At 38.2% G+C, this 72,089-nt stretch overlaps 1 non-coding gene and 1 pseudogene across 1 annotated transcript; one reads left to right on the forward strand and one right to left on the reverse strand.

Moving 5' to 3' along the window:
• Positions 1-22,245: 22,245 nt before the first annotated feature.
• Positions 22,246-22,338, reverse strand: LOC148777037 (U6 spliceosomal RNA; annotated as a pseudogene).
• Positions 22,339-42,253: 19,915 nt separating this feature from the next.
• On the forward strand, positions 42,254-42,401 carry LOC129559669 (small nucleolar RNA SNORA79). Its single transcript, XR_008686612.1, has one exon. It is a non-coding gene; the product is annotated as a small nucleolar RNA SNORA79 (small nucleolar RNA).
• Positions 42,402-72,089: the final 29,688 nt, after the last annotated feature.

The raw sequence follows: 72,089 nt of genomic DNA on the forward strand, positions 1-72,089 counted from the left end.
AAATGTATTTGTCTCTCTCAGGTTAATGTAAGTTTTAATCTTCACTCATCTGTCCCATTATTAAAGATCTTTTGAAACTATACTAATCTGCAGTTATATCTACTTTCCTAGAACAAATAATTTTCCATTAGACAAGTGACTTTATTGTTTTCATTAAATCATTTCAGAATATGTCAAATTTAGCTTGCATTTTGTTTGAAAACTCTTTCTTGTTTTATTGCCTTAGGGTCTTGTTGGGACCTTTTGAATAGAGAAAATCCATCTTATAATTTTTGGTATTTTACATAAGACCAAGCATAGCTGTAACTGAAAATTTTCATGACTTGTGCCCATGAACCTGGAAAACTTTATCATAATTCTTATATTTAATTAAGAAAGTGTCCACGTACTATACACTGACAGCCTAAGCAAAAGGGACCAAATGAGGAGAGAGGAAGTTATTATTGACAAGGATAAGGTTGAGTCAGTGTTAAATCAAACAGTTGCCAACAAAAGACTCAGAGAATTGTGTATTGATTATTGATATCTTTCGGAATAAATAAATTGACCAGTTGTGAAGGTTTTTCTAAAAATAACTCAAATAATCTTTCTCACTGGTCCACAAAACAGCTATTCCAAATGTTCGTTGTTTTTATGTTTGTGTTTGTGTATCTGAGCCCATTGGAGGTGACAAGATCAGGATGGAGGGAAGGAAGAAAGAAAGGAAGCAACAAAGAAAGGCTGAAAGAAGCTCATAAACAAGATTAAGAAGTCATTGCCAGATGGATTTCTTTTTTTACCAAAATAATAGCTCACCGCGTATAACCCCTGATTCAACTAAAAGAAATAGTGGCAGAAAAAGAACATTGTTCTCTGTGCATATTTTGGTTTATGGAGGTTGAGGGATAATAACATTTCATTGAAACCTAAACAGTACCAGAAATCATGGGCTCTGTCTTCCTTTATCAACATCATTATCATCACAACACAAAAACAATTTTGGGCAGAGCCCTCCGGAGTTTACAAATGGTCTGTTGTTTTACAATTAGAAAATGAGATAGGCTTTAGAGAAAGAATGATAAACTTTTGGGGAAATGGGCTACTTTTGAAGTAAGGACATTCTGAAACCCTGGGTCGGGGAGAGGAGTGCCCACTGCAGACTGCATTTTTAGTCATTTTTAACCCCAGATTTCTGTCTTGAGTAAATCTTGCTCCTTTCAAAGCAGACAGCTGTCCTCACCCACTTGTAATCCTCTGCACAGGTCTACAAAATTGAAAATCAAAATGGAATGTATATCATTCGTCTATCCCCTAGTCTCAGAAGGTCATAGTCATTTTTTTGCAATCTCTTCCTGATTTTGTTTTAAGATCTTTAATTAGCTCTGTTCTGGACCTTCTCCATTTTTAATACGTGTTCCCCTATAGGTAGCCATGCATATCACCAGAGCCCCTAAGTAGAATGCAAGAAATGACAAGACAGAAACAAAATATCCTTTAAGATGTAGTTTGCAAACTCTTCCTTGTTTGCTGCCTACTGTCAGTTTTTAAATAATGCACAAATCAACTTCAGTATCATAGAAATAATCAACACAGGATCAAAACCTGGAGTTCCTCGTAGAGCACAAATCAAAAGCTGTAGGACTCCAACAGCTGGAGCCTGTCTCATTATTTCCCTCTTCTTTGATGTGCTTTTCAGCCAAGTATCTTAGAGAATTACTCGCAGATATGTCTATCTACAAATTCTACATTGCTTACATATTATAGTTTCCAACAGAGATAAATACTGTAACGGAGTTCTCATTTTCAAAATAGAACCCCTCTTTTCTCATCTGCCGTTATACACACAGTCTTGCAAATGGCAGAACTGAAAATCAGCTGCATCTAATAAGAGAACCAACTTTGTTATTGACTCTGAAATGCTAGTTTCCATTAGATCATCCATCATAGCTTTATTATGTGATCAACTGCCTAATTAATTTTGTACTGGGGTATTTAGACAGAACACTGAATGTTTCAGTGGGGTTTTGCTATAATCCTGCACCTGCGGCCTCAGAGATTTAGATACCCTCCTATCATAAGTTTGTGCTGTGCCTATAATCACTTCTGCTTCACTAGGATTCCAGCAATTCAGTCCAGTGAAATTCAGCAATATTAATTTCAGAAACACCAGAACATTTGCATCTGTGGGTATGTTTCTTTGGACTTTAATCAGATCAAAGTCACCACAAGATATTAAGAGTGCTAGATACAATATTTTGTTCCGACAGTTTTAGTGCTTAAATCAGACACTGTTTTGATTTTCTGTGCTTATCTGTTAATATGAACAGATGCAATCATGCTATTGTATAATGACTCTTGATTGCCAGCAGTATTTGATTCTGCTACCATTCGGTGGTGATAATTAAAGATAACGGGATATCCTATACAGTAATAATTAAAGATAGCTTTGTGGGCTTTATCACATGAATAAATGCCATAGAGGAGGAATTGGTTTCCTGAAGTTCATTTTATTCAATGCATATTTTTGGAAGGCCAAGTTTGAAAAGTCTCAAAAAGAGACATTGAAGTGCAACAGGCTTAACTAAACACGAGCTGATTTGAAAATTTCACTTGTCCTGGCTGCCGTACATGGAGGCTTTATTCCTTATTTATTCAGGAAAGTACCAGCATGCATGTGCTGTTCACAAGACAGAAACATAAAAGAATACAATGAGATGGAATTTTATATTTCACATATAAATAGGCATTCATAAATGTACATATAAAAAATCTTTAAATCTTTGCTCTGAGAAGAGGAAATAAAAGCACTTAAAACTCTGCCTTTATTTACTCTTATGGAAGCGAGGTGATAATTCAAGATGCTGACAGCCCCTCTCAAAGGACAATATGACTCTCAAGACTAAAGCACAAGTAAAATATTTTATTAATTTTATTTTCAATTAATTTAAAGGGATGACAGTGGGTTACCAAAAAGGCAATCATTTAAGCAAAGCTGTGAGTGGGCCCAGCTGAGGTCATCCGCCTCTAGGATTACATTGCTTATAAATGTAGGGGTGTCTTACACAGCGAAAGTGAAACTGAAAAAAAGTGAAAGGATGAGTCGCTTGGTCGAGTCTGACTCTTTGGGACCCCATAGACTGTAACCTGGCAAGCTCCTCTGTCCATGGGATTTTCCAGGCAAGAATACTGGAGTGGGTAGCCATTCTCTTCTCCAGGGGATCGTCCTGACTAAGGGATGGAACCTGGGTGTCCTGCATTACAGGCAGATTCTTTACCATCTGAGCCACCAAGTTAGCCTGTCTTATACGGTACAGGAACTCCAATTAAATTTAAATCTCAGATTTTTAAAAATGAAGTTTTTAGTATATTTATGAGATATGAAATCTCCCATGAAATATTTGGGATATAATTACACAAAAAAATTATTCGCTGTGTTGCGATGAAATTCAGATATGTACGTCTTTTACTTATATCACAAAAATCTGGCAACCCTATATAAATCTTCTTTTCTTACAACCATGCTCAGAGCCCCTGCTGTGCTTTAACTAAGCGGTATCTGACAGGATAGAGCAAGGGTTAGAATAATAGTAGAAAGAAGCCTTTTCAAGGGCAAAGTAAAACCTGATGACTGCAGTTAGCAACCTAAGTGGTAGCCAGGTAAGGTTCCTAGGCAAGGAACCAACCTCTCCTCTGACCAAATGTACATTTCCTTTCCCCACTGCCCACTGCCCCTGAGGGCTTCAGCAGGCAACACTGGAGGTTGATGCTATTTAATGAAAGAGGGAAATGGGTGATACGTTATTTTAAGTGGCTTTAATCTAGGAGTCCATCGCACTTAGAAAAGAGAGTTTATAGTTTTTTATCAGCTCCTTAAAGGATAAGCAAAATGCAGTGATGCCCTATTTGCCCATGATGTTACCAATCTGGAATAGTATCTATATTTTACAGTTCCTTTCTTCACACTCCACCTCCAGACTTATCAGATTCTTGATCCAAAGAGCAGATTTTTCTCTGAATTAAAGGAAGAATAAAGATTAAAAGTGTCTCTATATGCAGTTTTTAACATCTCTGGTAAGAGACACGAGAACCACACGAAAAGAAGCATACAGGGCAATGCATCTGTTAATGAGCAGGTTGCTCTACAGAATAGAAGCTGAGTCAAGGGAGGGGAGACTTTAAGGTCTTTCCCTCTCAAATCACTTACACATATGGAATCTAAAAAAAAAAAAAAGAAAGATACAAATGAACTTATTTACAAAACAGAAATAGAACCCCAGATATAGAAAACAAAGTTATGGTTATCAAAGGGAAAAGGGGGGTAGTTCAGTTCAGTCGCTCAGTCGTGTCCAACTCTTTGCTACCCCATGAATTGCAGCACAGGCCACCCTGTCCATCACCAACTCCCGGAATTCACTCAAACTCATGTCCATCGAGTGGGTGATGCCATCCAGCCATCTCATTCTCTGTCGTCCCTTTCTCCTCCCGCCCCCAATCCCTCCCAGCATCAGAGTCTTTTCCAGTGAGTCAACTTTTCGCATGAGGTGGCCAAAGTATTGGAGTTTCAGCTTTAGCATCAGTCCTTCCAATGAACACCCAGGCCTGATCTCCTTTAGAATGGACTGGTTGGATCTCCTTGCAGTCCAAGGGACTCTCAACAGTCTTCTCTAACACGTAGAGGAGGTATAAATTAGGAGGTTGGGATTAACATACACACACTACTGTATGTAAAATAGATAATCAATAAGGACCTCCTGTATAGCATAGGTAACTAGAGTCAGTATTTTGTTATAACTTCTAAGGGAAAAGAATCTGAAAGCAAATTATATATATATTAATGTGTAACTGAATCACTTTGCTGAACAGCTGAAACTAACAGTACATTATAAATAAACTATATTTCAATTATAAAAACAAAAATCGAAATAAAACAGGAAAATATTCAAAACTATTTATTAGTGAGTGGTGCCAAAGAGCCTAAATCAGAATATTAACATAATTAGCCTTCTCTTACTGGTTTCAGAAACTTGGAGACAGTATTCACTTTAAACTATAGTGTCTAGTTCTGTAAAATGGGTCTATTAACATAACAATCACAGTGGCTTAAAGTGGTGATAAATGAAATAGATAATGTAGTTAGAGTATAATGCAAGATCCTGGAATACAGTATAAATTCAATTAAAATGACCTCTTCTCATAAACAGTATTTGATAATTCTTAACAGATTCAATTTTGAAAGTGATTCCTTAGAGAGTAATTTTGACTGTGGCTCAGATCATGAATTCCTTATTGCCAAATTCAGACTGAAATTGAAGAAAGCGGAGAAAACCACTACACCATTCAGGTATGACCTAAATCAAATCCCTTATGACTATACACTGGAAGTGAGAAATAAATTTAAGGGACTATTTCTGACAGACAGAGTGCCTGATGAACTATGGGTGCAGGTTTGTGACATTGTACAGGAGACAGGAATCAAGACCATCCCCAAGAAAAAGAAATGAAAAAAGGAAAATGGCTGTCTGAAGAGGGCTTACAAATAGCTGTGAAAAGAAGAGATGCGAAAAGCAAAGGAGAAAAGGAAAGATATACCCATTAGAATGCAGAGTTCCAAAGAATAGCAAGGAAAGATAAGAAAGCCTTCCTCAGTGATCAATGCAAAGAAATAGATGAAAACAATGGAATAGGAAAGACTAGAGCTCTCTTCAAGAAAATTAGAGATACCAAGGGAACACTTCATGCAAAGATGGGCTCAATAAAGGACAGAAATGGTATGGACCTAACAGAAGCAGAAGATATTAAGAAGAGGTAGCGATAATACACAGAAGAACTGTACAAAAAAGATCTTCATGACCAGGATAATCACGATGGTGTGATCAATCACCTAGAGCCAGACACCTTGGAATGTGAAGTCAAGTGGGCCTTGGGAAGCATCACTTTGAGCAAAGCTAGTGGAGGTGATGGAATTCCAGTTGAGCTATTTCAACTCCTCAAAGATGATGCTGTGAAAGTGCTGCATTCAATGTGCCAGCAAATTTGGAAAATTCAGCAGTGGGCATGGGACTGGAAAAGGTCAGTATTCATTCCAATCCCAAAGAAAGGCAATGCCAAGGAATGCTCAAACTACTGCACAATTGTACTCATCTCACACGCTAGTAAAGTAATGCTCAAAATTCTCCAAGCCCCCATGAACTTCCAGATGTTCAAGCTGGTTTTAGAAAAGGCAGAGGTACCAGAGATCAAATTGCCAAATCCGCTGGCTCATGGAAAAAGCAAGAGAGTTCCAGAAAAACATCTATTTCTGCTTTATCGACTATGTCAAAGCCTTTGACTGTGTGGATCACAATAAACTGTGGAACATTCTGAAAGAGATGGGAATACCAGACCACCTGACCTGCCTCTTGAGAAACCTATGTGAAGGTCAGGAAGCAACAGTTAGAACTGGACATGGAACAACAGACTGGTTTCAAATAGGAAAAGGAGTACGTCAAGGCTGTATATTGTCACCCTGCTTATTTAACTTCTATGCAGAGTACATCATGAGAAACACTGTGCTGGAATCAAGATTTCTGGGAGAAATATCAATAACCTCAGATATGCAGATGACACCACCCTTATGGCAGAAAGTGAAGAAGAACTAAAGATCTTTTTGATGAAAGTGAAAGAAGAGAGTGAAAATGTTGGCTTAAAGTTCAACATTCAGAAAAATAAGATCCTGATATCCGGTCCCATTACTTCATGGTCAATAGGTGGGGAAACAGTGGCTGACTTTAAATTTCTGGGCTCCAAAATCACTGCAGATGGTGATTGCAGCCATGAAATTAAAAGACGCTTACTCCTTGTAAGGAAAGTTATGACCAACCTAGAAATTATATTAAAAAGCAGAGACATTACTTTGCCAACAAAGGTCCGTCCAGTCAAGGCTATGGTTTTTCCAGTGGTCATGTATGGATGTGAGAGTTGGACTGTGAAGAAAGCTGAGCACCGAAGAATTGATGCTTTTGAACTGTGGTGTTGGAGAAGACTCTTGAGAGTCCCTTGGACTGCAAGGAGATCCAGCCAGTCCATTCTAAAGGAGATCAGTCCTGGGTGTTCATTGGTAGGATTGATTTTGAAGCTGAAACTCCAATACTTTGGTCATCTGATGTGAAGAGCTGACTCATTAGAAAAGACCCTGATGCTGGGAAAGATTGAGGGCAGGAGAAGGGGACGACAGAGGATGAGATGTTTGGATGGCATCACTGACTTGATGGACATGGGTTTGTGTGGACTCTGGGATTTGGTGATGGACAGGGAGGCCTGGAGTGCTGTGGCTCATGGGGTCGCAAAAAGTCAGACACAACTGAGCAACTGGACTGAACTGAACTGAACTATTGTTTTCCTTCAAATAGGATAGCCTATAAGTGGACTTGAGAAGAAAAAAAAGACAAAATTCCAAGAAACCTTTGCCTAGTAACATTTTTCAGCTTAAGGAAAAGCATGTTCGACCGAAGTATATTCTGTCCATACTCTAATTTTGATGTGACAGGTTAATGACAGGTTTATGACATAATGTGCATATAATTTATATCTAAAATCTTCTCAGAATCCAGTTGAGTAAATTTTGCTATAAGCGTGTCTGGAAATGCAAATTTGGTCAAATGCAATTGATATATTAAGGAACAATGAGTTTAATGTGAATCATGTTTACTCCTGTGCTGTTCTATCTGGGTGAAAAACGTGAATACCAAATCTGCACTTAGCTGACCCCAGCTTCATAGGAATACACAAAACACATACTCTTCAAACAGCTATCAGGTACCTTAGTTCACTGCCTCAGATATGAGCCACACCTGTCCTAATGTGGTGTTTCAGCTTTCCTTTGAATGTAAGAATATTAAACCACAACTCTTTTGATATCCATTTCCATGAACAAATGTCTGCAGCTTTCTGAGATAAGTACCATATTTTCAAGCAAACATGCATTTTTAAAATCATTTAACATCTGTCAAACTGTGCGACCCTTTTCATATTAGGTTCCTGTATTTTTAATATCAGTAATACATAATAATAATAAAATAAGCCAATAATGAAGTTTTTCAGTGTTGTGCCTAATCTCATTTCCCCCATGACCCCTCTGGTTTTTATTCCGTGATTTTCCATAGCGAAATGATTTTTAGAAATGAGTATGTTGTTTCAGCAGAACAGACTATATAGTGAAGATACACATTTCCCAATTTTGAACTGTTTCTGCTTACAGGAAATAAAAAGATAATAATTTTTCTTTCTGAAGTTTAATTTTTTCTGTAGAATAAGCATTCAGTTCATTGTCCAGTAGGTAACTTGTATTCAAGATTAGAGGCTAGAACAGAAAGTTAATTATCTCCTTGTTAATAGTTTGAGACATATTTTTTAATAATTAGCAGAATCTTGCCTAACATAAATAGTTGCTTGCTGTTTAAACATCTCTATGGGTACTTAAGAAGTCTGAATCAAATGTAGGCAGTATTTATAACCTGTAAAACCACAGTTAACAATTTTACTTTCTTCTCTCAAACAGAAAAAATCAATTTACCAATTTAATTTTAATAATATAAGCTAACAATTTCCAAACTAATCCAGTTTTAAAGCTCATGATTTTTTTCTTCCAGGACTTAATTACATAGATACTTATTTCACTTTCAGGGGGGAAAAAAAAACACTTTCTGTCTCAGTGCTATTATACATCAGTGTTGAATGGGCTCATGCTATTAAGCAGATGCTGCCATTTTCAACGTGGCATTAGAACACTTGTCACTACATTCCAGACTGCATGATTAATTCTGATCATGGCTCAGGATCCAGCCTAGCCAGCATCCCAGTTATTTCACCGATATTTTATTTAATAAGTGATAAAAAAAATTAAAAATCACTTCAATGGGACCTTCATTCTGTTTAAAAAGTGATAGGTGTCATATATCCAAAATAGCCAATTAAAGAATTGTTTTTCTTTCTTAAAGCTGCTGACTGTAAACTAGATGGACCTGTTTGTTAAAAATCATACATGCTTTCCTGTGATTCTTACCATTGGGGCTTAAAAATGGTCTATGTATGTATTCTATAAGTAGGCGGATAATGGTACTTTCGGTGTCCTGTTCTTCACTTTGATGTTGGCTCTTAGGAAGAGATCAGTTTCTTTGGGAAAAACTCTAGAAGCATTTGTGCTGACAGTGCGCTAGTATCTTTTTATTCCAATTTACACATAATAGGGTGAAACAATTTTACGATTCCAAGTACACCCTACTGGAGTGACACTCTGAGCCTTGATTAGCTCATCAGAGATCAAACTCTTTAGTCAGTTACCAATAGATGCAGTTTTAAACCTAGGAAGTAGGTCAGGTTTATTACCTACATCAATCTTTTAATATAGTAGGACGGAAACATAAAGGAAAAGAAAGAAACTTGTGTTCAGGAATGAGTTGACAGACACAATACAAAAATAAATCTTATCCTTCAGAATATTCCTCATTAAAAAAATAAAAAAGAACATCATATCTCAAGTTAGGGGCTGTATACATTCCAGTCTGCCCTGTATAAAGTGTGATTGTGTTGCCTGTCATGATTATAAAGACAGGTTTTCAGGATGCATAGTGGGGAATAACAAATACTAAATAAATACCAGTGCAAATTTTACTTTTAATATGACCTCTGATTTGAAATATACTTATATCTGCCCCTGAAAAGTAAGCTTATTATAGTTCTATGTAAACCAAATCATTCTTGGAAGTTCCCACAGATATTGAGGTTTGTCTGAAATTCTCAAGTATTTCTGTTAGATTATCAATTCTACATTCGATCTTCCTCTCTTGTGCCCTGCTAGCACTTTATTTTTCACTGTTGTTAGTAAAAATAAATTTAGTTCCCAGATAAGCCCTAACAAAATAAATAAAACACATGCTCTAGCTTTTACTTTTTGATGTGTATTTACCTGGACTTGGGGGGAAAGAATATTACAATTAAAACAGTCCCTCTACCTCTTACTGATTAAACACTGAATGCTGGAAATAAAGAAAATAGATTATTTCCATGAAGAATTAGGAGTTTGGTATTTACATCAATAAAATATAACATGTCCACAAACCTTTTCTTTTCCTTTTCTTGATCCCCTTTTGCATTTAATTTATGATAAACCAGTAAAAGTAAAAAATAAATGTTCCATATTAAAACACTTAACATCTATATATGCTAATTATTAGTTTCAAGTAACTAAAATAATAAACTGAGTCAAAAACCGACATCCAAAGAGAGTCATATTTCATAATTAAAACATATGTATCCTAAATATGCTTTCTTGGCTAAATATGCCATTTCTATGGATATACCATAAAATCAGAATGCACCCACATATTCCAATTAATATTTCCATCTTGGCCAACTTATTTGGTGGATTCAGAAAGTCAGAATACACTAACAACTTCACATATACAGCATATGAGCTGGGCCCGTACTTTAACTTGATACTCTTTCCAAATATTGACATAAGCTCCTAATACAAATGGCAGGTATAGTTTGAAAGTAGCACTATAAAGAGCTGAAAAAAAGAGAACAAAAGTGCTATTGGATACTAGTGCTCATAATTTTAAAAATATAACATATTTTCTCCTTTTAGATAGAAGGAGTGGTCGGTACACACTTGCAAATGTGTGTGTGTGTGTGTGTGTTGTTGTTGTTGTTTATTGTTATTGTTCTATTCAAATTTGTCCATCAGTGTCATAAATTTGAGAGGCCATCTATTAAAAAGTGCTGACATACTGCCATTACAAACTGAAATACAGACATTTTCAAAGCACTAAAGTAATTTATTTATGTGGCTGGACAATATTTCTTAAATACATTAATAAATTCCTATGAGTGCATCAACATCTCTAGTCTGTATTTAATCCATCTATTCTGCAAACAAATTCATGGTCTGTCAAACAACAGTTGCCAGATTATAATCTTAGTTAAGTATCATCATTTAAAAGAATGACAGGCAGATAAAAAGGACAGGGGGATGATTAGAAGTAAAGTATTCGTGGGGATTAGGGTAGATGTTAGCCCAGAGAAATATCTTTCAGGATAACATATGTTCTTAATTTAAGTTTGTCTCTCCCTCTGACTTGTTTTTATTAAGCAATATGTAATTGGTTTCTAAGGCAATTGATAAATTCCCTCCCTCCACTACTGTTGCCTGGTATTTATGCCCCTTTGGTTGCTATTTGATATTGAAAAATAGAGTTTCATTTCATTCACCATGTCAGATTTAATATAGCTAAGACAGTTTCTATTCAGCTTTCTAGAATTCAGCACTTTATTATTTAGACTTTATGTGTATGCCCAATAGTTTGCTTTACTTCTAGACCAATAACTATATAGAAACCCCACTATTATCAACAATGGTAGCAGAATTCTTGAACTAGAATTACATGAGGTGCTGAATAAAATGCTTATTCCTAGTTTCCAACACTGCCCTATTGAACCAGACACTCAGGGTCATGAATCTGCAATATTAACAATTTTCCCAGTTGATTCTTAAGTCCACTAATGTTTGGAGATGACTGCTTTCAACAATTTCACAGCTCAATAAAATCGCCACTGTACGTTAACAAGTAAAACACAAATGGAGAGAATAAAGCATCATTCTATTTGTTAGTCACACTTTGGTGGAAACAAGAAAAAATACTAGCTAAATGAGGTTTTGGAATTGTGCCTGGCTTATATTAATTCCTGCCATTTTCCCTCTATTATCATGAAAAATTAAAAAAATATGATGACCTGAACTTTGGGCCCATTATATAAACTGAATTTCTGAATCCATTTGTGGAAAACTATTTTATAACTAGTGAAGTAGAGACACATTATATGTATTTTTCCTTGTATCAATCAGATATTAAGTGCTGTATATTTTAGTACATCAATTACTATTTTGGATCTGGTGCAAAACAAAAAGATTAAAAAGAGATAATCTGAGGAAGATAATCTGAGATTGTCTGAGGAGGCCTTACAAATGCTGAGAAAAGATGAGAGGCTAAAGGCAAAGGAGAAAAGGAAAGATATACTCGTTTGAATGCAGAGCTCTGAAGAATAGCACAAAGAGATAGGAAAGCCTTCCTCAATAATCAATGTAAAGAGACAGGAAACAATAGGACAGTACAGACTAGAGATCTCTTCAAGAAAATTAGACATACCAAGGGAATATTTCATGCAAAGATGGGCACAATAAAGGACAGAAATGGTATGGACCTAACAGAAACAGAAGATATTAAGATGAGGTGGCAAGAATACAGAGAAGAACTGTACTAAAAAGATCTTCATGACCCAGATAACCACGATCGTGTGATCACTCACTTGGAGCCAGACGTCCTGGAATGCGAAGTCAAGTAGGCCTTAGGAAACATAACTACTAACAAAGCTAGTGGAGGTGATGGAATTCCAGTTGAGCTATTTTAAATGCTAAAAAAGGATGCTGTGAAAGTGCTGAACTCAACATGCCAGCAAATTTGGAAAACTCAGCAGTGGCCATAGGACTGGGAAAGGTCAGTTTTCATTCGAAACTGTGCCAAAGAATGTTCAAAGTACTGCACAATTGCACTCATCTTACAAGCTAGCAAAGTAACGCTCAAAATTCTCCAAGCCAGGTTACAACAGTGTGTGAATCATGAACTTCCAGATGTTCAAGCTGGATTAGGAAAAGGCAGAGGAACAAAGATCAAATTGCCAACATCTGTTGGCATAGAAAAAGCAAGAGAATTCCAGAAAAACATCTACTTCTGCTTTATTGACTACACATAGCCTTTGACTGTGTAGATTACAACAAACTATGGAAACTTCTGAAAGAGACGGGAATACTGGACCACCTGATCTGCCTCCTGAGAAAACTGTATGCAGGTCAGGAAGCAACAGTTAGAACCAGACATGAAACAACGGACTGGTTCCAAACTGGGAAAGGAGCACATCAAGGCTGTATATTTTCACCCTGCTTATTTAACTTATATGCAGAGTACATCATGAGAAATGTTGGACTGGATGAAGCACAAGCTGGAATCAAGATTTCTGGGAGAAATATCAATAACCTGATATCCAGATGACACTACCCTTGGGGCAGAAATTGAGGAGGAACTAAAGAGCCTCTTGATGAAGGTGAAAGAGGAGAGTGAAAAAGCTGGCTTAAAACTCAACATTCAAAAAATGAAGATAATGACATCTGGTCCCATCCCTTCATGGCAAATAGATGGGGAAGCAATGGAAACAATGACAGACTTTATTTTCCTGCTCCAAAATCACTGCAGATGGGGACTTTGGCAATGAAATTAAAAGACACTTGCTCCTTGGAAGAAAAGTTATGACCAATCTAGACAGAGATCCAACCAGTCCATTCTAGAGGAGATCAATCCTGGGTGTTCATTGGAAGGACTGATGCTAAAGCTGAAACTCCAATACTTTGGCCACCTCATGCGACGAGTTGACTCACTGGAAAAGAGTCTGATGCTGGGAAAGGTTGGGGGCGGGAGGACAAGGGGACAACAGAGAATGAGATGGCTGGATGGCATCACTGACTCTGTGGACATGAGTTTGAGTCAACTCTGGGAGTTGGTGATGGACAGGGAGGCCTGGCGTGCTGTGACTCATGGGGTCGCGGAGAGTCGGACACGACTGAGGGACTCAACTGAACTGAACTGAACCTAGACAGCATATTAAAAAACATATAAAAAATACATTACTTTGCTGACAAAGGTACATCTAATCAAAGCTATGATTTTTCCAGTAATCATTAATGGATGTGAGAGTTGGACTTTAAGCTGAGTGCCAAAGAATTGATGCTTTTGAACTGTGGTTTTGGAGAAGACTCTTGAGAATCCCTTGGACTGCAAGGAGATCCAACCAGTCCATCCTAAAGGAGATCAGTCCTGAGTGTTCATTGGGAAGGACTGATGTGGAAGCTCGTGATTATCTTCGTCGTAAAGATTTTTATTTTTTGTACAGTTCTTCTGTGTATTCTTGCCACCTCTTCTTAATATATTCTTCTTCTGTTAGGTCCATACCATTTCTGTCCTTTATCAAGCCCATCTTTGCATGAAAAGTTCCCTTGATATCTCTAATTTTCTTGAAAAGATCTCTTGCTTTTCCTGTTCTGTTGTTTTCCTCTATTTCTTTGCATTGATCGCTGAGGAAGGCTTTCTTATCTCTCCTTGCTATTCTTTGGAACTCTGAATTCAGATGCTTATATCTTTCCTTTTCTCCTTTGCTTTTCGCTTCTCTTCTTTTCACAGCTATTTGTAAGGCCTCCTCAGACAGCCATTTTGCTTTTTTGCATTTCTTTTCCATGGGGATGGTCTTGGTCCCTGTCTCCTTACAGTGTCAGGAACCTCCGTCCAGAGTTCATCAGGCACTCTATCTATCAGATCTAGACCCTTAAATCTATTTCTTACTTCCACTGTATAATCATAAGGGATTTGATTTAGGTCATATCTGAATGGTCTAGTGGTTTTCCCTACTTTCTTCAATTTAAGTCTGAATTTGGCAATAAGAAGTTCATGATCTGAGCCATAATCAGCTCCTGGTATTGTTTTTGCTAACTGTATAGAGCCTCTCCATCTTTGGCTGCAAAGAATATAATCAATCTGATTTCGGTGTTGACCATCTGGTGATGTTCATGTGTAGAGTCTTCTCTTGTGTTGTTGGAAGAGGGTGTTTGCTATGACCAGTGCATTCTCTTGGCAAAACTCTATTAGCCTAGGCCCTGCTTCATTTTGTGCTCCAAGGTCAAATTTGCCTGTTACTCCAGGTGTTTCTTGACTTCCTACTTTTGCATTCCAGTCCCCTATAATGAAAAGGACATCTTTTTTTGGGTGTTAGTTCTAAAAGGTCTTGGAGGTCTTCATAGAACCGTTCAACTTTGGATTCTTCAGCATTACTGGTTGATAATCACGATGGCATGATCACTCACCTGGAGCCAGACATCTTGGAATGTGAAGTCAAGTGGGCCTTAGAGAGCATCACTACGAACAAAGCTAGTGGAGGTGATGGAATTCCAGTTGAGCTATTTCAAATCTTGAAAAATGATGCTGTGAAAGTGCTGCACTCAATATGCCAGCAAATTTGGAAAACTCCGCAGTGGCCACAGGACTGGAAAAGGTCAGTCTTCATTCCAATCCCAAAGAAAGGCAATGCCAAAGAATGCTCAAACTACTGCAAAATTGCACTCATCTCACACGCTAGTAAAGTCATGCTCAAAATTCTCCAAGCCAGGCTTCAGCAATATGTGAACCGTGAACTTCCAAATGTTCAAGCAGGTTTTAGAATAGGCAGAGGCACCAGAGATCCGTTTTCCGCTGGATCATGGAAAACGCAAGAGAGTTCCAGAGAAACATCTATATCTACTTCATTGTCTATGCCAAAGTCTTTGACTGTGTGGATCACAATAAACTGTGGAACATTCTGAAAGAGATGGGAATCCCAGACCACCTGACCTGCCTCTTGAGAAACCTGTATGCAGGTCAGGAAGCAACAGTTAGAACTGGACATGGAACAACAGACTGGTTCCAAATAGGAAAAGGAGTACGTCAAGGCTGTATATTGTCACCCTGCTCTTTTAACTTATATGCAGAGTACATCATGAGGAACGCTGGGCTGGAAGAAGCACAAGCTGAAATCAAGATTGCCAGGAGAAATATCAATAAACTCAGATATGCAGATGACACCACCCTCATGGCAGAAAGTGAAGAGGAACTCAAAAGCCTCTTGATGAAAGTGAAAGAGGAGAGTGAAAAGGTTGGCTTGAAGCTCAACATCCAGAAAACGAAGATCATGGCATCTGGTCCCATCACTTCATGGCAAATAGATGGGGAAACAGTGGAAACAATGGCAGACTTTATTTTTGGGGGCTTCAAAATCGCTGCAGATGCTGATTGAAGCCATGAAATTAAAAGACACTTACTCCTTGGAAGGAAAGTTATGACCAACCTAGATAGCATATTAAAAAGCAGAGACATTACTTTGCCAACCAAGGTCCGTCTAGTGAAGGCTATGGTTTTTCCCGTGGTCATGTATGGATGTGAGAGTTGGACTGTGAAGAAAGCTGAGCACCGAAGAATTGATGCTTTTGAACTGTGGTGCTGGAGAAGACTCTTGAGAGTCCCTTGGACTGCAGGGAGATCCAACCAGTCCATTTTGGGGGAGATCGATCCTGGGTGTTTATTGGAGGGACTGATGCTAAGGCTGAAACTCCAATACTTTGGCCACCTCATGCGACGAGTTGACTCACTGGAAAAGACTCTGATGCTAGGAAGGATTGGGGGTGGGAGGAGACGGGGACGACAGAGAATGAGATGGCTGGATGGCATCACCGACTTGATGGATATGAGTTTGAGTGAACTCCAGGTGTTGGTGATGGACAGGGAGGCCTGGCGTGCTATGATTCATGGGGTCACAAAGAGTCGGACATGACTGAGCGACTGAACTGAACTGAACTGAACTGAACTGATGTTGAAGCTGAAGCTCCAATACTTTGGCCACCTTATGTGAAGAACTGACTCATTGGAAAAGACCCTGATGCTGGGAAAGATTGAAGGCAGGAGGAGAAGGGGACAACAGAGGATGAGATTGTTTGATGTATCACTGACTCATTGGACATGAGTTTGAGCAAGCTCCGGGAGTTGGTGATGGACAGGGAAGCCTGGTGTGCTGCAGTCCATGGGGTCACAAAGAGTCGGACATGACTGAATGACTGAACTGAAATGAATTGAGGAAGAAAAGCATCTGACCAATAATTTAGAAAATAAGCACGATGACTACTATGACTAGGATCTATGAAAAATGAGGTACTGACTAAGTGCTATGCAAATGATGTATTAACTTAGCTCTTGTGGGAAATAAAGAAAAAGAAAAATAGGATCTTTTTGAGGCATGGGTTGGACCTTCCTAAGCAAAGTTTGTTCTGAGCAAGGGCATGAAGGTATGGAAATAGGGTGCACCAGGAAATTGGTTAGGGTGGTTCACTTGTTAGGTACATGGGAATTCATGCTAGAAACTGAGGAGCGAAGGATCAGGTTTGCTGTGTATTTTACTGTCTGTGTTTGAGCTGGGTTTAGGAAGTACATTCACAAAAGAGTCTACATAAAAGCTGTCTAAACAGATGAGTAGGATTTTACCACCAAACAATGGAAGCACACTCTGACAGGAGAAACAGCATGAGTTAATAGCAAGAGAACATTAGACTGTCCCTTGTCACTAGGGAAAAATGTAGCTTCCTAGCCCTAGAATAATAATGTAAGTGGTTGAGAGTGACATTCTATAAAGTTGGAAAATAAGATTAAGATTAAATTATAATAAGCTACAGATTATGAGCTATGATGTTTAGATGTTATTATAAATGGAATGGGATGAATGAATGAAATAGATAGTTAATCAAAGATTTTTTTCTAAAATTAAAATTATAGTAGTATGATAGACAAGAGACTTTCACCTCCAGAAATGGTTTATTAACTATTTGGAAAAGCTGTCCTCTGAAGAAAATATACATACATATTTATAATATTTAACATATATGCATATCTATTTAAAAATTGCTGAACTACTATCATAATAGTTAAGAATTACTAGGCCAGGAGGATAGAGGCTCAAAGAGGTAAACTTGGACTTGGAGGCCACATTTTTTTTTTAAGTTGTTTGCCAGTTCTGTGGGGCTACCCAGGTGGCTCAGTGGTAAAGAACTCACTTGCCAATGCAAGAGACTCAGGAGACTCCTGAGTCTCTGGATTGGGAAAATCCCGTGCAGGAGGAAATGACAACACATTATAGTATTCTTGCCTGGAAAATCCCATGGACAGAGGAGCCTAGTGGGCTACAGTCCATGGGGTTGCAAAGAGTTGGACATGACTGAACGTGCATGCATGCCAGTTCTATGGCAGACAGCCATAGACTGATCATGATTTTTACAGCCCTATTGGGTTAAGTGGACAATATTGGTGTCTAAGGAAGCAGGTAGAGGAAAACTACAGAATCGCCCTTGCTATGGGGATAGATACGGAAATGCTGCATCGTAGGCTTAAGTTTAAAAGAGCAACAGGCAGGCCCTTTCAGGGACTTGTAACTCATCCCCAAATGAGCTGAAACTAAAACTTATTTCCTACAGATTAGAAAATCTATATCCTGAGTGGAAGAGGATAATAATATCAGATACCTTAAATTATTTCTGCAAATAATTCTGGAAAACAAGGCCCCAAAATAAAAAAATAACCAGGCACAGTAGGAGACAAAACAATATGAACAAAATCATCAGAAACAATAAAAATATAGATCTACTGATGATCGAGATACTAGAGTGACCACTCATAGATTTAAAAATAGCCACTTTATTATGTTAAATAGGATAAATACAAGTGGCATAATATTGGCAGATCACTTACTTAGAACCAGACCTCCTGGAGAGTGTCAAGTGGGCTTTGGAAGCATTACTATGAACAAAGTTAGTAGAGGTGATGGAATTCCAGCTGAACTATTTCAAATCCTAAAAGATGATGCTGTTAAAGTGCTGCACTCATTAAGCCAGCAAGTTTGGAAAACTCAGTGATGGCCACAGTACTGGAAAAATTAGTTTTCTTTCCAATCTCAAAGAAAAGCTGTGAAAAGTATGTCAAATTACCATACCATTGCACTCATTCCACATGCCAGCAAGATTATGCTCAAAATCCTTCAAGCTAGGCTTCAGTAGTACATGAACCAAGAACTTCTAGATGTTCAAGCTGGATTTAGAAAAGTCTTTAGAATTTAGAAAGAATTTAGAAACCTTCTAAATCTCCAGATTTGGAAACCAGAGAATAAATTGCCAGCATATGCTGGATCATTGAAAAAGCAAGGGAATTACCAGAAATAATCTACTTCTGCTCCATTGATTACGCTAAAGCCTTTGATTGTGTGGATCACAACAAACTGTAGAATATTCTTAAAGAGATGGAGATTCCAGATCACCTTATCTGCCTCCTGAGAAACCTGTATGCAGGACAAGAAGCAACAGTTAGAACCAGACATGGAAAAACAGACTGGTTCAAAATTGGAAAAGGAGTATCATGGCTATATATTGTCACCCTGCTTATTTAACTTATATGCAGAGTACACCATGAAAAATGTTGGGCTGGGTGAATCACACATTGGAATCAAGATTGCTGGGAGAACTAGCAACAACCTCAGATATGCAGATGATACCACTTTAATGGCAGAAAATGAAGAGGAACTAAATAACCTCTTGATAAAGGTCAAAGAGGAAAGTGAAAAAGCTGGCTTAAAACAGCAATCAAAAAATGAAGATCATGGAATCCAGTTTTATCACTTCATGGCCAGTAGATGAAGAATATGTGGAATAGAGTCACGTTTCACTTTCTTGGGCTCCAGAATCAATGCAGACGTGTGTGCATAGATACGATAACTGAAATCCATAGATGTCATAAAACAACGTCTTGAATGTCATGGGAATAGTATAGAAATTGGGTTGTCTTTTCTCTGTTTCTTTGTACTATACCAAAAAGAAAATTCCAGGGCCTAGTATTTAAAACCTTCCAAATCCAAAATCCCCTACTACTTTTTTTTTTCAATGTCCCACCCCCACCAAACACATCATTTCCACATAATACAACCACCTATATCTACTCTATTCTTAATGTCTTTGTCCAAACAATTATTTCTTTAGCTTATCTATTGGATGAAGGTTTTGATGTCATGGTATTAGTTAATGTTCTTGGACCACAATAGAAACAATTAATTTTGCTTAAATTGAATATATTGGGAAGAAATAGAATAGCTCCCCAAATAAGGGAACCCTTTACAACCAACTTTTCATAAGAACAGGATTTAGGACTGCTTTAGCAATGTAAGAAATAAGAAACCCCATAGGAATTCTCTTCAGCTTTTCACAGTGTTTTATCAGGCCCGACCATTTCCTATCCCTGTGTCTCTTCTTAAAATTCAAACACAGCAGAAGGGGAGTCTTATTGGTATAATTTGGGTCACATGTCTACCCACTTTTGGCTCAGGAAGGTGAGTTACTGCTACTGACAGTCCCAGCAAAACTGCAGAAAAGTGGGGTTGAAGGAAGATCATAGGTCCCTAAAGGAAAATCAAATAGAGGAGCTTCTACCACAAGGGGGAAGTGATATTGAGAGTCAAAGTTAACAGATGTTTATACAAGTCATCTAATCCAAACCAATGAGTGAGTTCTACCATGTATTTCCTCCTTAGAAAATGCCAGTTTAGAAATTACAATTAGCCAAGCCCTATGATTTACACCTTGGTAAGTCTTATTATTATTGATTACACATTAGCCTAATGGATGCAATGCAGTTACAGAGACCAGATACAGAAACACATTAGTTGAAAGCTACATGCCTAAGTGATAACGTATCTTCTCATAGTCTACTAAAAATGTAAGCTTTAAAATAAGTGTAAGAGAGAAAGAAAAGGAGCTCTTAACTTTTCAGATTAACACAAGGAGGGAGATTCTTTCCAGGTTATCCCCTCCTAACCTTTTCCTTTAAATTCTCACTGCAGATACTTGGTCATTCATTCACCTCTTGTTTTAGTGGGTGAGAATCCCACATAAATCACAATTGTCTTGCACAGCTGCTCCTGCTTTCTGACTTTGGGCTTTGGATGCTGTCCTGTGCAGTCCACAGCACTCCAGAGGGTCTGGGAAGTGTGCCATAGGCCTCATTCACTAACCCAACATGATTTTATGGCCTTATGTGGGAGCATTATACAGCACTATAGAACTGCGATGACACTTTTTAGTCACAGTAATAATGACATATGGCACTGTCTTCATAACCCTTCCATTTGGGAGAAAACAATTTTCTACTTATTTTCTTAAAACATAGGGGCTGAGTGACTGCTGCAGCTTCTGAAATGGACACTCAACATTAATGAGCTCTAGCCTACGGTGACCTATTCAGAATGGAAGGCTCACAGTGTGACATTCTGTTTAAGTGGGCTAAATGATTGGACATTAGTCACAGGAGTTTAAAGGTCTGAAGAGATGGCAAAATATTATTAATTCAATATCTCTTTAATGCTAAAAAGTATGGCCAGAGGGACCCTTTGACAATTTCTTGGGCTATCAGAATACCTAATTGGAGATTAATCTCTAATAACCTCTTAATACCATTCAGAAGTTTAAATGAAGCCCAAACAAGAAAGAAATTGTCAGTTCAGTAGTGTCATTTACAGCTAATGCTATGGAAAACTATTTAATTCATTACAGAGGCAGAGAGGCCCATTTTCAATTTCTGCCCTATTTCTATCTGGCCAATTAAATATAGTGCTGGCTAAATACGAAAATTGGAAAATGGGAACTCCTGCACCAAGCATTAACTTCTTTAAAGACTTTCTGGACTGATGCTTCAGGTTTCAGGCTAGCCATCAGTCCCCCGAAATCTGCCTTCCTTGGCCCCTCAGGCTAAGATAGAACCCAGTATTCTTTATAGCACTTAATAGAACTGAAATTTTTCTCTAAAAAAAAAAAAGAAAAACCTGTCACCTCCCACAAAGACAAACTCCATGGGAACAAGTGATTTATCTTGCTTCTCAATGTATCATAGCACATGGAAAAGTATCTGAGTTGCTAAATAGGTTCTTATTCACTGGAAAAAGAATGAATAAAAAAGAAGTGAATGAATGAATACACATGAAGGCCGGATTTTGAAATCTGTCATGAATGTTTTATCATTGCTTCTGCCCTACAAATAGTGATACTCTGCTAGCACATAGTTTCAGAAGAATGAAAAGACCTTTTACACCTAGAGAGTTCCAGCCCTTTAGGAAAGCTGTATCTGAGAGTCATGGCGGTTCATCACTACACTGCTCCTCTAGGTATGATCTCACATTTAGCTCAGGATGCAGCCGTGAAAGGAAGGCAGGGACCGTAATATTTGTACTTTAAATTTGTTTAGTCAGTCTGCTTTCTTAGCACCCCTTGCTTCATCCCCACTTAGTCTCTGAGGAAGCTGCCCTTGGTTTCTGGAGTAAGAATCCCCTAGGCATTCTAACCGAGCAGGTAAAGACCAATATAATAGAGTTTGACCCTATTTTGGGGTATTAGACCACTGACATTTTTTTTTAATTGAAGAACAGTTGATTTATAATGTTAACTTCTGCTGTACAGCAAAGTGACTCAGTTATACATATTCTTTTTATAATGGTTAATTATAAGATATTGAATATAGTTTCCCATGCCAGTTATTTATTCATTCCACACACAGTGATTTGCATCTACTAGTTCCAAGCAAAGCAATGGAATACTTCATGAATCTTCATGTCATCCTTATGCTGGGGCCACGCTAATATTCTAATTTTAGTATGAAGTATGAGAGTGTTAGTTATTTAGTAGTGTTTAACTCTTTCACTTTTAACTTTCACACATTGGAGAAGGAAATGGCAACCCACTCCAGTGTTCTTGCCTGGAGAATCCCAGGGAAGGGGAAGCCTGGTGGGCTTCCGTCTATGGTGTCACACAGAGTCAGACACGACTGAAGTGAGTTAGCAGCAGCAGCAGCAGCAACTCTTTGTGACCCCATGGACTATGACAAACCAGGCTCCTCCTCAGGATTCTCCAGGCAATAATACTGGAATGGGTTGCTATTTCCTTCCCCAGGGGATCTTCCTGACCCAGGGATAGAACCTGGGTCTCCTGGATTGTAGGCAGAATCTTTACTGTTTGAGCCACTGGGGAATACATTTTAGTATATGTGCTGTCAAAGAGAGCATACCACTGACTTCTTTTAAACCTCAGTTTCCCCTTTCCTGTTAGTTCCACATCCACAGGTTGATAATAAAGTTGGTACATGTGCCATGATGTGGCCCTCTTGGAATATTCCAACTTCAGAGATCACAAACCAAACCTAGAAAATGCCCTAATCTCACTTCTCAATCATGATAAAGGCTCAGCTTTCTCTGGGATAGGTCTGTGCTCCCCCTGCCCTTCCCAGTAATCCCTTGTATGACTAATGAACTTTCTTTCAATTTCCCTAAGTTCTCCATCAGTTCAGTTCAGTTTAGTTCAGTCGCTCAGTCATGTCCAACTCTCTGCAACTCCATGAATCACAGCACGCCAGGCCTCCCTGTCCATCACCAACTCCTGGAGTTCACTCCAACTCATGTCCACAGAGTTGGTGATGCCATCCAGCCATCTCATTCTCTGTCGTCCCCGTCTCCTCCCACCCTCAACCTTTCCCAGCATCAGATTGTTTTCCAGTGAGTGAATTCATCCCATGAGGTGGCCAAAGTATTGCAGTTTCGGCTTTAGCATCAGTCCTTCCAATGAACACCCAGGATTGATCTCCTTTAGAATGGACTGGTTGGATCTCCTTGCAGTCCAAGGGACTCCCAAGAGTCTTCTCCAACACCACAGTTCAAAAGCATCAATTCTTCGGCGATCAGCTTTCTTCACAGTCCAACTCTCACATCCATACATGACCACGGGAAAAACCATAGCCTTGACTAGACGGACCTTGGTTGGCAAAGTAATGTCTCTGCTTTTTAATATAAAATCAAGGTTGGTCATAACTTTCCTTCCAAGGAGTAAGCGTCTTTTAGTTTCCTGGCTGCAATCAGCATCTGCAGTGATTTTGGAGCCCCAAAAAATAAAATCTGACACTGTTTCCACTGTTTTTCCATCTATTTCCCATGAAGTGATGGGACCAGATGCCATGATCTTTGTTTTCTGAATGTTGAGCTTCAAGCCAACCTTTTCACTCTCCTCTTTCACTTTCATCAAGAGGCTTTTGAGTTCCTCTTGACCTTTTTCCATAAGGGTAGTGTCATCTGCGTATCTGAGGTTATTGATATTTCTCCCAGCAATCTTGATTCCAGGTTGTGCTTCTTCCAGCCCAGCATTTCTCATGATGTACTCTGCATATAAGTTAAATAAGCAAGATGACAATATACAGCCTTGACGTACTCCTTTTCCTATTTGGAACCAGTCTGTTGTTCCATGTACAGTCTGACTGTTGCTTCCTGACCTGCATACAGGTTTCTCAAGAGGCAGGTCAGGTGGTCTGGTATGCCCATCTCTTTCAGAATGTTCCACAGTTTATTGTGATCTACACAGTCAAAGGCTTTGGCATAGTCAATGAAGCAGAAATAGATGTTTTTCAGGAACTATCTTGCTTTCTCCATGATTCAGCGGATGTTGGCAATTTGATCTCTGGTGCCTCTGCCTTTTCTAAAACCTGCTTGAACATCTGGGAGTTCACGGTTCACATATTGCTGAAGCTGGCTTGGAGAATTTTGAGCATGACTTTACTAGCATGTGAGATGAGTGCAATTGTGCGGTGGTTTGAGCATTCTTTGGCATTCCCTTTCTTTGGGATTGGAATGAAGACTGACCTTTTCCAGTCCTGTGACCACTGCTGAGCTTTCCAAGTTTGCTGGCATATTGAGTGCAGCACTTTCACAGCATCATCTTTCAAGATTTGAAATAGCTCAACTGGAATTCCACCACCTCCACTAGCTTTGTTCGCAGTGAAGCTTTCTAAGGCCCACTTGACTTCACATTCCAAGATGTCTGGCTCTAGGTCAGTGATCACGTTATCGTGACTATCTTGGTCGTGAAGATCTTTTTTGTACAGTTCTTCTGTGTATTCTTGCCACCACTTCTTAATATCTTCTGCTTCTGTTAGGTCCATACCATTTCTGTCCTTTATCGAGCCCATCTTTGCATGAAATGTTCCCTTGGAATCTCTAATTTTCTTGAAGAGATCTCTTGTTTTTCCTATTCTGTTGTTTTCCTCTATTTCTTTGCACTGATCACTGAGGAAGGCTTTCTTATCTCTCCTTGCTATTCTTTGGAACTCTGCATTCAGATGCTTATATCTTTCCTTTTCTCCTTTGCTTTTTGCTTCTCTTCTTTTTGTAAGGCCTCCCCAGACAGCCATTTTGCTTTTTTGCATTTCTTTTCCATGGGGATGGTCTTGGTCCCTGTCTCCTGTACAATGTCACGAACCTCCGTCCAGAGTTCATCAGGCACTCTATCTATCAGATCTAGTCCCTTAAATCTACTTCTCACTTCCACTGTATAATCATAAGGGATTTGATTCAGGTCATATCTGAATGGTCTAGTGGTTTTCCCTACTTTCTTCAATTTAAGTCTGAATTTGGCAATAAGGAGTTCATGATCTGAGCCACAGTCAGCTCCTCGTCTTGTTTTTGCTAACTGTATAGAGCTTCTCCATCTTTGGCTGCAAAGGATATAATCAATCTGATTTCAGTGTTGACCATCTGGTGATGTCCATGTGTAGAGTCTTCTCTTGTGTTGTTGGAAGAGGGTGTTTGCTATGACCAGTGCGTTCTCTTGGCAAAACTCTATTAGCCTTTGCCCTGCTTCATTTCGTGCTCCAAAGCCAAATTTGCCTGTTACTCCAGGTGTTTCTTGACTTCCTACTTTTGCATTCCAGTCCCCTATAATGAAAAGGACATCTTTTTTGTGTGTTAGTTCTAAAAGGTCTTGGAGGTCTTCATAGAAACGTTAAACTTCAGCTTCTTCAGCGTTACTGGTTGGGGCATAGGCCTGGATTACTGTACTACCTATTAATTGGAAGATGGTCCAATCCATGTCCTTGGGTGATCACAAGGTAGCCAGTCTGACATAAACTGCTTTCACCATTGGTCTGCTTTGTACCTCCAAATAATTTGGGTACATTTGTCAAGAGTTTATCACAAAAGCCCTTGCTAAAATACAGATTGGACTTAATGACTATATAACCATTGGCTTCATGGAAAGAAATTCTAAAGGAAAATGTTTTAAACAATAAAATGATAATCTAACACATGGCTAAAAGACCCTTGGGTATCACTGGAGCTGGGACCTGGGTAGATGGGAAGGGCTGTGCAAAAAGATATGAATGTTGTCAGGAAAGGAGTTAAAAGGAGATAGGAGGTAACTTCTTCAATTTACCGTCTTGCCCTATCTGTCCCTAAATTTGTGGTTCAGCTGGTAAAGAATCTGCCTGCAATGAGGGAAACCTGGGTTCGATCCCTGGGTTGGGACGATCCCCTAGAGAAGGGAACAGCTACCCACTCCAGTATTCTGGCCTGGAGAATCCCATGGACTGTATAGTCCATGCAATCACAAAGAGTCAGGCATGACTTTAATGATATTTTGGAAGTTTACATTAAAGGTCTGATTTCTGGATCACATGCTAATATGTATACTTTCCTTCTTCCTTCATTCTTCTCTTTCATCCTTTCTTTTATAATTTTTTAATTTCTTAATTTCCAAATTTGACCTAGTGTTCAAATGTTAGAATGATAAAGGAAGTATGTAACAATGGCAGAACTTGAAACACTGACCAAGGAGCTTCATGTGCCCTTTGAGGATCAGCAAATGTTTGACTTGGTGCCTGGCCCTCGTGAAACCACTGTTTCCTAAATGGAAGTTGCTTTGGTAGGGACAGAAAATAAAAGATCTCAAATGTGAGACTCAGTGTACAAAAGCCAATAATCAGGTAGAATTAAGGATAAAAGAAAGGAAAAAAAAAACTTTTGAAGAATATTTACCAAGATACATACTTCAGCTGTGATTCCCCTAAGACAGTCTAATATCACCGACATTACATGGGACCTGAGCCCTGCCTATATGTTCTTTGCTGTCATTGTTCAGTTGTTCATCTATGTCTGACTGTTGGCAACTCCATGGACTATAGCCTGCCAGGCTCCTCTGTCCATGGAATTTTCCAGGCAAGAATAATGGAGAGGGTTGCCATTTCCTTCTTGAGGATCATTCTGATCCAAGAACTGAATCCATGTCTCCTGCATTGCAGGAAGATTCTTTATCACCGAATCACCAGGAAAGCCCCTATTTACCGTAGAAGGCACCAAACTTTGCTGAGAGTTTCTAGAACCAAGATGGTTTGGGAGGATAGAGCATGGCTAAACAAATTATCCCCAGTCCATGTAACAAGGCAGGGGAACTGTTACTTGTTTTCTTGTGGAACCAAAAATGGTGGTGTTCTGACATTGATTATTAATAGCTGACAGGTAGAAATTTCACGTGTGGCACAAAGATGCCAAAGAAGAAAACAACACATCACTGTGGATGGAAAATAAATTGGAACAAAGAAGGTTTAGCAAATGCTGACATAATGTTTAGAAAGTCAAATGAACCTAGAGGAAATGCTGGTAGAAGTAGAGGGAGTGGAGTAAGTACTGAATTAAGTAGTTTAATCCTAAAATAAGTGAGTCCACACAGAATGGGCTAAGACTGTATGTTTGGCCCTCAGGGAAAAGGAAAGGTCAAGACAGAGACAAAGTTGAGTTGTAGAAAAAAGAATCATTTTTTTTTCCTGCATACTTTAGTGATTGAGAAATATCAATTCCTACATCTCCAATTAGCATCTATGTTAGAAACTAGCTTGTTAACTTTGTCTTAGAGAATCCTTTCAACCAATAATCTACTGAAATACCACTGACTATTTTACTAAATAACATTCTGAAAGCAAAATGAGCAAGTCACCAAGGACAAATCTTGTCCTCTGGTAGATTCTGCATAAATGATTTCTGTTAGCTTCCTTTCATCAAGATTTTTGCCAATTAATTAATAAATATTAACATTTCATTAATTGCACCAATATTAACATTGCACGTCAGTGGGGATTTTTAAGCAAATTTCTAATTACATTCAAAAAGTAAAACAAGGAAAAGGTTTTCTAATAACGTTGGTATTAGCAGGCACTAGAATTGGTTTGTCTTGAGTACACATACATTCTAGTATAAAAATCTATTGCTCTGAGTTTTAATGATCAATTTTATGGGTATTTTATGAATAACACATACTGAGCACCATTAATTGGATAATGAATTTCAATGCTTGGGATGAATTTAAGAAGCAATCCATGCATCTTATGAATCTCTCTCTCTTTTTTTTTTTTAAATCAACAGAAAATCAATTTCCAGGAAGTAAAATATTTTCTACATGTTTATTTAAGTAATAATTTATAATGCAAGTGAATTATAGGCATAATTCAAGTATCAGTTCAGTTCAGTTCAGTCGCTCAGTCGTGTCCGACTCTCCGCGACCCCATGAATCACAGCATGCCAGGCCTCCCTGTCCATCACCAACTCCCGGAGTACACTCAAACTCATGTCCACAGAGTCGGTGATGCCATCCAGCCAACTCATTCTCGGTCGTCCCCTTCTCCTCCCGCCCCCAACCTTTCCCAGCATCAGAGTCTTTTCCAGTGAGTCAACTCGTCTCATGAGGTGGCCAAAGTATTGGAGTTTCAGCCTCAGCATCAGTCCTTCCAATGAACACCCAGGATCGATCTCCCCCAGAATGGACTCGTTGGATCTCCTTGCAGTCTAAGGGACTCTCAAGAGTCTTCTCCAGCACCACAGTTCAAAAGCATCAATTCTTCGACGATCAGCTTTCTTCACAGTCCAACTCTCACATCCATACATGACCACGGGAAAAACCATAGCCTCGACCAGACGGACCTTGGTTGCCAAAGTAATGTCTCTGCTTTTTAATATACTATCAAGGTTGGTTTTAATAATTTTTTCCATCTGGCTTACTTCACTCTGTATAATAGGCTCCAATTTCAACTGGGGAGAACGGGATTGTAGCATGTATATTATCATATGTGAAATGAATCACCAGTCCAGGTTGGACGCATGACACAGGATGCTTGGGGCTGGTGCACAAGGATGACCTGGAGGGAGGATGTGGGGAAGAGGGAGGTTGGAGGGGGGTTCAAGAAAGGGAACACATGTACACCTGGGGCGGATTCATGTCAATGTATGGAAAACCAACCAATATATTAATGCAAGGTAATTTGCCTCCAATAAAATAAATTAAAAAATAATAATAATAATAATAATTTTTTCCAAAAGAAAAATATGGTCTATTAAAGGAGGGAGATTTCTTGACAAAACATCTTATTTTTAATTTTAGTAAGTCAAACACTTTTACTATTTTAAAATTTGCTGTATAATACTGAACTTTATGCTAATTTACCATAATTTAATTTGTTTTACATATAAATTGTTTTCACACTAGCAACATGCTACAGGAACTAAAATAAAAATTCATTTCTTTAATAATCCCTTTATAGAAACTCCTGAGGTCTAATGAGGCAGGAATCTGAGAAGCAGTGACTTTGGGGCTTCAATTGGCATTTTGTTTGTTTATTTTATTCCTTGTCAACTCATTTTAATTTCCATGGGGAATCCTCATAACTTAGGGGAAATTGTGAAGATGAATAACAAACATAAAGGTAATTTGTGAATTATATCTGTGTTTGACCTAAATCCTTATTCATTCTTAAGAGTATCGAGTTATTTTTGTATCATTATTTTCCCATAAATCTGTGACTATTTTCTTGAAATTTAAAAATCACTCAATAGGAACTAATTAGAATTTCTTTCTCTTAAGACATTTAAAGAATATAAATATCCTTCTGAAATCCCCCTCCCACATCGTTTCATAGTAGTACTGGCCTTTCATTCATCTGCTCTTTGAGTATTTGAGGTCTTTCTAACCTTAAATCCCTTCAGTTCAGTTCAGTTCAGTTCAGTCGCTCAGTCGTGTCCAACTCTCCACGACCCCATGAATCACAGCAGTCAGGCCTCCCTGTCCATCACCAACTCCCAGAGTTCACTCAAACTCATGTCCACAGAGTCGGTGATGCCATCCAGCCATCTCATTCTCTGTCATCCCCGTCTCCTCCCGCCCCCAACCTTTCCCAGCATCAGAGTCTTTTCCAGTGAGTCAACTCGTCGCATGAGGTGGCCAAAGTATTGGAGTTTCAGCTTTAGCATCAGTCCTTCCAGTGAACACCCAGGATTGATCTCCTTTAGAATGGACTGTTGGATCTCCTTACAGTCCAAGGGACTCTCAAGAGTCTTCTCCAGCACCACAGTTCAAAAGCATTAATTCTTCGGCGATCAGCTTTCTTCACAGTCCAACTCTCACATCCATACATGACCACAGGGAAAAAAAACAAACAATGAACTAAAAACAAACAAAAAAAAAAAAAAAGAAAAAAGAAAAAACAAACAACAACAAAAAAATGAACTAAAAACAAAAAAAGAAAAAAGAAAAAAAAATACATGATCACGGGAAAAACCATAGCCTTTACTAGATGGACTTTTGTCGGCAAAGTAATGTCTCTGCTTTTTAATATACTATCAAGGTTGGTCATAACTTTCCTTCCAAGGAGCAAGCGTCTTTTAATTTCATGGCTGCAATCAGCATCTGTGGTGATTTTGGAGCCGAAAAAAATAAAGTCTGACACTGTTTCCACTGTTTTTCCATCTATTTCCCATGAAGTGATGGGACCAGATGCCATGATCTTTGTTTTCTGAATGTTGAGCTTCAAGCCAACCTTTTCACTCTCCTCTTTCACTTTCATCAAGAGGCTTTTTAGTTCCTCTTCACTTTCTGCCACATGCTATTATTTTCCTCCAGCTAATTCCTAATATTGTAAAACCTCACCAGGAAAATTCCCCTTCCTCAGAGTCTTGCTCTAACTCTTTCATCTGAATTAGATAAATCTATCCTTCTCCTTGATGACATCCTGTTCTTTTTCTTATTGGCATTTATTAAATTTGAATTTTATATTTTTCTTGTGTGTTTATTTTATCTGTACATACCTCTCAGACTAGACTAAATCCAAGAAGACAAAAGCAATGACTGATTTGGCTCATTGATTTTTGCTTTTTGGGTTTGTCAAATAAGTGGAATTCAGAGAATGAATGACTTAATGAAAGAAATGGTAGCTTACAACAAGATATGACTTAATGAAATTGCATAGAATCCAATACAGCATCATTATTCCATAACCAATAATGGATATTCACCATGATGTTCTGAGCTCTCTAGAATAAAGTTAAATTATAATTCAACATATTTTGTTTAAGAAGGCAGGAAACATACATCTAAAATAATGTCCAATAATTTTTAAACATAATAACAGGGAAAATGTATATACTGTGATATATGTGAGTTGGACGGTGAAGAAAGCTGAGCACCGAAGAATTGATGCTTTTGAACTGTGGTGTTGGAGAAGACTCTTGAGATTCCCTTGGACTGCAAGGAGATCCAACCAGTCCATCCTAAAGGAGATCAGTCCCGGGTGTTCACTGGAAGGACTGATGCTAAAGCTGAAACTCCAATACTTTGGCCACCTCAGGAGAAGAGATGACTCACTGGAAAAGACTCTGATGCTGGGAGGGATTGGGGGCAGGAGGAGAAGGGGACGACAGAGAATGAGATAGCTGGATGGCATCACTGACTCGATGGACATGAGTTTGAGTGAAGTCCAGGAGTTGGTGATGGACAAGGAGGCCTGGCATGCTGTGATTCATGGGGTCGCAAAGAGTCAGACATGACTGAGCGACTGAATTGAACTGAACTGATATACATATAAGCAGTTCTATTTACATCTCACATTACTAGGATCATTTTGCCCCATAGAATCTAAATCCTGTCTCCTGAAGGAGATGCAGTTAACAGTATACAGCTCAGAAAGTTCTTCCTGAACTTCAATTTTAGCAGCAGTTTATTAGGTTAGCAGCTCCAGAGAAGACTAGAAATTTAAAAACAATAATTGAAACTTGTCACCTGGTTAAATACTGCAAAACCTAACAGTTCTAATTTTTTCCCCATTAATTATTCCAGATTTCTTATGTAGGAGGAGGAAGAGATGCTGTACGTGGAAACCCCATGCAGTGACTGCCTCCTTTGGATCAGTGCGTTATGAAAAGTTGGTATCTGCCATACTGATTGACTGAGAGCAACAGAAAACCCCTGAGGCCTTCTGGTTCAGTTGGGATTGTAATGATAGACTAGCAAGATAAAAGCCTGCCAGAACATTAGCTTCAACTGTATGACAATGCCCTCCCCAAGAAGATATGATGCCGTGTGGATGAATATAGATTGGAAAACGTGGATCCTGACAGCAGCACTGATTTCACTCAGAAAGCCCGTGTGCTGAGAGAATGCTGTGTCTGCTCAGGATAAGGATTCCAGCAATGTGTGAAAAATTCGTTTTCTCAGCTGGAAATACTCATGTGTCTAGTTGTACAAGTGGTAAATTTGGGGTCTGTACTAATGCTGAAGTTTGAGAGAGAGAAATAAAGAGAGTTGTGTGGATATCTACCCCTGTTTGGAGTGAGTGGATTCTTTTTGGCCTAATACTTGGGCATGGGGAGAGGATCACACACCACTCAGAAATAAAATTTCTTTCCAGGATTCCTTGAAGTCCTACTTTCCAAATGCACCCCGATGCCATGAAGTAATTCATTTTCCTCTCCTCTATAGAACTGACACAGTTGTCATCATTTTTATTATTTCTCTGACTGATTCTCTCCTTCTGACTCCACAGAGCAGAAAATTTACCCTCCAGAGGTGCAGAGAGAATAGATTTCCTTTACTTTTTTTTAAAAAAATTATTATTTCTCCAAATATTTTTTTTTTCTCCTTTGAGGGGGAAAAAAAAAAACGATGACAAATTTTGATACCTTTGCATTAGAGTGGTTAATAACATTGACTTTGAAATTAGCCTGAAAACCTGAGTAGGATTTTTCTAACTATAAGACCTTAAGAAATTCACTATAACTCTCTAAACCTCATAGGGCTGTTGTATGAACCTGATGGGAGAATGATAATAAAGCGAGGCATATGGAAACTCTCCATAAATGTTTTCTAATGGCATTATTATCATAAACACAGTGGAAACAGTGTATTTCGGTCATGCTTATTGATATTTTATCCTAGGGACTTAGCCAAGAATCAAGTTAAAGTATGACAGTTAATTTGCCCCTCCCTTTTTTTTTTTTTTGGAGAAAAGGAGTTATGAGTGGCCCACAACTTCACCTGAAAAATCTTTCTCAAAATGCGATGCATGAATTTAAATCTTTACCTTAGAGAAATAGTAAGGAAATGTCCTTTCTGTGACATGACTTTGAAGACGTTCTGACATCTGGGATGAAATAAAATATTTTCACTGAAAATGTAACCATCATTGTACTTGGTACCTGTGGGATATGTGTAATTCAGGACTAAAAATTCAATAATAATTTTTAGTCTTTGTATAATAGAAATCAAATCTTTTGCATTTCTCCCTCTCATCCAAGTTGAACGGCTTGCTTTAGTCACCACAAAATAGTTGAATAGCTGGGAACAGCTGAATAAAACATAACTTTTAGTGTTTGCTGTTAACTATTTTTTGATGGAATAAAAATCTGATGATATTCTGACATCATATAATAGATATGTACAAAATTCATAGCATTTCCTCTCCAGTGCGTAACATTGCTAAACTGGTTGCAGGTGGGAAAAATTGTTTGAGTTCTGCACTTTAGGATTATTTAGAATAGAAGATTATAAATGATAATCTTTCTTTTATAGAGTTAATATATGTTGTCACTATTTTTTGATTTACAATATTTCACCATATTATTTATTTTGGCTTCTCTGGTGGCTCAGACAGTAAAGAATCCGCTTGCAATGCAGGAGACCTGGATTTGATTCCTGGGTCAGGAAGATCTCCTGGAGAAAGAAATAGCAACCCATTCCAGTTTTCTCACCTGAAGAATTCCATAGACAGAGGAGCCTGGTGGGATACAGTCTGTGGGGATTTATTTTTCATTTTTTTCTTTTATACTACTCCATAATAATTCAGTCTATGACCTCCTTGCCTTATAGAATTAAAAGCTGAGTACTGTAACACCATTTTATTTTTATGCAATATCTTTTTATTTTAGAAAAGTCACTAATATTTTTAGACAAAAATTATCTGCCCTCATCTCCCCATGAACCAAAATATGAAAATTTAAAAAGAGAAAGATAATGAATTTGGTTTTGAACATATTGTATTTTACATACCTACTTAGATATCAACCATCTGGAGGCACTCGACTTGCTAAGATGTAAATCTGGACCACATTAGAATGGCATGTACTAAATATGTAAGGATTATCAGCAGAGGAGACAGTTGAAACCAGGGATATAAGTTACAATACTACTTTTTCTCAAGCTTTAGTGTGTATTTATAGGAATCCACCTAAGGATGTTAAAATGCAGACCTGTGATTCAGTGTGGGGCTTCTTCAAGTCTGAAGCGCTCACAGAGGCTGAAGCTGCTGGTTGACAGATCATACTGTCAGTGGCAAGAATTTAGACCACTCAAGGGAAAAGTTAGACTGAAAAGAATGTATAACTAGGGAGATGATCCTGGATAACACATCAGAAAATAATTCAAAGAAAGGCAGTGAAAATGATTAAAATAGATGAATTAGAGAGAATAAAAAATGACCAAAGACAAAGAATAACTAGGACAAATCACTTTTTAAGAAGTGATTGGTCAAACAGGGGCAAAAGATGTGAAAAAGGAAGCCACAGAAGGAAGAAATGAAAAGTCTATATATTTAATAATTAAAAGATCATTTATAGATTGTTCATTCAAGTACCTGTCAGATATATTAATTTTGAATTTTGAATATTTTCTCTGTAGCTTGCCTGTTTATTTTCTTAATGGTGACTTGACGATGGACAGGGAGGCCTGGTGTGCTGCAGTCCGTGTGGTTGCAAAGAATTGAGCACAACTGAGTGACTGAACTGAACTGAAATGCAGAAGGATTTTACTTTTATGAAATCTGATATACCAGTACTTTATTTTATGGATAGTGCTTTCTCTGGTCCCTCTAAGAAATTTCTGCCTATGCTGTCGAGATGCTTTCCTAAGCTTTCTTTTAATAGTTTGTAATTTTTATAATTTTTATACTCCATTTCATACTTCATTTGAATTGATTTCTGTGTATGGAATGAGGTAGGGGTTTCCTACAAATACGTAAATGATAGTATACACATAATAATAAACTACTCAAAATGGGCAGAATTCTTGAACAGATACTTCACAAATGAATAATAAAATCAAGAAGTGCTCAAGATCTTTCAGTTCAGTTCAGTTCAGTTGCTCAGTCACGTCCAACTCTTTGTGACCCCATGAATCGCAGCACACCAGGCCTCCCTGTCCATCACCAACTCCTGGAGTTCACACAAACTCATGTCTACTGAAGATCTTTAGTCATTAGGAAAATGCAAGTCAGTATCACATGCAGATATTGTTCATACATGCTAAAATGGTTAAAATTAAAAACACCAAAAACACCAAATGTTGTTAATATATGGAGTAATCAGAACTTTTATTCATTTCTGGTAGGACTACAAAATGGTGTGTCCACTTTGGAAAACTGTTTGAAGGCTTCTCATAAAGTTATATCTACCCTATGATTCAGCAATCCTCTTCCTGAGCATTTACAAAAGAGAAATAAAAATATGTTCACAAAGAGACATGTACAAGTATGCTCATAATAGCTTTACTCATAATGATACTGAACTGGAAACAATCCAAATATACAAAAAAAAATAATTGATTAATGCACTGTAGTATGATTACTTAAAAGGAAAAACCTACTAGTTATACAGGGCTTCTCTGGTGCCTCAGACGGTAAAGAATCCACCTGCAATGTGAAAGACCTGGGTTTGATCCCTGGGTTGGGAAGATCCCCTGGAGGAGGGCATGACAATCCACTTTAGTATTCTTGCCTGGAGAACTCCCTGGACAGAGGAGCATGGTGGGCTACAGTCCATGGGGTCAAAAAAGAGTTGGACACGACTCTGTGACTAAGCACACACTAGTTATACAACTAGTAAAAGAGAATGAACTTCTGTTATAGATAACAATGTTGATGAAACTCCAAAATGTTATATGGAATCAAAGAAGCCAGATACAAAAGACTACACACTGTTCGATTTCATTTACCTTAAGTTCTACAGAAGGAAAAAATAATCTACAATGAAAGAAATCAGAATGCATTTTACATTCTGCCAGAGGCAATAACCATTCAGATTTTTTTCATCACACTTGCAAGGTGGCATGAGGGAATGGTCTGGAATGAGGCAAACATAATATATCTATAAAGGTGTATGGTTTACTCAGTGTACACATTGTCAAAAATATTTAGGACTCTGCTTTCCCAGTGAATAAAAATTATGCCTCAACTTAGTGAAAACAAGGTTTAAAATGAATCATTAATTATATTTGAAAGGCATGCTTCAGTAGAGGTGGAGGGCAGACCTCCCTTTCAAAGACTGAAGGAGTGCATTGCAAAAAATGTAGTACCTTCTTTAGAGAATTTTAGCTTTAAAGAGAGATACAGAGATGCCACAGTTGTTTGAAATCGAATGTAGTGACTTTGTTGTTTGATATTTATTTTAGGTTAAGGTATGATAAACTTTTTAATCTAGGAGGAGGAATATGTAAAGAGGATGGAGAAATAAAGAGTTAAATCAAGAAAAAAAAAACTGATAGTAATGCTTATGAAATGAGTTCTCAGCCTCCCTCCCCATAGGATCTACAGTCTACACTATTAGAATTAAAAGTGTAATGTATGTCTGCTTACAGTCATTTGAAAAGTTTTAGGAATGCTTGTGTAAATATGGCATTTAATACAATTTAGCGTGTTCTCCATTTTTTATTTCATTAAACACTTGTTAGGGGCTAAGAAGATGAAAAAACAATTTTTTATCTGCACTCAAGGAGCACAGATGTTGTGGAAGTTTACATTTAACGTGAGATAGGCTTCTTGGGCTTCCCTGGTGGCTCAGTTGGCAAAGAATCCACCTGTAATGCAGGAGACCTGGGTTTGATCCCTGGGTTGGGAAGATCCCCTGGAGAAGGAAACAGCTACCCATTCCAGTACTCTGACCTGGAGAATTCCATGGACTGTATAGTCCATGGGGTCACAAAGAGTCAGACACGACTGGGTGACTTTCACTTTCAGGCTACTTAAATAGGTTTGGAATTTTGGTCTCAAGTTCTTAAGCTAGTAATCTCAACTTCGTTAGGATTGTCTTAATAATTCTCACAGCAGAGGTTGGTTTTCCTGACCAATCTGAATTAAATAATGGTCTAGGACCTACTGTATTTTAAAATAAAACATTACCTAAAAGTATATTTCAGGATTGTATGAAGACTCTTGGGATAAAGAAATAGCTTGGGTGAGACAAAGATGAATGCACAAAATAGAAAGAAAGATAAAGAACCTCTGTATACCAAGAAGTATCTTTGGTGTTGCTACATCTAGGATAAGCAATAGGAAAGCTATTTAAGTTCTATATGTAGCTCTAATCTATTTGGATGTGATACTGTTGAACCTAGACTGTCATAGGCTACTCTGGGGCTTTCTACAATGAAGCAAATATAGCAAAAGACATTTGCTAATATTTTTCATTGGCTCAAGCTTTAATCTATTATATGTTTTATTTCCCAGTTTTACAGTATTCTTTTACAGGGGTTGAGTGAATTCATGGTGTTCATTTCTATCTGTTATTATTTTATCTGGATTTGTAGATATTAAATTTATTGTAGTTGACACAAACAATATCACCTTATTTATCCAAATTTACCATGTCTTAGAGTGGATTTGGGGCTTTGAGCAGAATAGGGAGACTGATATGTGGAAATGATATATGGGATCACACAAGAGCAAAAGAAATTAGTGTTCCCTAACTTGACTCACTGGAAAAGACTCTGACGCTGGGAGGGATTGGGGGCAGGAGGAGAAGGGGACGACAGAGAATGAGATGGCTGGATGGCATCACCAACTCGATGGACATGAGTTTGAGTGAACTCCGGGAGTTGGTGATGGACAGGGAGGCCTGGCGTGCTGTGATTCATGGGGTTGCAAAGAGTTGGACATGACTGAGTGGCTGAACTGAACTGAACTGAACTTCCATGAAAATACAAGAGGGTTCTATCAAGGAAGGTTTTTCTTGAAAATGGGAACCTGGAATTTTTGACAGCAATTTGCCACACAGTGGTTACAGCCCTGACTCTGAAGCCAGAGTGGTGTGCCTCAATTTACTCTTCTGTGAAATGGAGTGTATAACAGTTATGTGAGGAAAAATAACAGCGGTGAGAATGAAGGAGGTAATATAAGTAGTGTTGAGAATAGTGGGGCACTCAACAAAATTAGACATTATTACTGGAGTGAAAATAGTTTCTCGCTTCTGGTAGTTTCTCATACCTTACATACATATACAACACACAAAACCAAACTGTGGCTTTATGGTCCAAGATATGTCCAAATTCACACAATCATTGCTTGGATTCATGATCTCTCAACATAGAATTCTAGCTAAACGGCGCCATTTTCTTCTTCTGTAATCAACCACAAACTCATTTACCAATTGCAGGCCAGAATCCCTATGAGACTCAAGCAAACTTTCACATTTCGAAGGCCACAGCCCACCTTCTTGTCCCTGTCTGCTCTCTGAGAATGCTTTCAAACCAATCTCCTTTTCTGAAATACTAGAAAGGGACTCTTTCTTAAATACCTTGGCTCCTATTTTCTTCTTTATAATGTGGCTACACTTGCTATTTCCAGGAGCTCCCCAGTTCTCCTTTCAGTGCAGAGATAGGCTGCCCTGAAATCTTTAATTACTGATCATACCATCCTCTTAATCTTCATTCCTTCTTGGTCTATTCACCCAAAGCTGACTTGTGTCTTCTGTCAAAGTCCCTGTAGATGAAATTGGTTTCTCAATTAACATATGTCTGTCTGTCCCCCCACCCACTGTTTTAGGGGGAAAAAAAAACCCTCCTATTCTGCAAAGAATGCCACTTAGAAAGGTTGTTAATCACTACATGCTTGTTCTGAATTGTATTGTTCTGCATTGTATCATGCTGCTCGATTGCGAGCTCCACAGGGCAGAGTCTTTATTTGCCTTGCCCTGACTATTGTTCAGAGCAGTGCACATTGATGACACTATAGAAAAAACAAACAATGGCTTTTTCCACGTTTTTCCATTTTAATTGTCAAATGGGATGGTATAAAAGCACAATTCACATGAGACTTGAGTACACAGCCTCTGAAATTGCTAAAATAAGCCATGTGAGCTTAGAAGCCAAGTCTTTCTTTTTAAAAGAGTCATTTGCAACTCTTGTCCATTTGTCATTATTGTTCCCTCAAAATTACCTGAAAGTTAAACTTTCTATTTAAATGATTACAGGTACTTTCAACTCACTTGATTTAGCAGAGAACTTCTGGGCAATGAACATAGTACCTGAATATACTTGGCACTGACAAAATTGTAAGGACGAAAGGCAGTTGTCTGTTACAGCCTTTTCACAAACTGACTCTATAAAAGGTACCATTTCTCGGTAAAGTTCACAATTAGTACCACTGTCAACAGTCGACACATTTGAACCAGTGGGAAGTGATTAAAAAATATTAAAAATAAATAAATGTTAATCTCTCACCAGAACACAGTTTACCTCGTCTCGAGGAAATTCACACAAAGGCAAGCATAGTTTAGACAGTTGCCAAGTATTTTTACTGCTTCTGCCTGACATTAGCTCCTGCAGCACATCTCAGAAGGGACTGTTTCTGTGCATCTCTGGATTCAATATCTTACTAAATAGAATGTTGATTGAATGGTCAAAGCTCTAGATGGACTCTAAGAAATGGCAATATTACAGAAGACAGACGTATAAATACCATAAATATAAAAGCATATTCCAGGAAAATTGACTTATAAATGGACACCGCACAGGTCTCAATGCAAGGCTTCCCCAAAGTCTCACATATAAATACAGACAATTTAAAAATAAACTCATAATGATACATCTTAGAAACTTTTATACAGCCTTAAGTGATAAGAAATGGTTTTTGACCTCTGAAGACAGAATTGTAGAGTACAAAGTTTTCCATATTTTTGTATCCTAAGAATTTCTCAGGGGACTTGTCAAAACGTAGATTCTCATGCCCAACACCATTGCTATTAACACAGGTCTTTGAAGGGAGATTTCTGGGTATCTGTATTTTTATGAGTTTTCTCAGCTGATTCTGATGATCATATAGTAAGTGCTAGAATGGTAAGATGGGAAAATGAAATTGGAAATATCAAGCACTCATCTCTTGTTTGGATCATTTGTATGCTGTCAGATACCTTCTTGTGGATCTTACATCAGTTGTTGTAGCATTCTGAACCTCTTTCTTCTCCAATAGCAAAAGAAGGGTCTAGAATGAATACTCTCTCTAAAGTACTTTTTATTTTTTTAACTCCAACATTCATTTTATGATTCCAATTAAGAAGATGAGCTGGTTCATATTGTTTTTCTGATTCATGTTTAATATCTGAGAGATTAAGTGAGCTTGCTAAGAACAAAGCACATTGGCTTTGTTGTTTCTCTTGATACGTATAACTCAAGGCTAATTTCCCCACTGTATCCCAATGTATTAACACTAATGGAGAAAAAGGTTTCCTTGAGAAATTAGGATTGTGAGGGTGTTTGGAAGGGGATAAGCAATAAGTAAGTGTGTGATGCAAAGACTAAATTAGATTTTAGAAGAGTCTTCGAAGGCTCTTTAAACATCTATTCATGATGGCCACAAGCCCCCCAGAGAGTCACATAAATTATCCTAAAGATTCTTTCATAAGATAATGGAGACTAATTTGAAGAAGTAAATAGTAATTGCAATATTAAGCAGTTCAAACTACCTTGATGGCTATTTTTGGAACTCCCCATGCTGACAGATTTTTTTTTTTTTTTTTGGTGCTAAGTGCTTTTCCCTCTTCCTTGAAAAAAAGCATTTTATATAATTTGGCATTACCTATTTTATATATGTGGCATTTTGCTTAGCATTAAAGTAGTTTATTTGGAGAAGATCTTTTCCACACTATTCTGGGGAACAGGCTGCTACCCTCTTCAAGTAGCAGCAAAAGATGCAAGGAGGCTCGTTTAAATGTGGCTTCTCTTTAACAGCTTGTTGGGATGAGGAACAGAACAAGAGCATAAACATTATTAAAATAGACTACAGTGCCAAATGCAAGGAAGTGCATGCCAGAAATTCTCCAAAAGTAGCATGGAACTGACAAAGAAGGCATACTCCAGTATTTACACTCTAGCTTTACTACGACCTACCAGGGTTCATGCATCAGCCACGTGTTCTAATCTGTATGCTGCGGTTGCACCCCTTCCCTCAACGGCTCTGCAGAGAAAACAACAGGTGTTTCTAGTCAAATAACATCGTGGAACACAATCAGTAATGACCCAAATGGGTCTAGTAACCCAAGGATTTGCTTTCAGATTTTCTTCTAATAGTCTCCTTTGGTTTTCTGGTCTTTGGGAAACACACACACATGTGCACATTCACATAAACATACACAAGATTGTTTGTTCAAAACCTGTCCCGCTCCCCCTCCCACCACCATTGTTTAACAGAATTCAACAGTGTTCCCAACCTGACAACAAAGGCTTAAGGTAACAAAGAATAGAGCAGACACATTTTGTGGCCCTCTTAATAAGAATCCAAACATAGGGGTTTCTGATAATGCCGAGCACTTTAAATGTAACCACCCTCGCCCTTCGTAAAACACTAGCTGCTCTATGCTCGTACATGGACAGAGTTCAAATGCAGAGCTGAGACAATAGCTAAGTCCTTGGGATTCTCTTTTGAATACTGTGTACAAGAGTGTGGCGAGTAGCACGGTAGCTGCTTCTGCTAAGCATGAATTTTAATCTGTACCCTCTGGCCTCTTGGAGGTCTGAAGGTTTTGTATGGATGAGGCAGGAATTTACTCGTGCCTTGAAAAAAAGATGATATTGTAGGCTGTTTTTCCCTGACAACAAGATATGCATATGGTCCCTCCAAGGATACTAACCCTGCCTGACAGCTTGAGTCTTGCATTACTTGAACTGGTTTTCTGGTGGTTAATCCAATTCCAGGAATTAATTGGCAGTGGCTAGACATGACAACGCTATTTTGGTTTTTGCTTTTTTACTATAAAATCTGAAGACTTAAAAAAAAAAAATTCCTCAGGTTGCAAGATAGCTTATTATGAAATCATCACTGAGATATAGGAAATTTTGTTCTCTGAGATTTTTTTGGAATCACTGTCTCATTGTTAAGACTAAAGTCTTGGCTGTTCTAATTTTCCACATGCTTATCCATCATATCCCACTGCCAATTGTGGAAATACTGTTATATAGTGACAATACCTTAAATAGATTTTAAGATTTTATAAGTTGGATCTAGCATACTTCTGGACACATAGCTGACAAATGTTGAATGAATAGATACATATTGGTAATGGGAATAATATTAATGATTAATATTTTTAATGCTTATTATGTGCCAGGCACTATGTTACATATCTTATTTGCCTTATTTCAACTAATCCTCAAAACATCCCTTTAGGTTAAATATTTTCTGTAAAAAAATAGTCGACTTCATGGCTCTTTATCTCACTGCTTGGAGTCTTAAGTAGTGGGATTTTAGTCCATCATATATCTAAGCTGATTTATTTTCACTCAGGGCACCATGGGGATGGACTGGCTGTCCATTAGTGCCTTCTGATTTTTGTGAAGTCAGATAATTACAAAACAAAACAAAATAGCAGAATAAGTAATTTGCTCAAGACCATAATAAATCAGTAAGTAGGAAACTAGTCATGTCTTGCTACTTATTCATTAATTGCATTATAAAGTACTATACAGATGGAAAGATAGTCATTTTTTAATATTTTATTTTATAGTATAATATTCAGCAAGAGAGCAAGGTATACTATAATAGATAAATAATTTTTAAACACACACGTACATACACATATGTATGTGTGTATTTGGTTATTTCCATCTCCAGTGTGTGTACTTATATTTCTTTACTGTTCAGTTCAGTTCAGTTCAGTCTCTCAGTCTTGTCTGACTCTTTACATATATTCTTATATGGAAATTAAGACCATAGCTTTCTTATTACTGATAAAATTTCAGGTGATTGTTTTTATTCTTTTTGCTTATTCTAGTTTACTTTTCAAATTTATACATATGTTAATTTTACAATAAATATTTTTAAATATATTCAGTAAATTAGAACACTGAGAATGTAATTAATGCAGTTTAACCCAGGCAGGTCTTCATGAAGGAAGACAATCGAGTTTGTCTGAAGAATCTATCAGATTTAGGCAAATGGAGAAGATGCAAAAAGGCAGCTAGAGAGAGAAGGAAACCTTTCTGGCAAAGCCAGAGGCAAGAAAAAATATAACATATTCCAAGGACAGACGCAATCCAATTTTCTACACCAAACACAGGCCAGTATATAACAGAGAATCGGCCATATAGGAGAGGTGTCTTTAGGGTGAGTATATTCAGCCTGTTCTACACCATCCCAAGAAGAAGTCTGGATATATGTGAAGCCACACAAAAGGTAAAGTTGAATTCATTTCAAACTGGTATGTCAGTCTTTTTAGTCAAGGTCCACTGTATACACTTTGTTCTTTGTTCAACTCTTATGAGGCACAAAGGCCCTAATAATTTAGATCTAAGCCAAGTTACACAAGGGTTTGAAGACATTCAGTTTTGATAATAAAATTCTGTTTCTTGCAAAACTGTCCTAACAGTTGAAACTTCCTAGTGTTGGGATGATAAATACATAGATGACTACATGAAAAGGACTCAGCAGAATGCCAGACCCATGAAAAGTATTCCATAAATGGTAGCCACTAATATTTGTACTCATTAGTTCTGGAGATAACCCAAGTGTGTAGTCACAGACAGAAGCGATTGACAGAGTGTTGAAAGCCATCTTATAGAAGGATATTTTCTCCATCATGTTCATATAGTCCACATACAATGTACAATTTCTGCCATTAGCTATATTGTTGATATAAGTGGTAAAGGTTCCTACTTAGATGAAATAGGACTATTTAAGAAAATAGAAGAGAGGAATGAAACAAAATATTGACCAACAGACTGATATTTCCCCAGGCACTGTGCTAGGCACTTCACACACTTTTTCATATTTAGGCTTCACAATAAACCTGAATGGTATGTTTTTAACCTCATTTCAAAAATAAGAAAACACAGGCTACAAAGAGTACCTAGTTTATTAACGATTATTATTTAGATAGAACATGGGGAAAAAAAGGAATTCTAACCTGTGATTCTGAAATTCACAGTCTTTCCGTGAGAAGACATGCTCAATTAGAAAGAAGTAAAGCACATGGTATAGCAGCAAGGATATAAGAAACAAAATTCTGAGCTCACTAACCATTTCTTAACTTTTGTTAGATCATTTAATTTTCTGTATGTAGCTGTATCAAATATTCAAAAAAGAGATTCAATTCTGTGACTGCTACGGGGTCTTTCTTTTCTAAAATGGATAAAGATTATGATCTATTATATTTTTAAGTCTAATTATTTAAAGCAATTGACAATGGATTTTTAAAAAATTAAGAACTAAGTCTTACATATGCCAACAAATTTGGAAAACTAAGTAGTGGTCACAGGACTGGAAAAGGTCAGATTTCATTCCAATCCAAAAGAAAGGCAATGACAAAGAATGCTCAAACTATTGCATAATTGCATTCATTTCACACACTAGTAAAGTCATGCTCAAAATTCTCCAAGCCAGGCTTCAGCAATATGTGAACAGTGAAATTCCAGATGTTTAAGCTGGTTTAAGAAAAGGCAGAGGAACCAGAGATCAAATTGCCAACATATGCTGGATCATGGAAAAAGCAAGAGAGTTCCAGAAAAGCATCTATTTCTGCTTCACTGACTATGCCAAAGCCTTTGACTGTGTGGATCACAATAAACTGTGGAAAATTCTGAAAAGATGGGAACACTAGACCACCTGACCTGCCTCTTGAGAAACCTGTATGCAGGTCTGGAAGCAACAGTTAGAACTGGACATGGAACAACAGACTGGTTCCAAATAGGAAAAGGAGTACGTCAAGGCTGTATATTGTCAACCTGCTTATTTAACTTATATGCAGAGTACATCATGAGAAACGCTGGGCTGGAGGAAGCACAAGCTGGAATCAAGATTGCAGGGAGAAATATCAATAACCTCAGATATGCAGATGACACCACCCTTATGGTAGAAAGTGAAGAGGAACTAAAGAGCTTCTTGATGAAAGCAAAAGAGGAGAGTGAAAAAGTTGACTTAAAGCTCATCATTCAGAAAACTAAGATCATGGCATCCAGTCCTATCACTTCATGGCAAATAGATAGGGAAACAATGGAAACCGTGTCAGACTTTATTTTTCTTGGCTCCAAAATCACTGAAGATGGTGATTGCAGCCATGAAATTAAAAGACGCTCACTCTTTGGAAGGAAAGTTATGACCAACCTAGGTAGCATATTAAAAAGCAGAGATATTACTTTGCCAACAAACGTCCGTCTAATCAAGCCTATCGTTTTTCCAGTGGTCATGTATGGATGTGAGTTGGATAATAAAGAAAACTGAGCACTGAAGAATTGATGCTTTGGACTGTGGTGTTGGAGAAGACTCTTGAGAGTCCCTTGGACTGCAAGGATATCCAACCAGTCGATCCTAAAAGAGATCAGTCCTGGGTGTTCATTGGAAGGACTGATGTTGAAGCTGAAACTCCAATACTTTGGCCACCTGATGTGAAGATCAGACTCATTTGAAAAGACCCTGATGCCGGGAAAGATTGAGGGCAGGAGGAGAAGGGGACAACAGAGGATGAAATGTTTAGATGGCATCACTGACTCGATGGACATGGGTTTGGGTGGACTCCGGGAGTTGGTGATGGACAGGAGGCCTGGCGTGCTGTGGTTTGTGTGGTTGCAAAGAGTCGAACGTGACTGAGAGGCTGAACTGAACTGAACTGAAGGCTTACACTTATGTGTCAGGAGCTAATCTAAGCACTTTACAAACATGAATTCATTGAATTAAACTCATCAAACAACATTTATGATGCAGCTATTATTATGAGATACTATTATATCAACATTATACATATGAAGAATTGAGGGACACAGACTTTAGGTAACATCTCCAAGGCCATGTAAACAGTCAAAAACAAGGCCTTTAACCTAAAGACTCTGGACCCGTTTACTGATTGTAGTGGATATAGAAAAGTCAGACCTTTGAATCAGTTTCTTCTGATTCATACAAACAAACAAAAAACATTTTGATTCAGAATGGTAAAGATCTGGTGCTTGAAGATGAGCAAACTTGTGTAGCCAGAAAAGAATTATGAGGTTACTGATAAAGTGAAGCAGAAAAGGTAAAGGAAAGGGAGAAAGGGCTGAAATGCAAGCAACTGTGCTTCCAAATTCACACAGACAGTTACAGCTTAATTCTCTGGTTTCAGGCAGCCTGGGATCTAGAGGTATCAGTACTTCAGGTAACAGCACTTAGATTTTTCATGGGAAACTATCCTTCCAGTTCTCAAGGGTAGTGGTTTTTAAAGTTTGGCCCTGGTCAGGCAGCATCGGCCTCACCTCCTGGAAACTTAGAAATGCAACCTTAATCTGCTGAGTCAGACACTCCAGGGAGTGCAGTCCAGCATAGATATGCTAAGCCCTCCAGGGAAGTTTAATGTTTGCTCAAATTTGAGAACTCCTGCTTTAAGACACATGATTTGGATACACCTAATTGGGATTTGACTCTTGAAATGGACTTTTTCATCCGAAGTGGTCAATCCTAACATAACATCACCTGCTCCCGAGAAGAGTGACTGATTCACTCACATAGAGCCCATGAAACACAATGTCAAAGGGTCTTACTCAAAATGTTAAGAGGATAACACATGAGATTGGAACTGCTTGTCACTAGCATAGGAGAGCCTGCCCGAGAGTGATGTGGGCGCAGGAGACCAAGACAGAGAAAGCTCTGTCTTCTCTACCAATCTCTCTCTGCGTCTGAGTTCTTTGCAACACAAATGAAATACAGTTACGTGTTCATTTATGCATGCTGTTTCCTCTGCTTGCAGTGCTCCTCCCATTTCTCTATTGTCCTCAGGCAGAATTAACCTTTTTCTGTTCTCATCCCTGCACCAATGTTTTCTTACACTGAACTTTGCTCTGGTTACCCACCATTATTGTTTGTTAACCATGTATCTCCTCTCCCCTTTCCAAAGAGCATCTTCCTGAAGGTAGGAGAATAAAATTGCTGCTTATTTTTATACTTGTATCCCTAGCACTAAGCATCATAATAGATGCTTAAGATGTTTGCTGAATAAATAACTTTTCTACATACCTCACGGGATTATTGCAAGGATCAAATCAGAGTAAGACTTAGAACAGGCTTAGTAAGATACAAAGCTCTGAACAAACACGAGTCATGTTTATAATTATTAATCTTTTATCTTGTGGGCTCATCTTTTCAAAAAATGTGTGATCACAAGAGATGGCTGGTAAACCTTGTAAATCTGTGATAAATTGATTATAGAAATTGCTGCAATTCTTGGCTACTCCTATATGGAATCAGCGCATAAATATACATTAAAATGACCACTCTGGTGGGAATATAAAAGAGAGATTGAGATTCTCTGTGCATGGATTTAGAGATGTGACTTTGAGTGATTAAACAAAAGAGTAGCATAAGGGAACAACTGAAATGAGACTTTCAGGCAAAGGGAAGAACATATACAAAGGCCCTGTGGCAGCAGGCATTTGGTTGAGGAGGACTGGAGAAGTAGAAAATGATTAGACCAGACAGTAGGCTGTGTTAGGGAATTTGTTGTTTTTGCTTTCACCAAGAGTAATGAGAAATCATGAAAAAGTGTTAAGTTGAGGAATGACATGATCATATTGGTATTTTTAAATACTACCCTGGATCTTTTCCCTTTTATTGGGTTGGCCAAGAAGTTCATTCAAGTTTTTCCATAAGATGTTACAGAAAAATCCAAATGAACTTTTGGCCAACCCAATAGATATCTCAGCCCCTCCCAACCTGATGATTTACTGTTTATATTATTTTTGAATTATAAGGTTAAAAACACAAAATTGTTTTTAAGCTTTTAGCAACTCTGCTTATTTTATGTTCTTTAACTTTTACTTGAACTGTGAAATTTGCTAAATACTAACCCCTTTTTCATCAGGGAGAGAGTCTTGTCACCTCTGCATTGTAACAAGTAAAGTTTGAATTTAACCGATTCCTGAAATCCTCATTTAAGGAAGTCCCTTATTCAAAATTAAACTGCACTCACATAAAAATTAATATACATGTATCTGATTCTTACACACATTATTAGAGTGTATTTAAAAATTGAAAATGTTTATATTTAAAACATATTCTGGACTACTTAGCAAATTAGCACATAAATTTATTTTTGAAAATTACTGCAGAATCATTTGCTCTTATTCAGTACTGGAAATTAGAAATGATAAAACATGGGCACTTCTATCCACTAGTATTACTTGACATCTAATTAAGACAAAATCACAACAAATAGAACTATAGAAATCCCCAAGGAAATTCAGATTGGTAACAGAATGCTATAGTACAACCAATAATGTGTTTGACTATATAAGCCCTTAGTCTAGATCAGTAAGAAATTGTTTGTTACATTATTTTTTACCCAGATTCTACACATGGTATGAACTTTACATCTTTTTAAAAAATGGTTTTAATTTGGGTATTCTGGCAATGTTGTTTGCAGCTGTTTGACACCGCCCCACCTAAATCACAAATTCAACACTCCCACATCATCTTGGTGCTTCTCCACTGACACTTCTGGAACACATGATTGCTATTGTCAGCTACATTTACCACCCACTGCAGAGGTTTGCTGAAACTGATTAGCTAGTGAAGGGATATATGTTTTAGCAGCTTTGAGATAGAGCAAACTATACGTGTAATTCACCGTATGATGTTTAGTTTGTATTCCAGTTTAACAGAAGACAGAAAAAGCAAAAGATAGAGACAAGCAAGTAATAAGGAGAGAGCATCACAGACATAAACTCATTTTCGGCCCATTATATCAGCTGTGACCTCTGTTCCCACTTTGGCAGGCATGCGCTAGGTGAAGAGTTCCCAGACTCAGTACTGCTGCAGTTCTTTGCTGTGGGTGGCTGTCTTGTGCACTGCAGGATATTAGGACACTCCCCAGTCTCTAACCATTATATCCTGCCTTCAATTTTACCAAGCAGTGTGTTCTTCAAATGCCCTCTGGGAAGCCAGAAAGCTCTTAGGTGAGAGCCACTGCTCCAGGTTATACAAGTTTAGAGCTATGATAACTGGTTTCTTTTTTCTTCCTGAAGTTGATTAGTTGTGCTGTTGTTCACTAGCTCCCGAGGAGCTCTGACCTACTAGCCCTGATACCCTCCTGACTCTTATTCTGCCCTGCCCACAGATTGGCTTATTTAATAAGAATTCTACTAATAACAGCCTTAAGAAAATTAATAATAGCTACTACTATAAAATATTTATAATGTGCCAGACCTTGTTTCTAAGCAAATTATAAACATATATGTTACTGAGTCTTTATAAAAACCTCATGAGGTTAGGTAATATTATCTTAATTTATAGCTGAGTGAATTGGCATTTAGAAAGGTTAGGCAATGCTCTCAGGAAAAAAAAAAAAATCCAAAATTCTGACATTCCTTTCAAGGCCTGTTAGGATTTGGTCATAATTTCCCCTTTCATCCCACCCTCCAACATGTAGACATCCTAGGTTTCGCTTCAATTTCTCAAACAAATAGGCCATTTTTTAAGAGTCTACATATGCTGGCTCCTGCTCTGGCATATTTGCTTCTCTGAATTTCCCCCTCCCAAGTGGGCCCATTCATTCTTTGGTCAACCTGGACATCTGTTCTTTTAAACCTCCTTCATTCAATTCCACATGATTAGGTTTTTCCTTTGGAGGTTCTGTACTTGCTACTTAAGTGCCTTCTCTATTTCTTACACTTGTCTGTGATCTCTCTTAAATAATTCACTTTGCTTAGTCCACTGCTGTTTCAGTTCAGTTCAGTTGCTCAGTCGTGTCTGACTCTTTGCAACCCCATGGAATGTAGCACACCAGGCCTTCCTGTCCATCACCAACTCCTGGAGTTCACTCAAACTCATGTCCATCGAGTTGGTGATGCCATCCAACCATCTCACCCTTTGTCGTCCCCTTCTCCTCCCACCTTCAATCTTTCTGAGAATCAAGGTCTTTTCTAACGAGTCAGTTCTTTGCATCAGGTGGCCAAAGTATTGGAGTTTCAGCTTCATCATCAGTCCTTCCAATGAATATTAAGGACTGATTTCCTTTAGGATGGACTGGTTGGATCTCCTTGCAGTCCACTGCTGTTTACCCAGTGCCTATAATAGTGCTGGGCTCAAAGTTGTTGTTTAGTCGCTAAGTTTTGCCTGATTCTGTGATCCTTCAGACTACAGCCTGCCAAGCTCCTCTGTCCATGGGATTACCCAGACAAGAATACTGGAGTGGGTTGCCATTTCCTTCTCCAGGGGATCTTCCCAACCTAGGGATAGAGGGTGCATCTCCTGCATTGCAGACAGATTCTTTACCACTGAGCCACCTGGGAAGCCTTGGGCTCAAAGCTGCTGCTGCTGCTGCTGTCACTTTAGTCATGTCCAACTCTGTGTGACCCCATAGATGTCAGCCCACCAGGCTCCCCAATCCCTGGGATACTCCAGGCAAGAACATTGGAGTGGGTTGCCATTTCCTTCTCCAATGTATGAAAGTGAAAAGTGAAAGTGAAGTCACTCAGTCATATCTGACTGTTAGTGACCCCATGGACTGCAGCCTACCAGGCTCCTCCACCCATGGGATTTTCCAGGCAAGAGTACTGGAATGGGTTGCCATTGCCTTCTCCTACCAATGTGTAAATGTTACCGGTGCTGTTCAATGCTTTTGAACTGTGGTGCTAGAGAAGACTCTTGAGAGCCCCTTGGACAGCAAAGAGATCAAACCAGTCAATCCTAAAAGAAATCAACCCTGAATATTCATTGGAAGGACTGATGCTGAGGCTGAAGCTCCAGTATTTTGGCCACGTGATGAAAAGAGCCAACTCTTGGGAAAAGACCCTAAGGCTGGGAAAGATTGATGGCAGGAAGAGAATGGGGATGACAGAGAATGAGATAGTTGGATGGCATCACCAACTCAATCGACATGCGTTTGAGCAAATATCGGGAAATAGTAGAGGACAGGGAAGGCTGGCATGCTGCAGTTCATGGGGTCATAAAGAGTCAGACACAACTTAGAGACTGAACAACAAATGTTACCGATGACAGAATGAACGGATATCCCCAAAACCATTTAGCCCAGAAGTTGTGGAACAGGGATATTAACTCAAGTCTCTCTGATTTTGAAGGCAGTTTCCAAATTCTTGGGCTTACTAGAGCACACCTATCTGAAAAGATTTCGTATCCTGCTGGGTTCATTTTAGCCCTTTCCACCTACCAACTACACCCTTGTATAAAGCAAACTCGAGATACTTAGGTATCATGTGATCTGATCTCAGAAATAGAAATGACTAAAACTATTATTTGTGATTGCCTAGAACACACACCTAGAAATATCAAGTGGACTATTAAATTTGTTAAAAAATAAAAATTAAATGACTTTAATAAAAATCACAACCAAGAATAAGCCATGAAAAAAAAAAAACAGAAAAAAAAACAAACAACAACCTGTACTAGATAGTAACAGTTCACATGGCAATGAGTTTAATACTGTGGTGGAGTTTCAAATGCCAAGTATTACCCTCTGTAACTGTTAAGAAATGGAGTTCCTCCATGTGTGAAAATTTCAGGATAATAAAATCTATGCCTCCCAATATATTTCAATATGAGCAAGTGATTATGTTTAAGATTCTTCTAATTGGTCTTCAGATTTCATTGAATTTCACTATGATTGGATGACTTCCTCAAATCTCATAACAGGTAGTGGCACAATTCTCTGAAAATGACAAAATGGATATGTTTACAATATCTAAAGTACCATGCAAAATATGTTTAATTATGCATAGGTTAACAGCTGTTAGTTTAGTTGTACTGTATATAGGATGAGATACTCAAGTGAGAAGGAATATTTGACCTATTCAGTTCAGTTCAGTTCAGTTGCTCAGTCGTGTGCGACTCTTTGTGACCCCATGAACCACAGCACGCCAGGCCTCCCAGTCCATCACCAAATCCCAGAGTTCACTCAAACTCACCTGCATCGAGTCGGTGATGCCATCAAGCCATCTCATTTTCTGTCATCCCCTTCTCCTCCTGCCCCCAATCCCTCCCAGCATCAGAGTCTTTTCCAGTGAGTCAGCTCTTCACATGAGGTGGCCAAAGTATTGGAGCTTCAGCTTTAGCATCAGTCCTTCCAATGATCACCCAGGATTGATCTCCTTTAGAATGGACTGGTTGGATCTCCTTGCAGTCCAAGGGACTCTCAAGAATTAGAAAAGTATATTAAAGACAGTTACTATGTAAACAGCCGTTTTGGAGCTGTATGCCAAACATCAACATTCCAAATATATGAGTAACTGCACTTTCTTATCTTCCCGACTACTGGTGGTTTTGTGATTAGTCTACTGGGCAATGGCAATATTATGAGGCTATTAATATCAAGTCATGATTTTATTCTATGTGGGGAAAAAGTAAACCTCTCAGCTGGTAACTAAAACTTAAATTCTGAACCCAACTTAACAAATGTATAAATGAATTTTAGAAAAGAAAGAGACAAATATAAACTGACCTCCATCTCCATGAATGACAACAAAATCTGTGGAAGGTTTGATCCCTTAACTTTAATACTAGGGAAACTAAAGTTGTAAATAATAAAGTGGTTATGAAAATAACTATAATAATTTCACAGTAACAACAATGACATGCATCTCTATAACTGGATTATATATTGTCCTATATAACATTTTTTGTACTGTCTTCCAAATTACTCGTATTGCTTGCCACTGGTTGGATCATCTTTGGAAGAAAAGTTGGTATATAATTTTCTGCTTCAGTATGTATGTGGATCAGTCCAGTTCAGTTCAGTCACTCAGTCGTGTCCTACTCTTTGCAACCCCATGAACCACAGCACGCCAGGACACCCTATCCATCACCAACTCCTGGAGTCCACCCAATCCCACGTCCATCGAGTCAGTGATGCCATCCAACTATCTCATCCTCTATCGTCCCCTTCTCTTCTTGCCCCAAATCCCTCCCAACATCAGGATCTTTTCCAATGAGTCAGCTCTTCACATCAGGTGGCCAAAGTATTGGAGTTTCAGCTTCAACATCAGTCCTTCTAGTGAACACCCAGGATTGATCTCCTCTAGAATGGACTGGTTGGATCTCTTTGCAGTACAAGGGACTCTCAAGAGTCTTCTCCAGCACCACAGTCCAAAGCATCAATTCTTTGGATATCAGCTTTCTTTATAGTCCAACTCTCCCATCCATACATGACCACTGGAAAAAACCATAGCCTTGACTAGATGGACCTTTGTTGGCAAAGTAATGTCTCTACTTTTTAATATGCTGTCTAGGTTGGTCATAACTTTCCTTCCAAGGACTAATCATCTTTTAATTTATGGCTGCAATCAGCATCTGCAGTGATTTTGGAGCCCAGAAAAATAGTCTCTCACTGTTTCCATTGTTTCCCCATGTATTTGTCATGAAGTAATGGGACTGGATGCCATGATCTTAGTTTTCTGAATGTTGAAATTTAAGTCAACGTTTTCACTCTCTTCTTTCACTTTCATCAAGAGGTTCTTTATCTCTTCTTTACTTTCTGCCATAAGGGTGGTGTCATCTGCATATCTGAGGTTATTGATATTTCTCCTGGAAATCTGGATTCCAGCTTGTGCTTCTTCCAGCCCAGTGTTCTTCATGATGTACTCTGCATATAAGTTAAATAAGCAGGGTGACAATATACAGCCTTGATGTACTCCTTTTCCTATTTGGAACCAGTCTGTTGTTCCATGTCCAGTTCTAACTGCTGCTTCCTGACCTGCATACAGGTTTCTCAAGAGGCAGGTCAGGTGGTCTGGTATGCCATTCTCTTTCAGAATTTTCCACAGTTTATTGTGATCCACACAGTCAAAGGCTTTCGCATAGTCAATAAAGTAGAAATAGATGTTTTTCTGGAGATCTTGCTTTCTCCATGATCCAGCAGATGTTGGCAATTTGATCTCTGGTTCCTCTGCCTTTTCTAAAACCAGCTTGAGCATCTGAAAGTTCATGGTTCACATATTGCTGAAGCCTGGGTTGGAGAATTTTGAGCATTACGTTCCTAGCATGTGAGATGAATGTAATTGTGTGGTAGTTTGAGCATTCTTTGGCATTGCCTTTCTTTGGGATTGGATAAAGCTGCCTAGGTAGGTCATAACTTTTCTTCCAAGGAGCAAGTGTCTTTTAACTTCATGGCTGCAGTCACCATCTGCAGTGATTTTGGAGCTCCCCAAAATAAAGTCTGTCACTGTTCCTACTATTTCCCCATTTATTTGCCATGAAGTAATGGGACCAAATGCCATGATCTTAGTTTTCTAAATGTTGATGATTAGACAAAAGGAAATCAGGAATAGGTCTTAATTGAAGACTTCCTATGTGACAATCACAGTGGCATCATTAAAAAAAATATACATAGTGCATCATGTAATCATTACTTAAGTTCCATAAGATAGGGATTATTATTATCTTAATTTTACTTTCCTGGAAATTCAGTGTCATGTAACATACCCATGAATATCAACTAGATATGGGGGAAATTAAATCTTAAATCTATGTCTACTTTATTTTGAGGTTATGCACTCTTCGTGTATTTTGGATAATATAACATTTATTAAATATTAGGTGCTATGTTAAATTTCATAGTTCTGCACATCTCACAGTTTAAAAGGGGATATAAATTAATAACCACATAATTACAATAGACAAAAAATAGAACAGAATGGTACCCAATAATACATCAGTTCAGTTCAGTTCATTTCAGTCGCTCAGTCGTTTCCGACTCTCCGCAACCCCATGAATCACAGCAGCCAGGCCTCCCTGTCCATCACCAACTCCCGGAGTTCACTCTAACTCATGTCCACAGAGTCGGCGACGCCATCCAGCCATCTCATTCTCTGCCGTCCCCTTCTTAGAATGGACTGGTTGGATCTCCTTGCAGTATAAGGGACTCTCAAGAGTCTTCTCCAACACCACAGTTCAAAAGCATCAATTCTTCGGTGATCAGCTTTCTTCACAGTCCAACTCTCACATCCATACATGACCACGGGAAAAACCATAGCCTTGACTAGACGAACCTTGGTTGGCAAAGTAATGTCTCTGCTTTTTAATATATTATCAAGGTTGGTCATAACCTTCCTTCCAAGGAGTAAGCGTCTTTTAATTTCATGGCTGCAATCAGCATCTGCAGTGATTTTGGAGCCCAAAAAAATAAAGTCTGACACTGTTTCCACTGTTTTTCCATCTATTTCCCATGAAGTGATGGGACCAGATGCCATGATCTTTGTTTCCTGAATGTTGAGCTTCAAGCCAATATTTTCACTCTCCTCTTTCACTTTCATCAAGAGGCTTTTGAGTTCCTCTTCACTTTCTGCCATAAGGGTAGTGTCATCAGCATATCTGAGATTATTGATATTTCTCCTGGCAGTCTTGATTCCAGCTTGTGCTTCTTCCAGCCCAGCGTTCCTCATGATGTACTCTGCATATAAGTTAAATAAGCAAGGTGACAATATACAGCCTTGACGCACTCCTTTTCCTATTTAGAACCAGTCTGTTGTTCCATGTACAGTTCTAACTGTTGCTTCCTGACCTGCATACAGGTTTCTCAAGAGGCAGGTCAGGTGGTCTGGTATTCCCATCTCTTTCAGAATGTTCCACAGTTTATTGTGATCCACAGTCAAAGGCTTTGGCATAGACAATGAAGCAGAAATAGATGTTTTTCTGGAACTCTCTTGCTTTCTCCATGATCCAGCAGATGTTGGCAATTTGATCTCTGGTTCCTCTGCCTTTTCTAAAACCTGCTTGAACATCTGTACGTTCAGGGTTCACGTATTGCTGAAGCCTGGCTTGGAGAATTTTGAGCATCACTTTACTAGCGTGTATGTACTATGAAAAATATTTTATTTTATCAAAACATTCAGTTTGTTACCTTAAAATAGAATATGTTACTATTTTTAAATACAGAGAAATAACAATAAGAAATTGAGATGACCAATGATAGCATCAACCAGATACTGATGACATTAGAAATTAGCAGAACTATCAAGAGGCATACAACATAATGTGAAAACCCCTATTCTCTCTTCCCCAAACCCTGTTAATACAGAGAGCTTCCTGTAAGACATACAAACTTACAGGTGGCCTGATGAATCACTCTATAGACATTTCTACAACTTGCCTGTTTAAAAATAATATACTTTGTGACAATTTATATGCTAATGCATTAAGATCTATGACATTTATTTTAACAGCTGAATACTCTTCTATTGTATGGAAGTACCAGAATTGATCTAATTAATCTCTATTGATGAACATTTAAGTTATTTTCAGGATGTGCTATTAAAAATGCTGCATTGAACATCCTGTGCATGTATTTAAAGATGAACCTTTTAATGTACACTGACAAATTCCTAACAGTATAATTGCTAAATCAAATATTAACATAAATGACAAATTTTATGTATTGTTAAGTATCATCTCTACGCTCAAAGTAAATAATGGTGACAATTAGGATGAATTTAAGGTTTTATTTCCCCTAAAGTCAGCTTAGACATCAATCCAGATTTATTACATTCCTTGATTAACGATCAAGGCAGTCCAATGCCTATTTTGGCATTAGAAAAGACTGAAGAATGTATATTTTGAGTTATTTAAAATGATTTTCAAAAATGATTGCAGATGTGTGAATTTTGTGATTTGTTTTGGTTTCCCTTTAAATAGCTGCAAAATACAAGTCCCATAGAACCACCTAGTTTCCTTAATAGCTCTACCTTGAGTAAGGTTTTACATAATCATATAACTCTTATTACTTTTCAAAGTAAAAAATGATGCATCAACTCCTAGTTTCTCTTGAATCATGCATTACTTTCTGGTTAAACAACATTTTTCAGAAAAGCAAGCAATACAAAATGAGAGCTAACAATAATTGAATATTTACTAGATGCCAGGGGTGGCTCAGAGGTTAAAGCGTCTGCCTCCAATGCGGGAGACCCAGGTTCGATCCCTGGGTTGGGAAGATCCCCTGGAGAAGGAAACAGTAACCCACTCCAGTATTCTTGCCTGGAGATCCCATGGACGGAGAAGCCTGGTAGGCTACAGTCCACGGGGTCGCAAAGAGTCGGACACAACTGAACGACGGAACACAGGCTCTGTTATAACTAATCGGACAATACTAATTCACTTAACCCTCACAGAAATGCCATGGAGAAATTTCACAAGTTGGAATTTGAGTCCACAATAAATTGGGGTAGTGTCTCTTCAGAATGTATGCTATTAAACACTACACTGCAGTTTTCTTAAGGATAAAATGTATTCATATCATGGAACAATACTAAAATGGAGTTTATGTTGTTAAGATGATCTAGATTGAAGGCAGGAGAAGGGGATGACAGAAGATGAGATGGTTGGATGGCATCACTGACTAAATGGACATGGATTTGAGCAAGCTCTGGGAAATGGTGATGAACAGGGAAAGCCTGGCATGCTGCAGTCCATGGGGTTGCAAAGAGTTGGACACAACTGAGCAACTGAACTGAACTTTGCTCAATGAAAAGTGATGTAAATACATTTTCTACTGAAGTTTAAACTCTTCTCTTTTAGATTAATCTACTTATTTAGATGGACTTTCTTATCCCCAGGAAGCCAAACTAATAGTAGACTTTTTTCCAAACAAAAACACAAGATTCATTTTAACTCATCTGAAGTTTACTAGAGACAAAAAAAAAAATCTATCTTTTTGTTGAGAATCATCGAAAATGCCAAACATGTGAAGACTACATATTTATATATAATATGTGCATAATGTATGTATATATATGTATATTACAGTTTGTGTTGTGTATGTTTATTTCATGGCTTAAAGATGTTCTGACATAAGAGCAAAGAATTACAAGCATGCAAAGAAATGGTATTTATTGTGGTAACTTACTCTGTTGTTGAATCATTGTCCTAAGCAATGGCTGCTAGGGTTTGGAAAGTCTGCATACCAAGTAGTAAGTTCTATAGGCTAATGTTTACAATGGGATCAGACCAAGTAGAGGGCAGGGTTTTGCTGACTGAATTCTGGAACATACTTGTATTCTAATTGTAGAGAGGATCATAGGGAGACTATATTTTTTAATCATTAAAATAATACATTGGTTATTTATATTACATGCTTAGTGATCCTCAGAGCATCATTCAGCATATTAATATTAACATGTACCATCTCATATAATAGTTTTAGAATCCATTTATGCTCAGTGTTTAGTCCACTTAGATACTGAGTTTTTCATACCTCTGACACAAGACAAAGGAGTACGTCAAGGCTGTATACTGTCACCCTGCTTATTTAACTTATATGAAGAATACATCATGCAAAATGCTGGGCTGGATGAAGCACAAGCTGGAATCAAGATTGCAGGGAGATATATCAATAACCTCATATATGCAGATGGCACCACCCTTATGGCAGAAAGTAAAGAAGAACTAAAGAGCCTAATGATGAAAGTGAAAGAGGAGAGTGAAAAAGTTAGCTTAAAGCTCAACATTCAGGAAACTAAGATCATGGCATCTGGTCCCATCACTTCATGGGAAATAGATGGGGAAACAGTAGAAATAGTGTCAAACTTTATTTTTTGGGGGCTCCAAAATCACTGTGGATGCTGATTGCAGCCATGAAAGTAAAAGACGCTTACACCTTGGAAGGAAAGTTATGACCAACCTAGATAGCACATTAAAAAGCAGAGGCATTACATTGCCATCAAAGGTTCGTCTAGTCAAGGCTATGGTTTTTCCAGTGGTCATGTATGGATGTGAGAGTTGGACTATGAAGAAAGCTGATCGCTGAAGAATTGATGCTTTTGAACTGTGGTGCTGGAGAAGACTCTTGAGAGTCCCTTGTACTGCAAGGAGATCCAACCAGTCCATTCTAAAGGAGATCGATCCTGGGTGTTCATCGGAAGGACTGATGCTAAAGCTGAAACTCCAATACTTTGGCCACCTCATGCGAAGAGTTGACTCACTGGAAAAGACTCTGATGCTGGGAGGGATTGGGGGCAGGAGGAGACGGGGACGACAGAGAGTGAGATGGCTGGATGGCATCACCGACTCGATGGACATGAGTTTGAGTGAACTCTGGGAGTTGGTGATGGACAGGGAGGCCTGGCGTGCTGTGATTCACGGGGTCGCAAAGAGTCGGACATGACTGAGCGACTGAACTGAACTGAACTGAACTGAACTGAAGATCATGGCATCCGGTCCTATCACATGACAAATAGATGGGGAAACAATGAAAACAGTGAGACACTATTTTTTTGGGCTCCAAAATCACTGCAGACGGTGACTGCAGCCATGAAATTAAAAGACGCTTGCTCCATGGAAGAAAAGCTATGACCAACCTAGACAGCATATTAAAAAGCAGGGGTATTACTTTGCTGACAGCTATCTGTCTATTCAAAGCTATGGTTTTTCCGTTAGTCATGTATGTATGTTAGAGTTGTACTATAATGAAGGGTGAGTGCCAAAGAATTTATGCTTTTGAACTGTGGTATTGGAGAAGACTTTTGAGAGTCCCTTGGACAACTTTGGAGAAGGAAATGGCAACCCACTCCAGTATTCTTGCCTGGAGAATCCCATGGACGGAGCAGCCTGGTGGGCTACAGTCCACGGGGTCGCAAAGAGTCAGACACAACTGAGTGACTTAACTTTAATTGGTCTACAAGGAGATCCAATCAGTCAATCCTAAAGGAAATCAGTCCTGAATATTCATTGGAAGGTCTAATGCTGAAGCTGAAACTCCAATACTTTGGCCACCTGATGCAAAGAACTGATTCACTGGAAAAGACCCTGATACTGGGAAAGATTGAAGGTGGGAGGAGAAGAGGGTGACAGAGGATGAGACGGTTGGACGGCATCACTGACTCAATGGACGTGAATTTGAGCAAGCTCCGGGAGTTGGTGATGGACCGGGAAGCCTGGTGTGCTGCAGTTCATGGGGTTGTAGAGTCAGACACAACTGAGCGATTGAAATGAACTGACCTAACACAAGACAAACCAATACCTTGTCCTACCTAATTCTCAAGGATTACTTGACACAAAAAGACTAAAATGCTTACTGAAGAAAACCTCTTTGGAGGAAATGATGTTAGCATAGATTTTAAGCATGGTGGGTTAATAATACTGCCTTGAATATGAATGACTAATAACAGCAATAATTAGGATAGTACCTAATTTTATTGGGCATTTAATGTGTCAGACTTTGTACTAAGTCCTTTACAGACAGTATTTCATTGGTTCTTCAAGGCAACACTCCGAGGGAGGTACATTATCATGTCTATTTTGCAGAGAGGGAAACTAAGGCAAAGTGATTTAAAATTACTTTTCCACATTGATATAGCTAGTGGTAAAGCCTGGGTGAAAACATGGACAATAGTTAGTAAAGTTTAAGTAGCTTAAAAGACTAAAGTATGCAAAATGAGAAAGAGGGAGGCAACTGCTCTTAATTGTATATATTCTTCATGGCAAACATGCCAGAAGGGCATATTCAAGTATTGATGTCCTTTATATTTATCTAGTTTGAAAATTTTAAATTTCAAGTAATACCAGGCTAACACGGAACTTAGAAAAATACAGATAACTTCAAAACTAATCTGCACTTTCCCTCCAACTTCATCCTGCTATTTAGGAATTCTGTATTCTATATGTCTTTACCTTGTTGTATAATTAATATCTCCCTTAAAGTTAGATCTTTATCTGTGATGTTTTTAACGGATGTGAAATTCACATTATACAAAATTAACCATTTTGTGAACAATTCAGTAGCATTCAGTACATTCTCAATATTGTACAATCATGAATTCTATCTAGTTACAAAACATCTTCATAACTCCAGATTTAAAACTTGTACTCAGTAATCAGTTGTTTCTCATTCCTCCCTTCCTGGACAACCAGAAATATTCATTTGTATCTATGTATCTACCTATTCTGAATATTTCATATAGAAAGAATCATACATGTTGTAATCTTTTACACAGTGATTCTTTTACTTAGTATGTTTGGATTGTTCATTCATGTTATAGCATGTATCAGTACATCACTTGTTTTTATGGCTAAAAATAACCCATCATAACTATTTATCACCATTTGTATATCCATTCACATGCTGATGTACAATTGGGCAGTTTCCATCTTTTAAATATTAAGAATAGTGCTGCTATGGACATAGAAGTACATAAATTGTTTCAGTATCAGTTTTCAGTTCTTTTGGATGTATACTTAGGAGTGGAATTGCTGGGGTTTGCATTTTTTTTCCATAGGCACTCAAGTCATTCACATGTTAAAACTATCTTAATTCAACCAATCAAGCACTTCTCGCTACAACTCAATCTATTTCCTCCCCTCCATCTGCCAACTTCTAGGGAAAGCTGTCTGTATTTTCTGCCTTCATTTACTAACTTTTTACTTTTCCCTCAACTCATTCCATTTTTGCGTCTTCCTTTACTTTGCACCAACTTATATCTTGCTAATGAGTGAAATGAAAGTCGCTCAGTCGTGTCCGACTCTTTGTGACCTCATGGATTGTATAGTCCATGGAATTCTCCAGGCCAGAATGCTGGAGTGGGTAGCCTTTCCCTTCTCCAGGGGATCTTCCCAACCCAGGGATCAAACCCAGGTCTCCCACACTGCAGGCAGATTCTTTACCAGCTGTGCCACAAGGGAAGCCCTATTTTGCTAGCGTCACTGGCAATTTCCAGTTTCCTATTATTAAAGTTTCTTGTTTACCACAACAGCATTCAGCACTGTTGATCAATTCTTCCTTCTGGAAACACTGTATTCCCTTGAATTCTATATTCCCTTGGACATGACATTTCCTGATTATCTGTCTGGTTGTCCTAAGATATACCCCTCTACCTAGACTTTAGGTGTTGGCGTATCTTAGGGTACTCCTGAGTACATATTTCTGTTTCTCTCTAAGTGATTATAACATGTCCTATAGCTTTAAATGTACTTTGAGAAACCCATTTGTTGATTACTAACTATACTTCTTGCAGTCATGAAATTAAAAGACACTTGCTCCTTGGAAGGAAAGTTATGACCAACCTTGATAGTATATTAAAAAGCAGAGACATTACTTTGTCAAACCAAGGTCCGTCTAGTCAAGGCAATGGTTTTTCCCGTGGTCATGTATGGATGTGAGAGTTGGACTGTGAAGAAAGCTGATTGCTGAAGAATCGATGCCTTTGAACTGTGGTGTTGGAGAAGACTCTTGAGAGTCCCTTATACTGCAAGGAGATCCAACCAGTCCATTCTAAAGGAGATCAATCCTGAGTGTTCATTGGAGGGACTGATGCTAAAGCTGAAACTGCAATACTTTGGCCACCTCATGCAACCAGTTGACTCACTGGAAAAGACTCTGATGCTGGGAAAGGTTGGGGGCGGGAGGAGAAGGGGACGACGGAGAATGAGATGGCTGGATGGCATCACCGACTCTGTGGACATGGGTTTGAGTGTACTCCGGGAGTTGGTGATGGACAGGGAGGCCTGGCGTGCTGTAATTCATGGGGTCACGGAGAGTCGGACACGACTGAGCGACTGAACTGAACTGAACTGAACTGAACTATACTTCTCGTCCATGTTCTTGCTCTTTCTGCTCTAGTTTCACTGGATTTCTTTCAGTTACCCGTACCTGTTAGACCCCCTCCTGTCAAAGGGACTTTAACATGCTGCTTCTTTGGTCTACACTTCTATTCCCTTCTACCTCAATCACTCGTCTTTCAGATTTCTGCTCGATTGTCACTTCCTCAGCAAAGTCTTATTGACGTCATTAAGTCAAATATATGCCATTATGTTTCTTTTTTTAAATTTAAAGGGTAGTAGTTAACAATATTGTGTCAGTTTCAGGTATACAGCAATATGGTTCAGTGCTAACTTCCCCACTTGCTAATATGATCCTCAAGAAATAGGTCATGATTTACAAGTAGGGGGACACATTTAAATGAAGAATACATTCTACAACAACTTCTATTTCTGGTTTGCACTGTAGGACATACATCCTTACAAAAAGGATGTATGTCTAGTGGTCTCTATTAGGAAAAATGTCTCAGACATCTGTCTTGATGAGAAAACATTTCTTTTCATCTCAAATATGACTATCTCTGATTTTATGTTTGATTATTTAATGCATTTTTCTAATGAAGTTATTCTAACAGGGCACTCTGTGAGACAGAAATTGTGAGTTACTTCTATAAGTAAAGGTAGAGAAAACATTCTGTAAAATGCCAATTGGATAGAAATTCATTTTTCTAAGGAGAGGATATAACAATGTTTGACAGTGACTTCCCCTATCCATAACCCTACTGGGATATAAAATTGTTGGGAGAAAGAATGATAAATTTGTGTAAAAGTCAAAGAGACCTTTAAGAGCAAAATAATAGAAAAACTGACTTTTGTTCTTAAGGTTCACCTTCAAAATAGGTAGGTTCTTTCTGAAGTCAACTATAGGTTTTTAAAATACATTGGTCAAATTTCTATGATAGAGATGTTTTGGTTTACTCTTACATAGTTACTTAATATGTAACTTAGCTGTCAACGTTTAAGAAATAAGCGTTCACACAAAAATTAGGATGTCTGGTTCCTCTTTAAAAAAAAAAAGATAATGGCATATTTGTACCCTTATTCTTACACAATAACAATGATCAAGGCTGGGTCAAGTGCTCTTTAAATCATCACAGACCCCTCCTGGCTTATAATGTTGCATTAGTTTCTCAGTGGTTCAGTCACTCAGCCATGTCTGACTCTGCGACCCCAGGGACTGTTGTCCACCAGGCTCCTCTGTCCATGGGATTTCCCAAGCAAGAATCCTGGAGTGGGTTATCATGTCCTTCTCCAGGGGATCTTCCCCACCCAGGGATCAAACCTATGTCTCCTGCCTTGCAGGTAGTCTCCTGCATTTCAGGAGGATTCTTTACCTACTGAGACACCTGGGAAGCCCTGTATTTGCTCTACTCTATATAGCAAAGTGAATCAGTTATACATATAACCACTTTTTTTCAGAATCTCATTCTGTAATGACTCTTTAAGTCATTACAGAGTATCGAATAGAGTTCCCTGAGCTATATAGTAAGTCCTTATTTGTTATCTATTTTTTATGTAATACCATGTATATGTCAGTTGTAATTTCCTAATTTGTCCTTCCTCCCCTTCCCCTGCTGATAACCATTATTTTCTATATCTGTGACTCTATTTCTGTTTTGCAAATAAATTCATTTGTACTTTTTATGCATTGTACACATAAGTGATGTCATATAGCATTTGTCTTTCTCTTATTTCACTTAGCATAATGTCCTCCAAATCCAACCATGTTGCTGAAAATGGTATTATTTCAACCTTTTTATGGCTGAGTAATAGTGCATTGTATATATGGACCACATCGTCTTTATCCCTTCCTCTGTTAATGGACATTTATGTTGCTTCCATGACTTGGCTATTGTAAACAGTGCTGCCATGAACACTAGGTGTCATGCATCCATATTATATTTGTGGGCCTTTGAGTTTACAACTTGTATGCTGGAAGAGCAAGATGGAGCCTGGTTCCAGCAATAGTGAGTTGCAATACTACCTTTTCATTATATATATACTGTCAGAAGCAATCTAAGAATATATGTTTGATTTGTTATAAAGAGAGCCCAGATTTGGACTGACTAAACTTCATGGAAAGAGAGAGAGAGAGATGACCTCACTTTCCTCTGTCCCAGAGAGACTATGAGAGTTTAGAAGGAGCAATGTAACTCAAAACATTCCCACAATCCTCCATGATGTCTTTAAATAATTAGGAGCCATGGATTTTCTACAAGGATGTCTCATTGGTAGGGACAGGAGTAACAACAGCTGAGAATAGAATCAACCAGTAGAGATACTGTATTTTCTAGTTTTTATATTAACAGGCAACTATAATCAGGAGGGTTGACCATTTGGGTTGACTGTACTCCCAGAAAAGTTCTTAACTATTTTTTAGGGGTAAGAGATCCCAGAGCCGACAGAATGATACCTGATAATCTAGAGTTTACAAAGAAATGGTATCTTATTTTTGGGCCTTAAAAATGTGAAACAAAGTAAACTAGTTATATGATGAAAACATTAAAAATTTAAATGGAAACGCTTATACATTTGGATTAATATTTAAACTGCCTGCCAAAAGGTTTTATATTGCATACAGGAAGCATATTGAAAAGTGCCCCTGGCATTCATTTGAAGGTGATATGACCATATTTATAGCAAAATGCAATTTAGCATTTTGCCAGCCAGAATCTCCCTTCCCAGTTAGACTGTATTCTAAAGTTATACTTTATGGAGTTGTATATCCCTCAATGTATACATGCGGATATGTGCATGTACATGTATGTGTGTGTGGACATGCATGCTCGCACAGTGATGAGACATTATTCACATATACATTTTATGGAGTCATTGAAGAAACCATATTAAAAAATCACCACTGGAACTGAGTGGAGTTTCTCAGGCATTTTAAAGAGTGACACTTCACTGATACTTATCCTTCAATGCAAACACCATTAAAACAATATGTGACAACATCTTTGCAGAGAATGAACTTTTACTGATTGCTGCCAAGACTTCTTATCAAAAATTCTCATAATGGAGGAGGTGGAGATCAATTCTGCTAATGATAGGAGGTTAAGCTTGTTTTAATATATGTTTCACCTCTTTCCTCTCAAACATTTTTTTATTAATATATTATGACAACATGCTTTTAAAAATACATGCTTGCTTTTCTCCCCCAAATTATAAAAGAGCCCTGAATTGTTCCTATTTTTACTTAGAAAATTAATTTAAAATTATACAGTCTTTAAAGGAATCTAGCATCTAGTGACATATATATGCAGCTTCTAAACAACTCTGCTGATGCTATTTTATGAAAGCAACTTGTTATCCAATAATTTTACAAATATTATATTCATGGCTCAGATGGTAAACAATCTTCCTGTAATGCAGGAGGCCTGGGTTCGATCCCTGGGTTAGGAAGATCCCTTGGAGCAGGGAATAGTGACTACACCCTCCAGTATTCATACTTAGAGAATTTAACAGACAGAGGAGTCTGGCAGGCTACAGCCCATGGGGTCACAAAGAGTTGGACACGACTGAGCTACTAACATACAGAGATGACAAGAAAACTAAACACCCTAGGGTCTTGTGAAATAGTTCTTATAAACTGAACCCTGGCTCCTCAGCGTGGCATGTTAGTGTCTGCAACACTGGTACAGGACTCTTTGCTCAGATGGTGTTTCTACCCCTTCTCCCTATCTCAACTGGTCCCTCATACCATTTTATTATTGGTAGATTTTGCTCATAATTTTTTCTATCTAACTGACAATCTTTTGTGTGTGTGTGTGTGTGAAGTTGTTCAGTCATGTCCAACTCTTTGTGATCTCGTGGACTGTAGCCTACCATGCTCCTCCATCCATGGAATTTTCCAAGAAAGAGTACTGGAGTGGGTTGCCATTTCCTTCTCCAGGGGATCTTCCTGACCCAGGCATCGAACCCAGTTCTCCCAAATTGCAAGCAGATGCTTTACCCGTCTGAGCCACCAGGAACTGATGCTCTAACAAGCCCTTTTATAAAAAAGTGAGATTACACTGTTAAGCATTATGTGTGGTTGCTTTTCTTTCTTTTTTCTCCTTTTGTTATCTCTTGAGATTCAACACGAGGTATAATGCAACATAAAGATTGATGTGTGGTTTCTGTGATAGGCAGCCTCTAAGATGGCCCATTATCTCCACTTTCTGATACTCATTTCCTTGAGTGGGCTGGAACACCTAATATCTCACTTTCAAAGAGTAGCATACACAAAAACAAACATACAGAAAAAGCACTGGGCTGCCACTTCTGAAATTAGGCTATGAGAGAAAATGGCTTCTACTTGACACACTTCTTGTTCCCTCACTCTGAGGAAAACCAGCTGCCATGTTGCAATTTACAGAAGGTAGAAGTCCCAATGGGGAGGGAAGTGTAGTCTACAGTCAACCAGCGGACCAGACCTACCAGCCATAACAAGAGGGGCTTAGATGCAGATCTTCCTCCAGTAGAGCCTTGAACTGACTACAACCTCAAGATACCTCCATCACAGCCATGTGCAAACTCAGAAACTGAGGTTCCCAGTTTAGCTGCATCAAGGTTTCTGACCCACAGAAACTGTGGGAGAACATTACTACATCTTAGTTGTTTAATCCTCTAGATTTTGAAATAATTTGTTAAGCAGAAATAAGTAACTCATTTGTTGCTAGGAGAAATAGAAAACAAATATATTTGCTTCTCTTTGCGTGAAATACATTTTAACCTAAGATCACATCCTTCTTATATTTTCAGTCTTAAAAATGACCTACATTTTATGATTTGATTGTGATAATATGTTCTAGTTTTCTAAGCACACAGCAAAATAAGTCTATTTGAGTCCCACATAAAAATTGTTTTACAATTTTTGTGATTAATGAAATACACAAGTTTAAGAACTTGTGCACCACACAATTTCCATACCATTTATAGTCTTCTGTTATTACTATTTCATGTAAAATAATATAAATGTTTATTTACATCTGTGTTATCCAAATAAATTGGATTTCTGATGTACAAGGACTATTGTTGCTCATGCTCATTAGCACTGAGTATGGTATCTGTTACAGACTATAGAGTCCACAACTGTGTATTAAATGAGTGAATGAGTACAAGTATGAATTAATAAAAACATTAATTACAATGCATATGTCAGAAACTCTTCTAAAATAGTCTGGCTTTATAACACACATCATTATAGTATGAGAATTTTAGATAGAATGGAAGATATATACCATATCTTCTAGATCACTTCTATATATGTGTTTCTTGGAACTAAAAAGTTGAATTAACTAGAATGCCCATTCTCTTTTCTGTCACACCACTATTTCCATGCTTATATTCTATATATGACTCAGTTGAATATTGATTCAAATTTTAAGCTTTCTTTTCTATTTCTATCATTATAAAACCATAATACATGTGAAATACTTATTTGTATACTGGGCCACTGATGATAACAAAGACAAGTGTAATTAGACATAAAAAACTGCCAAAACATAAAATTCTTAGCACTCATGGTCATGCCACCCAATCAATCAACTTTCTGCAATCAGAAATATAAAAACTGGATTTAAGAGGAACTGAGAACTATTGTATTAAGATAATATCCTCAAAAATTAAGCTAGAAAAGAAAAAGACTTTATATAGTACATGGGGAAAAATGTGGATATTCTTCTGTATGTTCAACTGCTTAGAAAAACTGTGAACCCTAGAGTCACTGACATCCCAATAGAATCAACTTAAATGCATTCGCATCTTGATAGGGGACAATGACTGATCAGCTGATTGTCAGTGTGAACCTTTTACAATATCGCACCATAAGCAAATAGAAATCTCATCTCTAGCATGTCTAAAGCACATAGTGTCATGATTACTTCAGTATGTTTCACTAAGTGTTTAAAGGAACACAGTACTGTGAAAGTAAACTGACAATGAGATGATTTCAATAAGAAATGTATGTGAAGTTTCTCTCAACAAGCATAAAGATGCTATTATAGAAAATAGAATTGTGAGGGAATGGTAAACTGAATGCTATGTTGTTTCCTGTCTTACCAGTGTCACTGTAAGGTAATTTGACGATTAAGCTGCTGTATGATATTGAGAAGTGAACAAAACAGTCAAGTCTACTGTAGAAAGCATATTCCGACCGACCCCTAGTATTCATAACCCTGTGAAATCATTTCTTCTTGAATGTGGGCCAGGCTACTTGACTTGCCTTCTAACCAGTAGAGGGTGCAAAATGTAATGGGATATCCCTTCCAAGATTAACTCATAAAAGACAGTAACTTTCATTTTGCTCATTCTCCATCTCTCCCACCCTCCGCTTCTCCCTCCCTCTTGTGTGCCTACTTGGATGAAGGCAGATGTGATATGGAGAGGTAAGCAAGTCAAGACACTGAGGGAAGCCTCCAGTCAATAGTCAGCCCTCTGTTCAAATTTCCTTGAGAAATCAAAACATAAGTGACTTTGGAAGTAGATCCTTCCCCAGTTGAGCCTTGAAATGAGACCACAGATATTGCAGACATTTTGACTATAACCTTTGAGAGATTCTGAATCAAAGGACCAGCTAAGCCCTAGCCAAATTTCACACCTACAGAAACTGTAAAATGATGTGCTGCTGTTCCAAGCCAATGAGTTTGGGGGTAATGTTACATACCAATGGATAGCTAATGTACATCTCAATTCCATACATGGCTAGGAAATGTTGAGGAGACTTTTGCTATAGTTACATTAAAAATTTTATTTTTTTGCTGTGATCAAATTTCTCTAACAAATTCTAAATGAAAGCATGTGAGTTGCTCAGTCATGTCCAACTATTTGCAACTCCGTGGACTATAGTCGCAAAGGCTCCTCTGTAAATGGAATTCTCCAGGCAAGGATACTAGAGTGGTTTGCCATTCCCTTCTCCATGGGATCTTCCTGACCCAGAGATCAAACACAGGTCTCCTACATTACAGGTGGATTCTTTACTGTCTGAGTCACCAGGGAAGTCCAAATGCTAAATATGTTCATAATACTAGGAACATTCATAGATTGACAGAATAAACATCAAATTTTATTTTGATAATGAGTTTGAGATTTGGAAAGAATTTGATCAAAGTGAAACAGAGCAGGATCCTATGGTCCTTTCCCTCCTCCACCACCAAGTCTTCCACCTGCCTTCCACTGCCTTGGCAAAAACTTTAGCCAAGAATAAGTTTAATCAGAGGAATGAGAAAATGCAGAAGGACAGCAGTTGAATAGAAAAAATAATAATAGTTCAATCACTAAACAAAGACAAGTACATTTAGTTCTTCCTTCAGGAATATAGGCAATATTCTGAGACACATCCTTTGATCTGACTTACAGACACTGAAACCCCCATCAAGTGGAAGAAGTTAACGACATGATGACCCAACTGTATTCATGACACAAGTGGCCACAGTTCTGAGAACTGGCCTCAAAGAAATGGGAAGAAACCAACCGCAGGACTAAAGACTAACTGTACTTAAAACAATCAAGATGCTCTGATCAGACCACCCAGGACCAATTTCACAATGCCTGTCAGAGTTGACTGACTGTGCTGTTTCTGCCTGTAGCCCCCTACCTCTGCATATGAAAGTTCTTGCCCACCAACTGTCAGTAGGGGAGTTGGCCTTTGGACAAGAGTCTGCCCTCCCTGACTCTCCCCACCAGGTTGCCAACCTTTTAAATAAAGCAAACTTTCCTTTCCACCAGACTTGCTTCTCACCTGTTGTCTTCTGAGTGGTAAGCAGTCCAAGTCCACTTTTGGTAACAAAAGGAAGCAGGTACTAAGCTAGGATCAAGGAAATCAATTTAAGTCTAAACCAGGGCCGAGAAGAAAGCCTGATGTGGGCTGATAAGGGATGTGCAGGAGTGTGGTGTAGACGGATACAAAGTGAGTGACATGACCGGCTTCTGTGACTAGCCCTGGCAAAGAACCATGGAGACAGAGAGGCTTGGTATTCCTGGCACAAAAGGAAAAAGCACAGAACTCACAAGAACTCTCACCAAGAGTCCCGTAGGCCATCTAGGTGTTACAGTTTCTTGATTCTTATGCTTATTTCTTCATTTCCAAAAATCATGGAATACACCAGTTTTAGATATTTTGTTGTAAATAACAAAAACCAACACAGGCCTGCTTAAGCAAAACATTATTGGAAATGCATGAAGAGGCTTGGAGATTTTAAGAGAAAAGTTGAATATCTAGGCCTCGAGAAGAACAGTTTGGAGGAGCCAATGTAAGAACTGATGGCTAGCTATCAATCATTTTTGTCTTTGTTTTTCTACTCAGTATTGAAATTGTCTGGAGAAGAAGTCTGATTGAACCAACTTGATCTGTATGCTTGTCTCTGACTTTCTTGCTGTGGTCAGTGAGGGTGTGTTCACATTTGGTCTAGTGTGTCATGTCCATCTTTGGGACAGTGGTTCAGTCCTACATGGAATGAGACTGAAAAGCAGTGGCTACCTAAAGGGAAACAAGGGTGCTGCTAATACAAAATAAAGAAGGACACGGGGTTGCTGCAAAAGTTAAAACAGCATGCATCCACTACAGAAGCCACTGTGCAATCAGTAGAGCTGTCTCAGAATCAAAGTAATGTAATTCCTTTAACTGGCATCACTTTTAACAGGCTTGATGCATGTACTGACTAGTGCCTTAAAGGCACCATCTGACACTTGAAATACATTTGACGCTAGGTACAGAAGAAATTGCCTTTCCAGGGAAGGTGTGATCCACAGCTGCAACTTCATATCCTCTTTAAGCTGCAAAGAAAAATTCAACTGGCCCTTCAGATGAGGCTGCCCCAGGGCGAGAACTGTAGCAATTCATCCCATCTGGCACTTCCTGATACATAAGACTAGAGATGTTCAATGATGTTATACTAGTTTACAAGGTACTTTAAGCAGTTGCTCACTTCTTAGCTGCTATTTCCATTTATAATTACTAAACTGATCACTACCCTATTTATGTATGATAGAACAAGACATAATGCGATTAAATGACTTATCCAAATGCACGCAATAGATGGCATAGCTGAAATCAGAATACAGATTTCTAAGATCCTGTCAAATGTTCATTTTACTACAGTTGCTACCTTATTTTCAATGCCCCATCACTACCTGATGGCATGTAATCACATATTCGGTTGACAAGAAGCTGAAGGGATAACTACCATATTGGATTTCTGAAACAGAATCCAGAAAAGTCATGTTAAACTGGAATGCTGAGCCAAGTCAAAAATTCAGTAAGGATAAATGTCAAGCCCTGTACAAAGGAATGTGGGGTAAGTACAGGTAGGTTGAGATATAACTTAACAGCAAATATTTAAAAAGGCCTGAAATTTAGTGAAATTTATCATAATATTATTTATCATAATAAATACAGGAATAAAAATGTGACCCAGTTACCAACAACACAAATCCACTCTGGAAAGTATAAAGACATATATGTGTTAAGGTTCCTTCCTTTACTAAGTTCCCCAAACTGGAGTCATCAAAGTTTCTATACAATTTATTCTTGGAAACTTGGTCTCTTCTGAATCCTTTTCT

Source organism: Moschus berezovskii, chromosome 8, assembly GCF_049115385.1.
Source record: "Moschus berezovskii isolate FMDL1 chromosome 8, NW_MosBer_1.0, whole genome shotgun sequence".
In the NCBI taxonomy this organism is placed as follows: domain Eukaryota; kingdom Metazoa; phylum Chordata; class Mammalia; order Artiodactyla; family Moschidae; genus Moschus; species Moschus berezovskii.